General features: G+C 41.0%; 2 protein-coding genes across 3 annotated transcripts; both read right to left on the reverse strand.

The window, feature by feature from the left end:
• Positions 1 to 21,302: 21,302 nt before the first annotated feature.
• Positions 21,303 to 52,446, reverse strand: LOC144600259 (uncharacterized). Of its 2 annotated transcripts, XM_078411836.1 has the most exons (10): positions 51,980 to 52,446; positions 48,245 to 48,375; positions 44,136 to 44,194; positions 43,786 to 43,938; positions 41,695 to 41,908; positions 37,558 to 37,704; positions 33,402 to 33,483; positions 26,667 to 26,740; positions 23,803 to 23,920; positions 21,303 to 21,658 (listed from the first exon to the last, which is right to left on the reverse strand). In XM_078411836.1, exons 1-10 carry the CDS (start codon positions 52,172 to 52,174, stop codon positions 21,563 to 21,565), a joined length of 1,269 nt encoding a protein of 422 aa, XP_078267962.1. In that variant the 5' UTR covers positions 52,175 to 52,446; the 3' UTR covers positions 21,303 to 21,562. The 2 variants fall into 2 exon arrangements, with proteins under 2 accessions (XP_078267962.1, XP_078267969.1); XM_078411843.1 differs by lacking the exon at positions 37,558 to 37,704.
• A 3,822-nt stretch (positions 52,447 to 56,268) lies between these two features.
• On the reverse strand, positions 56,269 to 58,724 carry cytl1 (cytokine like 1). The gene is made up of 4 exons (XM_078411847.1): positions 58,346 to 58,724; positions 58,040 to 58,084; positions 57,807 to 57,953; positions 56,269 to 56,697 (listed from the first exon to the last, which is right to left on the reverse strand). Exons 1-4 carry the CDS (start codon positions 58,487 to 58,489, stop codon positions 56,623 to 56,625), a joined length of 411 nt encoding a protein of 136 aa, XP_078267973.1. The 5' UTR covers positions 58,490 to 58,724; the 3' UTR covers positions 56,269 to 56,622.
• Between the last annotated feature and the right edge of the window lie 13,365 nt (positions 58,725 to 72,089).

The following is a 72,089-nucleotide window of genomic DNA, read 5'->3' on the forward strand; positions in this document are numbered from 1 at the left end:
TAGAACAAATATGTTAATGTTCTTTGAGCTTCCTTGATTTCTCTATCAACATCACTTAGATCTTACACGGATTTTCTCTGCACTTAGAACATAGAACAGAGAGCAGTACAGCACAGGAACAGGGTCTTCAGTCCACGATGTCTGTGCTGAAGATGATGTCAAGATAAACCGATCTCATCTGCTTGCACATGACCCGTATCCCTAAATTCTCTGCCTATCCCTGTGCCTATCGATAAGTCTCAAAAACGCCACTGTCGTATCTGCCTCCACCATCACCCCTGGCAGTGTGTTCCAGGCACCCACCACCCTCTGTGTAAAAAACTTCCTCTTCCTGTGTAAAAATCTTCTTTAGTTTTTCCACCAGATTTATTGAACCCCATTAGTCACAGAACAAATAAGTCATATTGACCAGCAGACGCTGTAAATTAAATTCAGTATAATTTGCAATCATGATTATTAATTAAAATATCAGATCGAACTTTATTGCTAATTTAGTTTGAATAACTGAACGTATCATGTTATTGACAGTTCAAGAAAAAATCTTTACAGCTCATACTATTTTTGCAGTTATTCTGTACAATGATTCTTTTAATGCCCCACAAATGTCAAATTACTGTATTAATCATAATTATAAGTTAATGATCCGCTTTGTAAACTTTACATTTTTGTAAACCTTAACATCTTGCAAAATACTATAATCATATTCTATGAATTATTGTAGTTTTATGTCATAACTTTAACATGATTGGTGCCCAAACCATTGGAAGAGATCTGGGTTTAAATTCCCTCATGTTTCGGGATCATATTTAGCTTTCTACAGAATAATAGTGTTTGCAGCTTTTAATCTATGAGTGATATTAAAATTCACCAGTTACAATTTCATTCTACCAATGGATGTCAATTTATAAAATTTGTGCAAGAGCCTAAATTTTTCATCCAAGTGTCATTCTTAAAAGTTGGCACAAAAGACAAACGTTGCATTCAAGTGAAATAGATCAAATTTAAAATACTGAGAGAGGATTGTTTTTCATTCCGTCAATATTCCATCATAGCACTGTGAAGAATCCAACCTACTTTGCAAATAAATATTGAACACTAGTATTTTAAATCAGCAATGTGCAATTTGTGAGATCCTATGAGGTGGAATTACAATTACAAAGGAAATATGCGCATATGCACCCACAAAATGTCTTTGTGGTACTGATTCACAACACACTATATCTACTATATCAGTCTGAAGAAGGGGCTCCACCCGAAATGTCACCCATTCCTTCTCTCCGGAGATGCTGCCTGTCCCGCTGAGTTACTCCAGCATTTTGTGTCTATTTACACTATATCCACCTTGGAAATTAATCCCTTTCACAAACCTGCCATTAAATCGAGAAGGAATAAAAATTCCAACTACTTACATAATTAATGCTCACATCTGACCACGACAGTTGTTAATAATATGAACACCAGTGCAGCGATATGTTAATATTATGTTCATATATGCTCATTTTTGGCAGGCTGAATGGGCACCTCTCCATTATTTTAACAGAAGCATTGAGCCACAATTTAAGTGGGATAATGATGTAATTCAAGCAGCGGGCTGAGGAATAATGTCTATTTGGCAATTATATGCTTACATTGCAATGAGTTATCTCCATTTTTGGATCTGTGTTTATTTTCAGAGGAGAATTGTGGCAGGAAAGGCGATGTGGCTTTTCAATCTGCTTGAGTGGAATATATTTAAGGGGCTGTTTATATTACATGTAGTTTGAAGTATTTGCAAAGAATCTGGATATCACTGGAAGTGTGTACAGCGAGCAGAATTTTATCTGCCTAATGCAGCAAAGGCAAAAGTTGTTGCAGCTAAAAGAAAAGGAGTAAGATTACTTGAAGGAATGTAACAGAAGTGACAGGCGAAAAAATATTTTTTTCTTAAAACAATCAGAATTCAATGCACATTTTTTCGTCATCAATTTACTGTTTAATCAGTTTAGATATACAGAACCATCAGAACAAAGATTGAACAATTCCATCAGATTTGCTTGTTAAAGGGGACAGTGATGAAATGATATTTAAAGTTAAATCCTCAGAGAAGAGTGTTGCTAAGTAGATTCCTTGAATCTTCTTTTGACAAGCCAGTAAAGAGAACTTTGCATTATGTATAATTAACTTCTGTCCAGGTAGACTAATGTTCACCAAGGTCTGAATGTCCTGAATGAGTGTAGGAAGATATTCAACTGACTTTAATCAATGCACGAGAGCCCATTGATTGATAATGTATTTTTTTCTGAGATTGTCCCTTAGGATGACTTGTTTCCAGTGTTGTTTAGTAGGATCTGAGGTGGCTGATAATGTTAATGGCCATTTAGAATGGAGATGAGGAAAAACTTTTTCACCCAGAGAGTTGTGAATCTGTGGAATTCTCCGGCTCAGAAGGCAGTGGAGGCCAATTCTCTGGATGCTTTCAAGAGAGTTAGATAGAGCTCTTAATGATAGCGGAGTCAAGGGATATGGGGAGAAGGCAGGAACAGAGCACTGATTGTGGATGGTCAGCCATGATCACAGTGAATGGCGGTGCTGGCTCGAAAGGCCGAATGGTCTATTCCTGCACCTATTGTCTATTGTCTATTGTCTATTGTTAATGAGGAATTGCAGACACTTCCGTACATGTAACAGGAGGTAGCTGAGAGGTGAAGCAGATACGTATTTTGTGAGATGGTACACTCCTTCTGAAGTAATGTAAGGCTTCTGTCTATATGTAAATATATATAAATATATAAAAGTATATACATATACACACATGCACACACACACAAACACACACACACACACACATATGTGTATACTTTTTTTCTCATTCATTATTTGGTTACAGTGTACTATGCTTACATATTCTTTTTATTCATAAAATGCTGGAGTAACTCAGCAGGTCAGGCAGCATCTCGGGAGAGAAGGAATGGGTGACGTTTCGGGTCGAGACCCTTCTTCAGACCCGTCTGGAGATGTTGCATTTGGGATGACAGTGAAAAACTAAAATCCATGCTTCAGAAGCAAGAGTCAAGAGTGTTTTTTTGCCATATGTCCCAGATAGAACAATGAAATTCTTACTTGCAGCAGCACAACAGAATATGTAAGCATAAGAAAATAACTGCAGATGCTGGTACAAATCAATTTATTCACAAAATGCTGGAGTAACTCGGCAGGTCAGGCAGCATCTCGGGAGAGAAGGAATGGGTGACGTTTCGGGTCGAGACCCTTCTTCAGACCCGTCTGAAGAAGGGTCTCGACCCGAAACGTCACCCATTCCGTCTGAAGAAGGGTCTCGACCCGAAACGTCACCCATTCCTTCTCTCCCGAGATGCTGCCTGACCTGCTGAGTTACTCCAGCATTTTGTGAATAAATTGATTTGTACCAGCATCTGCAGTTATTTTCTTATGCTTACATATTCTGTTGTGCTGCTGCAAGTAAGAATTTCATTGTTCTATCTGGGACATATGGCAAAAAAACACTCTTGACTCTTGCTTCTGAAGCATGGATTTTAGTTTTTCACTGTCATCCCAAATGCAACATCTCCAGTTTAAACAGTCGTGGGCTAGAGATTCTCAGGGGTCCATGGGGATGGACACATATTTTCCAAGGAAGCTTTGACCATGTCCTTGAATCTTTTTCTATGATGCCTGGTATTCTTTTCCTTAAATGCAAGTTCTATCTGCAAAAGGCTGCTCGGCTGTTAAGGTTTGAATGACCTTAATTCTGGAGTGTTGTCACTGTCGAGTAAATGTTTACCTATTAGTTCTAAAGATGAATTGCACTTTTGCAGAAAGTTTGCTGTAACGAGAACAGTTAAGAGAAACATTAAGACAGTGAGACGTCAGTATTTGACAGTGATCTTTACAAAGAAAGGTTCTGTTGCACACCCTTTGCACACAATCCCTCCAAATTGACAGTGAAAAGACCTTTACTGACATTTTATTTGCAGTGGTTGTTCCCTGCTTTTTCAAGGCATGATCACATAGAGAGGTAGCGTGGAAATAGGCTATTCAGCCCACTGAGTCCATGCCGACCAGTGATCACCTGTACACTGGTTCTATCATATACACTAGGAGCAATTTACAGAAACCAATTAATCTATAAACCTGCACATCTTTGGAATGTGGGAGGAAATGTGGGAGTTAGAATGTGGGAGGAAATGTGGGAGCTAGATTTAGCTCTTCGGACTAAGGGAATCAAGGGATATGGGGAAAAAGCCGGAACGGAGTACTGATTTTGGATGATCAGCCATGATCATATTGAATGCCGGTGCTGGCTCGAAGGGCCGAATGGCCTACTCCTGCACCTATTTTCTAAATCGGATCACCCAGATAAGACCCCACGCGGTCACAGGGAGAACGAACAAACGTACAGACAGCACGTTTGAAGATGGTTAAGTATAAGGATGATTAAGGCTTCTGTAATGTGCTCTGGTATATCCTCCGTCACCCAGAGGTGAATAATGATATGGATGATTTGAAACTGAAGTACTTTAAGGCTGAGTTCTAATCTTGAATGAAAGGGCAAATGTTGAATCGAGAGAGCACAGGAGACTCATAATCTGCTGATAGCCATGACATGCACAGGTTCTTCAATGTTATCGAGACCATCTACGGAGAAGATTCTAAGATATTTTAGGGTGGCACGGTGGCGCAACGGTAGAGTTGCTGCCATGCAGTGCCAGAAACCTGGGTTCTATCCTAACTAAGGGTGTTGCCTGTATGGAGTTTGTACGTTCTCTCTGTGACAGCGTGGGTTTTCTCTGGGTGCTCCATTTTCCTCCCACACTCCAAAGACGAACAGGTTTGTAAGTTAATTGACTTTGGTAAAAATTGTACAATTGTCCCCAGTGTGTCAGAGGACAATGTTAGTGAACGAGGTGATCACTGGCCCACACAGGCTCGTTTGGCCGAAGAGGCAGGCAATCAATGCTTGCTGGGAAAACACTTTGAACAATTCTTCCACAACTCTGCCCTTATTGTGAACGCTCTTGACTCCATCCCTCAGCAATCTATTTGTCAAGCCTTTCCAACACTTCGACTGACAAGAAGCCAAAAAGGCCATAACCTAACCTAAAAATAACAAGGCCTTGGCCAATGACAGTATTCCCACTGACGTTCTAAAATGTAGCGGCGAAGAGCTTTAGTCACAAAGCCACAATCTTATTGCTTATTTGGAATGGAAACTAACTGTAATACCAGAAGCAGTTGCCAACTTATCAGTTCTCCTTCTGGACCTATGGCCAAGAGCTCCTGCCAGCCCAACATTTTCCAAAATAATTGAATATTAAGGCATGTTATATCCAAATTTATAATCAGAAGATTGACTTAACTGTCGTCAACTTGCTTGATATGGCAGCATGCATCTTCTAAAGTTCCAAAGCTCCATGCTCTCCTTAACCAAAAACATACATATCAATGTCTTTCACTCAACAAAGATTCCATGCCTTTCCAAAGAGGAGTCTATCATTTTCCCTCTCTTGAAGAATTTGCTCAAGATGCTACATTGTCAATTCCTTCCCACACCAACCTCAGAACGCCCAGAGTGAGTGGGTCATTTTTGTCAATGGAGATAAGTTTCTTTGGGGATTATGGTGGTCCTGAGAATGTTTCTGGTTGGCGCTTCATACCACTAGCTGTGAACGTCAACAATTTCCACCAGGAAAGACACCAAACATACCCATAAAGTTGACATTAAAGTCATTTCATCACAATGCTGGAGCTGCTGTTGATTCCTAACACTCAAAGTTGCTTTAAGCCTTTGGTGGTTACTGAGAGCTAATTCATTAACTGCAAGCAAGTGATTTTGTACCCACTTTGGCAGGGATTTTAAATATGTGTTGAAATAAAAATAGTTGACTATCCTGATATTTGAAGCAATAAATTGAAACAATAAATTGTCTGCTTCCCTTCAGATGGGGCATTCTTATGCAGGTGGGAATACCATTAATCAGAAGTGAGATTGATTCTGGGAAATCAGCAGGGTACATGAATACAGGGGAACAGCTATTCCCGCCATTGGCACAAACACTCAGTAGAAAATTGGTGCAGCTTTTTATGATTGTTTGGTTAAAGTTGGCATGCGGCCGAGATCTTCACAATTAGAATCCAGATGCAATTAGCCTTTTTATGTGAATGTCTGCATATTTTTTGTGCAATCTTTTTCCAGATTTCACACATCTCCGACCGTGCGCTTTTGATATTTAGAGTAAATGGGATTTAGCTATGATTATACTACATTAGATTTTCGCTATCGATTAATCATGGGCATTAAGCATTACTGTCCAAGTGGAAAATCAGTACTTAAACCGACGATTAAGATGCAGAATAGATTGAACCAAGCACAGTAAAGAATTTGCATCACTTTGTTTCCAGCACCAAATGTGTGTACTATTAAAACAAATTTGAAGCAGTTTAATTGTTCCCCTCTGTATAAGGAATGCCTAACAATAAATCTGCCATTTATCTACACTACATATGTAAGTGGTTTACTTTATAGAAACACTGGAATGCATTAGGAATGACTGTCACAATTGCAGGCTTAAGAGTTATTGGAAATTGATCATTTTTAAAAAAAATAGTCAAAGTGATTATATTGAATCACGTGTACTATTCAAGTCATAAAGTCTAGAGGACAGGAAAGCTGACTATGTTGACAAATGTAATTGAATAACTCGCGCTACTGCTTGCATTCAGCAAGAAACAAGAAGGCAATTGATAAATGCTCAGATGTGAACAAATCATTTGAATCATGGCCAGTGCTAAGGAATTTATGGTAATACATGTGGCAGAATCCTTGACCAATTTGTGTGTGAGAGAGAAATTGGGACCCAGTTCTTACTGGCAATGTTGTTGAAGCTAATTGATATCCTGTGGTACTGCTCGTCGGCAAAATCTTGGTTTAACACATGTGTGACATTCTTTTTCTATAATTTTCCTTCTAGTTATATATTTTTCTGTTTAGGCTTCTCTCTTTTTCATATTCTGTGCTTTCCCTCACCTTCTTTCTTCCTTTTATATTTTAGCTAATTCAATTACAAGAAGAGAATGTCAGGGGGAAGGCCATCATTTACTGCCCATCCACACTCATTCTTGGAATGGAGGTGGTGAGGTGCCACCACCCTTGCACTGAAGGTACTCCTCCAACCTCGATGTGGAGTGGAACCAACAGGTGACGGTGTCCCATTGCATCTGTTGCCTTGCCTTAGAGGTGGTTTCCTCTTCCTCAAGGACGATTGTTGATGGACAATTTATGTTGGCTTTGCTGTAGATGCCTTGGTCCCATAGCAGAACGAAACAAAACATAGACATGTGTTATTCTATCAACTTTCTTAATCTAATCCCATTGCTGAGTATTTCCCCGTACGCAATGCTGGGAAGCTGCTTAGCAACAGAGCCATGTGGAAAATGTTGCTTCATCAAGCAACATTCGTGCATGTGAGTTTAGGGTAGGTATGTAACTAGGAGCTGTCATGGTGGTGCAGCGGTAGAGTTGCTGCCTTACAGCGCCAGAGACCAGGGTTTGATCCAGTCTGCATGGAGTTTGTACGTTCTCCCAATAACTGCATGGGTTTTCCCCGGGTGCTTCGGTTTCCACCCACATTCAGGTTTGTAGGTTAATTGGCTTCGGTAAAATTGTAAATTACTCCTCAAAACAGTAAATATTCATTAGGAAATACACATTCACTAATGTAAAAAAGTGCTCCTTGCAAGGCAGGCCCAATCAACGGAAAGAGGAAGAAAGTTGGCATTTTTGATTTTGGACAATTTACCAGCACACTGACTTCACTATTCTACAGAAAAAAAGTAGTTCAGACAAGAATGGCTACCTTCACCTGAAATCGACCCACAAGGGTTTGTGCTTGTTGCAAGTGTAATGGTTATCTGAATAAAAATATTTGTGTGAACAACTAATGCCAAAGCCAACAGATTATGTCCGATTTTTGATGTTGCTTTTTATCAACAATTGAGGAACATGGTACAGATTGCTTCTTTCCCATATCCATGACATGAGTGGTTAAAGTTGCAGTACATTATTCTGTGCATCGCAGGATGGTCTCAGTATCTTGTTTGTTGCCATCGTAGTTTAAGAATGGCTCCATGTTGAGGCTCATCCTTCCTCTATAATTGATGGGGAGGTACTAATATTATGGTCAGGTCTGGTAGGAACCTTACATATGATTAGGGCATGCAAAGACAGACCTGAGCGCTGTGATGTTTGCTGATTTGTAGTAATATAATATTGCTGCCACTTACTCTGTGAACAGACTACAGTGCTTTCACAACCAGCATTTAGAAACACACACTTGATCTCTATTTGAGTCCATTGAGCAGAAGTAGAAAATATCTTCAAGCATTCTCACTCACTCTTTCTTGGTTGCTCTGAATTAATAGATTATCGTGGTAACAGAGAAAATGAGAATTAGAACATAGAACATTAAACATGGAACAATACAGCACAAGAACAGGCCCTTCTGCCCACAATGTCTGTGCCTAACATGATGCCAAGACCATCTTTTATCCACTTGTGCATAATTCACATTCCTCCACTCCCAGCACATTCATATACATGTCCAAAAGCCTCCTTAATGCCACTATTAAGTCCGTCTGTACGGAGTTTGTACGTTCTCCCCGTGACCTGCGTGGGTTTTCTCCGAGATCTTCGGTTTCCTCCCACACTCCAAAGACGTACAGTTATGTAGGTTAATTGACTGGGTAAATGTAAAAATTGTCCCTAGTGTGTGTAGGATAGTGTTAATGTGCGGGGATCGCTGGGCGGCACGGACTCGGTGGGCCGAAGGGCCTGTTTCCGCGTTGCATCTCTAAATCTAAAAAAACTATCAAATCTGCCTCAACCACCGACCTGGGCAGCACGTTCCAGGCACTCATTGCTCTGTGTGAAACCTTGTCCCATACATCTCCTTTAAACTTTGCCCCTCTCATTCAAAAGCTATGCCCTCTAGTATTTCATTTCTACAACTAGGGGGAAAGGTTCTGATTATCTACCCTGTCTATAATTGATCTTTGGGGCCAAATTTACTCCACTGCACAACTTAAGATTACTGGTTCTGTTGGCCAGTTTGAGCTGGGCATACACGTGGAAGGAGTTTAGTTTGTTAAAAATCTTAGCTCCTGCACAGCTCTGCATACAAATCCTTATATAGATAAAGGATATCCTTCTTTATGCACTGCTCTTTTCAGATTGACCATAGGGATGGGTAGTTTAGTTTAGTTTAGATTAGAGATACAGCGTGGAAACAGAACCTTCGGCCCACCGAGTCCGCACCAACCAGTGACCCCCGCACATTAACACTACCCTACACATACTAGGGATAATTTACGAAGATTTCTGAGAAAACCCACTTGGTCACAGGGATAACGTACAAACTCCGTACAGTCAGCACCCGTAGTCGGGATCGAACCCACGTCTCTGGTGCTGAAAGCGCTGTAAGGCAGCAACTCTACCGCTACGCCGCCTTGTTGGGTAGTTCGGTCATATTTCTGAACTATGACAGGAGAGGTGTTGCCTAGTTATTCTACTGCAGTTTTGCTAGTTACTTTTACTTGGGTCTTAACTGTTTTTGGAATATCTAGGTTAGTAATATATCAATTTTACAAGTTAGCTGGATGTAAATTTGGTACAATATCTCCCAATTCACTGTGGGGATCCTTGTAATGGTTTGCATATTGGATCAGAATCTTGAGTACCTTCGGTCACCTTCTGCCCCGCAACATTTATCGGTAGAATAGTATTCCATAACCATTGACAATTTACTCTACTGAACCTTATGAGAAACAGAAAAACAGAACAGGCCAGAAGTAGCACTTCAGGTTGAAATCTGATGAAGGTCTTCAGTCTGAAACAGTAACTCTGTGCCTTTCCCCACCGGTGCTGCCTGACTTACTACGTGTATCTAGTATTTTACTTTTAATTTAATTTTAGATTTAGATTTGCATTTTTTTTAAATTTCCAAATAACACTTTACATCACCCTACCTATTTCTGCACTTCATCTGAATATATTCACAATGCAAAGATTCATGGGAGGATCTACGGAGCCAAGTCTACATTCAGTTCTGGATTTTGACAATTTATGCTGAAAGGAATATTGAAATTATTGTTAAATTTGTTTCTTTCTACCTGTGGCTTAACTACCTTTGATAGACCATTCCTTATGATCTGCATTCATTTCGTGTGTAATGGATGCTGCTTCATGTGGCTCCCTCATGAGTTTACTTCCTTTTTATATTGATGGACTGCAGCTATTGCACACAATATGTGTTGCCCTTCTTTGCAAACTCTTGTTAAGTTCCTTGCTTGAAAGGGCACGACTGGATGGTTGTCTTTTTAACTATAACAATAACAGGGTGTCACTTTGAACATGACCTTATCTCGATGAAGAAGCAGCCACCATTAATTCACCCATCATCTTGGATGTAGTGTGCACATCTGCACTCTGCACTGAAAGGAATCCCCTGGTTTCCTCAATTTCATTTTTACAGCAATCTTTTACATACCCTATCGAGTGTGGTCTGCTGTGCTCATTCTGAATGTGCATGTATGTGTCCCTAAAGAATAAGCAATCATTCAAACAGTGATCTAGAAGCATCTCAAAATTACAGCACCACTATGAATTCTTCATAACTTATTTTGGACACTTGGTGGCTGTCATATAACATATATAACATATAACATATAACAACTACAGCATGGAAACAGGCCTGTCCGGCCCTACCAGTCCACGCCGACCATTCTCCCTGACCTAGTCTCATCTACCTGCACTCAGACCATAACCCTCCAATCCCCTCCTATCCATATACCTATCCAATTTACTCTTAAATAATAAAATCGAGCCAGCCTCCACCACTTCCACCGGAAGCCCATTCCATACAGCCACAACCCTCTGAGTAAAGAAGTTCCCCCTCATGTTACCCCTAAACCTTTGTCCCTCAATTCTGAAGCTATGTCCCCTTGTTGGAATCTTCCCCACTCTCAAAGGGAAAAGCCTACCCACGTCAACTCTGTCCGTCCCTCTCAAAATTTTAAAAACCTCTATCAAGTCCCCCCTCAACCTTCTACGCTCCAAAGAATAAAGACCCAACCTGTTCAACCTCTCTCTGTAGCCTAAGTGCTGAAACCCAGGCAACATTCTAGTAAATCTCCTCTGTACCCTCTCCATTTTGTCGACATCCTTCCTATAATTTGGCGACCAGAACTGCACACCATACTCCAGATTTGGCTTCACCAATGCCCTGTACAATTTCAACATTACATCCCAACTTCTATACTGGATGCTCTGATTTATAAAGGCAAGCATACCAAACGCCTTCTTCACCACCCTATCCACATGAGATTCCACCTTCAGGGAACAATGCACAGTTATTCCCAGATCCCTCTGTTCCACTGCATTCCTCAATTCCCTACCATTTACCCTGTACGTCCTATTTTGATTTGTCCTACCAAAATGCAGCACCTCACACTTATCAGCATTAAACTCCATCTGCCATCTTTCAGCCCACCCTTCCAAAAGGCCCAAGTCTCTCTGTAGACTTTGAAAATCTACCTCACTATCAACTACTCCACCTATCTTAGTATCATCTGCATATTTACTAATCCAATTTGCCACACCATCATCCAGATCATTAATGTAAATGACAAACAACAGTGGACCCAACACAGATCCTTGGGGCACTCCACTAGACACTGGCCTCCAACCTGACATACAATTGTCAACCGTTACCCTCTGGTATCTCCCATTCAGCCATTGTTGAATCCATCTTGCAACCTCACTATTAATACCCAACGATTTAACCTTCTTAATCAACCTTCCATGTGGAACCTTGTCAAATGCCTTACTGAAGTCCATATAGACAACATCCACAGCCTTGCCCTTATCAATTTCCCTGGTAACCTCTTCAAAAAATTCAAGAAGATTAGTCAAACATGACCTTCCAGGCACAAATCCATGTTGACTGTTTCTAATCAGGCCTTGATTATCCAAATAATTATATATATTGTCCCTAAGTATCTTTTCCATTAATTTTCCCACCACAGACGTCAAACTAATAGGTCTATAATTGCTAGGTTTACTTTTAGAACCTTTTTTAAACAAAGGCACAACATGCGCAATGCGCCAATCTTCCGGCACCATCCCTGTTTCTAATGACGTTTGAAATATTTCCGTCATAGCCCCTGCTATTTCTGCACTAACTTCCCTCAATGTCCTAGGGAATATCCTATCAGGACCTGGAGACTTATCCACTTTTATATTCTTCAAAAGTGTCCGTACCTCCTCTTCTTTAATCCTCCTAATTTCCATCACTACTCTACTTGTTTCGCTTACCTCACATAATTCAATATCCTTCTCCTCGGTAAATACCGAAGAAAAGAAATTGTTTAATATCTCCCCCATTTCTTCCGGCTCAGCACATAGCTGTCCACTCTGACTCTCTAATGGACCAATTTTATCCCTCACTATCCTTTTGCTATTGACATATCTGTAGAACCCCTTGGGGTTTACTTTTACATTACTTGCCAAAGCAGCCTCATATCTTTTTTTCGCTTTTCTAATTTCCTTTTTAAGATTCCTTTTACATTCTTTATATTCCTCAAGAACCTCATTTACTCCCTGCCGCTTATATTTATTGTATATCTCCCTCTTTTTCCGAACCAAGTGTCCAATTTCCCTGGAAAACCATGGCTCTTTCAAATTATGATTCTTTCCTTTCCACCGAACAGGGACATAAAGACTCTGTACTCTCAAAATTTCACCTTTAAATATCCTCCATTTCTCTATTATATCCTTTTCATAAAACAACAATTTCCATTTCACTCCTTTTAAATCCTTTCTCATCTCCTCAAAATTAGCCTTTCTCCAATCCAAAATCTCAACCCTTGGTCCAGATTTGACCTTCTCCATAATGATATTGAAACTAATGGCATTATGATCACTAGACCCAAAGTGCTCCTCAACACATACCTCCGTCACCTGACCCATCTCATTTCCTAACAGGAGGTCCAACACTGCCCCTTCTCTGGTAGGCACCTCTACGTATTGCTGCAAAAAACTATCCAATACTAGGGTATACAATAGATAACAGTTAGCACTGCATTCAAGAGGTAGTACCATTGAAAGAGCTGGTGTCCTTTTACAACCAATACTAAATATCACATGGTCAAAGAAATACTAAAGCTGGTAAGAAATGTCTTGAAGAAAAAAAAATGCAATTAAATGGGCAGCACAGTGGGGCAGCAGTACAGTTGCTGCCTTAGAGCGCTTACAGCGCCAGAGACCAGAGTTCAATCCCAACTACGGGTGCTGTCTGTACGTAGTTTGTACGTTCTACCTGTGGCCGCGTGGGTTTGCTCCGAGATCTTCGGTTTCCTTCCACACTCTAAAGATGTACAGGTTTGTAGGTTAATTGGCTTGGTATAATTGTAAATTGACCCTAGTGTGTATAGGAAGGATAGTGTTAACATGCGGGGATCGCTGGTCGGTGCGTATTTGAAGGGTCTGTTTCTGCGCTGTATCTCTAAACTAAGCTGGTATATCTAAGAGATTTAGGGATGTATTTTCAGAGATTGGGTCCTTGAAATTGGGCAAAGGGTTAATCAATTCAAGAGGAATTTAAATCAAGAATGCCACCTTACATTGCCATTTTCCTATGGGTATATGAGGTTCAAATTGTCCACACATTGTCTCTGAGGACATATTATTGTTAAGTTCTTTGCAAACCTTGTTAATTGTCAGGTGTAGCTCTTCTTCAATCTTCATCACAACACCTGCCCTGTACGGTGCTTATCTCTGACTAATGTTGAACTATGCCATGGGCAAGTCAACATATAATTAACAGTAAATGTAATACCACTGTTAGTCTGTGTTGATGAATCAGGACAACTCTTTGATCACCCATTTTCAGGTATTAAAATCATTCCATTGCCAGGAAGGCCGTGATGATCTTGTAAGATCTTATTAGTTTACTGCGTTCCTCTAATCCTTTAAGATGGCACCAGTATTGTATGTTTGAGTTCTCCGCCACACCTTATTCTGCTCTCGTTTCATAAATTATTTCAAGGCAATTTGATTGTTTTTCAGATGGCATTGCCTAGTTTAATTGTAACAATGTTCCCTCTGCTGGTCAAAATGCAGAATAACATGAGAGTCAAATATACCCTCTGAAATTTTTATTTGAAAAGAGGGAGTTGAATAAAAACCAAAAGCCTTGTAAGTAAAAAATGAAGGTAAAAGTTTTTACTAAATTTATGTCGTTCCTCTCCAAGACAGAAGTTTCATAAAAAAACAAATGAGGCCATTTTAATCTGTTAGAATCTTTTAAAAGTCTATGGACTAAAAGCTCACACAAATGTAATTGCAAAGTGAATGTTTAACTTTTGGCCAAATAATATAGAGTAAGGTTTTAATGGGGAGGATAGTCTGAGCAGCAATTCACATGACTTGATTATGCATAAGAGGCGGCAACAGGAAAAAAGGTAACTTTGATGCAGAAAAGAGTAAGGACGCATGATTCTCAGACAGATAATCTAGGCAACATGGCTTCTACAATAACCTTGCCGTCTGGAGATGATCGAAGAAGTGTGTGCTAGAATCCAGTTTAATGAAGTCACTGGCACTGTATTGTGCTTCTGCTCAGGAGAATCCGTATGGACCTAATACTACTTCACTATAATACCAGTGGCAAAGACCAGTCCTAGTACCTCACATGAAATATTAGTGTCAAGCACCACTTGGTGCTTTGCATTTAGCCACCGACAAGAAACTATAGACACCATGCAATGTAATGTCCAACAGTAAATAGCAACAATAGCAACAATTGCAGCAGCTGCAGCAGACACAGCTAACATTGTACGGGATTGGTGGTTCTCCAACGTGCAGGCATGCACTGGCAATGCAGGTATAATCATTCAGAAGCTGCTTTTGCCATGCAGCATGGCATAGAGTCATACAGCACAGTAGTCTCATCATCCTACTGAGTCCATGCTGCCCATCAAGCACCTGTTAGTCACTAATCTTTTCATTCTTGTTATCCTTCTGTCAGTGTACTATTTAGTTTTGTGGCAAAGTGATTGCATACTCAAGCAGAAAACTCATCCTTCACATTGTGGAAGTCTAAACCCTAAAACCTTCAAAACAACAAAGAGAAAGGTGAGTCTGAAGAAGGGTCTCGACCCAAAATGTCACCCATTCCTTCTCTCCAGAGATGCTGCCTGTCCCGCTGAGTTACTCCAGCATTTTGTGTCTCTCATCGATTTAATATACTGCTCTATATATTGAGGAATTCATTGACTTAAACAATATTAGCAGTAAGTTGATTTGCAGAGGTAGCAGCAAACAAAACAGCAACAAGCTAAAGCCAGCCCCTCAAATTTGATCTAATCTTTTTATCTGCTGACTGTTCTGTCTGGTAATTCCAGCAGTTTGTTAGACTCTCCATTTTACCTGAGGCAGAGGCTATGAAGTTATATCAGAGAAATTATGCACTAAGCTTTCTGGGGCTTTACACCCAAGTTTGTTCAGAGATTGGTGAGCTCCTACTAAAAATACCTCCTGATAATATGCACTGCCTTTAGTAGATGTATCAACACTTCATCAGTTGTGGTGACACTCACATCCTCAACACTAGATGGTGCAATAAGTATAGAATTGAGTTGCTGAATAAATTGGTGCACCTTGAGATTACTCGACAGAAGTTACATTACAAACGTGATATAAAGAACAATTATTTTTATCAAATGAATCCCTATTCCTCATGGTTTCCTCAGAAGAACACTTATTCGGACAACTTTGTCTTTCCTTTTTGAGCTACTCGTTCTACGTTATAGGAATTTTATAACGTGGACTAGTTATTCAACAGTGAAGCTTAATTTCGTCACTACTTACCAGCATCCAGGCACACTGTGCAGCAGGCACACTGTACAATGGGCTGCAAATTCAGAGAAGGTAATCGAATTTAAAACTGAGCAAAATCTGTCTATTCAGCATTGGATGTAAACTAAAGATGGAATTTGGCTGATTGATGAATTTGTTATTCAAGATACCAAAAGTTCTGTGTTATAAACAATAGACAATATTTGCAGGAGTAGGCCATTCGGCCCTTCGAGCCAGCACCTCCATTCAATGTGATCATTCTCAATCAGTACCCCGTTCTTGCCTTCTCCCCATACCCCCTGACTCTGCTATCATTAAGAGTATCTAACTCTCTCTTGAAAGCATCCAGAGAATTGGCCTCCACTGCCTTCTGAGGCAGAGAATTCCACAGATTTACTACAACACTGAGTGAAAAACTTTTTCCTCATCTCCGTTCTAGATGGCCTACCCCTTATTCTTAAACTGTGGCCCATGGTTCTGGACTCCCCCAACATTGGGAACATGTTTCTTGCCTCTAGCTTGTCCAATCCCATAATAATCTTATATGTTTCAATTAGATCCCCTCTCATCCTTCTAAATTCCAGTGTACACAAGCCTAGTCGCTCCAGTCTTTCAACATACGACAGTCCCGCCATTCCGGGAATTAACTTGATGAACTCCCTCAATAGCAAGAATATTAACACTTACACAATGAGAGTTTCACATAGAGGGTGGTTTCACACAGAGGGTGGTGGGTATATGGAACGAGCTGCCAGAAGATGTAGTTGAGGCAGGTACAACAAGAATATTTAAAGGACACTTGGATAGGTACATGGAGAGGAAAGGTGTAGATAGATGGGTTTAGCTTAAATGGGGCACCTTGGTTGGAATGAACAGGTTGGGCCAAAGGGCCTGTTTCTGTGCTGCATGCCTTTATGAGTTGCAGATTGCTAAACATTACCAACCCTATATCCTCTCTAACTTAGCTATCCTTTTCCATTTGTGTGACAAGCCCCATAATCATTTCTTCCTCACCCTATCACTGCAGAAACTCTTATCAATATAACATCAATATTATCAATATAACTCTTATCAATCTGTCTATCCAACTATCCAATCCATCTAATTTAGTACGTGTGGGAAAGAACTGCAGATGCTGGTTTAAATTGAAGATAGACACAAAATGTTGGAGTAACTCAGCGGGATAGGCAGCATCTGTGGAGAGAAGGAATGGGTGATATTTTGGGTCGAGACCCTTCTAATTTAGTGCTCTTTCTACAACATCTATCCATCTATCTATTTCTTTACCTATTCATCTGCTCATTCATTCAATCTATCTGTACAACATCAGGTATCTCTATTTATCCATAAACAGGATGTGCCTTGTCTCCCATAAGATGTCACACTTTAGAAGTATAATAAGATAATTAATTACCAGTGCCAGGGAAACTCCTGGAGTGGGAATCCTATTTCTTGAGCCTCACTAGCTGTGATGAAGAAGACAATGTTTGAGGCGAATTGAGGACTTGCCTTGAAAGTAATTGTCCAGGCTGGCTTGAAAATTGGCTGTTTGTTCAGTTGTTATTTATTTATTGAAAGCAGAAACAATTTACCTTGTATAATTTATCTTTCTTGTTCGTGTAATATATATGTTCATGTACCCGTCACTTTCATTTGAAGTATATCCATGAAAATGTATACTTTACATTAACCAGAGAAAAACGGTGAAATGTAATTTGAAGTGTTTCGTCATTGCTAGTTCCTATTGCATTCTATTCTGGGAGAATATATTTGCGATGCCCTTGAAATCTAAAGGTCATTAGTAATATGCAATTTGAGTTGTGATTTCCCTGTCTTTACTTGTGTTAATTGAATTCTGTTTGATCATTAGGAAAATGTTAACAAGAACTTTTCCACTTCAACGAATGTCATGCTGTAAATATTAGCATATGAATTATTAACATGTGTATCAATTTATAATGTATTTAATATAATTATTATATGAAGTGATAGTCAGAACTGTTGCCTGACGGATCCGGGTAGTTCAGCCCTGACCTCCAGTGTTGTCTTTGTGGAGTTTGCTTGTTCTCCTTTGGTTTGCTTGGGATTTCTCTGGGTACTCTAGTTTTTGCCCACTTCCCAAAGAAGAGCTGGTAGGTTAACTGGTCACTGTGTAATGCCCTGGAGTCCAGATAAAAGGGAAGACACAAATCTCAAGGAGAGCTGATCGGCATATGTGAGTGAAATAAATTGCAGGAGCACTGAAAAATAAGGAGAGGGGAAATAGGAATTGCTCCCCTTGGAGCTGGCATGGACATGATGGGCCAAAGGTTCCCTTTCCTACTGTACATATAAGATATCTACAGGAAATTAGATGAGCAAAGCTAGTGAAAACTGGTAAAATAACAAAATTAAGAGCCATTTTCACCCCAGTCATTCCCTCTTTTCCCATCTCCTAAGGGGTAGATGATACAGAAATTTGAAAGTATCTACCACCAGATTCAGGAACTACTTCGTCCTTGCTGTTATCAGACCACTGTATGTCCTCCTATAAGTGAAGGCTGTAGTCCTGGTCTTTCAAATGCATCATTATGGAATCTGCACTATTTTCTTATCTGCACTTTCTCTGTAACTGTAAACTATAATGCCGCAACACTACATTCTATACTCTGGTATTTATCTCTTTGCACTACCTGTTGTACTTGTGTGTAGCTTGACTGTAACTGTGTATAGTACGATTTGACTTGATAGCACGCAAACACAGATTTTCATCTTAGTTCACATGAATATAATAAACTAATCAATTCAGTTCAGTTTAGTTTATTGTCACCTGTACCGAGGTACAGAGAAAATGTTTTGTTGCGTGCTAACCTGCCAGTGGAAAGACAATACATGATTACAATTGAGTCTTTCCCATACCTCCCTTTATGTCTTAGGCCTCCGTCACTGCCATAGTGTGGCCACATGCAAACTGGAAGAACAGCACCTCATTCTGCTTGGGTAACCTACAAACCAACCCCATGAATATTAAATTCTCCAATTTCAGGTAATCTTTCCCACCCTCCAACTCCTCTACCTTGCTCCCCCCCCCCCCCCATAACTGTACATGCCTTTCTTTCCACTCCCTCTGAACCTATCAGCCAGTTTCTTTCCCCTCCTCGGTCAGTTCATCTCCCACTCCTCCCTCCCTACTCCAAGTCCCCCGTTTTCCTTTGGAATGTGGGAGGAAACCAGATAACTCAGAGGAAGTTCATCCAGTCACCGGGTGTGCCTGCAAACTTCACACAGACAGCATCAGAGGTCAGAATTGAACCTGGTCTCTGGAGCTGTGAAGCAGCAGCTTTCCAAGCTCTATTTGTCTGGTCAATTTCATTTCTATACAATCATTCTGTTTTATATATCTAAAATAATGAATATAATCATGTCATTTGAAATGAATATCATCTATTCACATTTATGTTTCTGTATAAAAGCTCTGACTGTCTAACTCTGTGCACAATTTTTTCAACAATCATACTTGATTAATTTAGCGAACAGATTCCAAACAAAAAGGAATAAGTTATACTTATATTTGATATTCAAAGTTTTTAAAAAAAATACTGATTATTAAAATGTGTAAAGATAGTTTACTCGTAGGCAAACACTTGCTTATGTATGGGTCAAAGACAGGAAAGATAACTAAAAGTCAGGGTAGACACAAAATGCTGGAGTAACTCAGCAGGTCAGGCAGCATCTCAGGAGAGAAGGAATGGGTGACATTTCGAGTCTGAAGAAGGTTCTCGACCCGAAACGTCATCCATTCCTTCTCTCCTAAGATGCTGCCTGACCCGCTGAGTTACTCCAGCAATTTGTGTCTACCTTCGATTTGAACCAGCATCTGCAGTTATTTTCCAAATAATTAATAGTCAGGATTCATAGGCCAATCCATCACACTCTACTGAAGTAGAGATGGAGGGAAGGGAAACCATCCCGAATCCTAAATCCAAAATCTTTGAAAAGAAACAGGTTCAAAATCTCAAACCTAAATCGATGTTGGCAGAGTTAGAGGGAAAGGACTCATCAAATAGACACTAATGTATAATGAGGCAGGGAAAGATGGCTTATTTAATTCTCTCATTAGGGAACCTGATGAGAGTTGTGAATATGGGTCAGCATGAGGCCACAGTGGGTTTGTGATTAAAATATGTTTCAGCAAATGGGGAACCAACATCCTCAGCAGCTGAAAGCCACTCAGTAGCAGAGAGAGAGAGCTAAAAGGCACCAATTCTGAGAGAAGCAAAACAAACTGCTGCCCATTCTTAGAAGTAATTTCTTTACAATGCTCTACACGACCGTAGCTCCATGCATACTAGGCCAAGAAGATTTAGGGACATGTGTCCGAAGAAACAACGGATGCTGACTTACACCGAAGCTAGACACAAAATGCTGAAGTACCTCAGCGGGACAGGCAGCATCTCTGGAGAGAAGGAATGAGTGATGTTAAGACCATTCTTAGACAGGAAGCAAGATGAAATGCTGTTGACCTGATTCAGTATAAGTTCCACATAATATAATGGCACTAGGCTGTGTATATTCCACGGGTAATAAACAACTCAATGGTATGACCATTGAATTTTCCAATTTAAGGTAATTAATCAACAACACCTCCTCTCCCCCTTTTACCTTCCTCTCTTCCCTGGCCCCACCTGGATGCACACATATTTCCCCTCCCCTCACTTTCCCCTCTCATCCAACCCCTTCCACCTATATCCCTTCCTCTAGCTTCATATTTCGCACCTCTACTCTCCATATCTGTCTTTTGGCTTCTTCTCATCTCTGACCTTTGCCTCACCCATCTCCTAATCCAAACCCCCCTCATCTGGATCCACCTATTACTTTACTGGCTTTGTCCCACCCTCAATTCTCTTCCAATTTTCTCCCCCTACCACAATCAATCTGAAGAAGTGCCCCACTGGAAGTGTCATCTATCCATGTTCTCCAGAGATGCTGCCTGATTCTCTGCATTTCTCAAGCGTTTAGAGTCTTTTTTTCCAGTCGTTTCAGTTGTTCAACGAATTAGAGCACTAAAGACAGTCCAAGGTTCAGAATTAGCCAATGGTTTATGACTCACTCTGTCTTATCATTAATGCTGTTTGCATCTCCCAGTTCACTTTCTGTTGTTGCCAGCTCCTTCCCGAGTTTTCATTGATGTATGTTTCATCGTCCCCTTAGAGGCAGGGAGAGATCAGATATCTTTGTTTGCCATGCACTCATATCACTTTGATGCTGAAGTTGTGCAAATGAACACCTACCCCCAATGCTGGGTTCAATGAAACTGTCATCTATAAACGATAACGACCAACATAAAGATAATAAAACATAAGAATAGATTGCAACCAAATTATTTATGCTGCACTTTTTAAAAATTGTAAGGCAGTACAATTGAGTGAGTTAAATCAATTAGCTCCATTATTGCCAATTGTGCAAATATAGTGAGCAACCCCAATACTAGGACAGGGAAATTTCCTTCAAAGATTATTCACAGTGCTATTTTTGCAATGTACAGTGTGGTTTCCCATGTTAGATCTTCATAAGAATAATTCCAAACTGCAGAGCAAATCAAAATTCAGATTTCTTACAATGTTTGTAACCCAATCTATGTATAATTGTTAATCATTATTCTTTTAATAATTATTTCTATTTATACTCTCCAATGAAAGCACAGAATCGATATTCCACAGGTTTTGTAATTTCCCGTTTCAACTCAGTCAAAGATTTCCTCGTATTCTGATCCTAAAATAATGCAAAAATTAATATGTCATTAATGCCATTTAATTGGTGTTATTAATATTAATAACACCAAACATAAGAAAGATGTAACCTCATTCTCCTTATTCTCACATATATTGGACCTTATATGGCAAAGGTCATATCGACTGTGAGTTCTGAGATTCATCTGAGTAGGTACTCTCCAAATAATGTTGGTAATATCCCCACTTACCAATTTTGGTGCAGAGAGTGATGCATCCACTGAATAAAGTCCTAGAAATTTCTACCGCAATTTGCTTAATATACCTTCATTGTTCCAAATGACAACAATTAAGAACTCCATTGATCACATGCAAGTATGTGCATTCCTAAGATTTCAAAACAAACTCTAAACCAAAAGCAAAGTATACAGTTCACATCATTTTCTGAAAGCTTTCGAAAATGGCAGTTCCCATTCACTCTATCTAACGACATAGACTTATTTCAGCATCTTTGTTTTTACATAAAATTAAGAAATATTAATTTGTAATATTTACTGACACAAATGCTATCGTGTTCCAATATCATCTGAACTCTCCCCAAAATATTTTCTGTCAGCACGATACACTTCAAGCAGTCAAAAAATGTTTTAAATTTTGCTGTATATGTTTCTATCTGACCAATCCTTTTTCACCTTCCTATCTCTGAAAGATCTGTCAGTATCGTGACCATAATTTATAATAAGTTGTACAAATACAAATCCTGATAAAATCAGGCGGTATGAAAAACAGTTCAGTCTTCCTAAACCTGATCAATATTTTGCTTCTTTTTCACCATCTCTGCTCAGACGAGATATCGAGTTCAGCGAATATGAACTGGTGCATGCTTTAAATCTGCTGATTGATGTTCTTAGATCCATCAGGTAGCTTATGGTATTAACTCTTCGATACTAAATATCCTATATCCTGTGGGCTAGAGATATTGAGATATGTGCAGAGCAAGTTGTACAAACTGCATCTGCTTGGTGAATGAACGGAACTTTGAATGCAGCGAAAATTGGTGGGAGACAAGAAATTGGAAATGAAATGGAAACAGGGCTCGAGGATAGCAGAGTGTTAAGGTTGGGACCAGGAGCTGTATGCCTCCTCCAATCTGCTCCAGATTAAGGTAAACTGATGCAAGAAACGTATTCTGCAGGTTACTTGGGAAGGTTTTATAGAATGGAGCTTTAGCCCTAACCAGACTTGTCAGGGCCTTATATAGACACAAAAAGTTGGAGTAACTCAGCAGGACAGGCAGCATCTTTGGAGAGAAGGAATGTGTGATGTTTCGGGTTGAGACCCTTCTTAAACAGGTTCGGTATTTTTGTACTCAGAGGACCCAATGCTGGTTCAGATTTGGTCATGGATACTTATTTTCTTTTCTTTGTCATTGTGGCAGGTGTCAGGCCAGCAGCCAGAGATATACAAACCTCTCCTTAGTCTTGATGCTCTCAGTCCTGAGATGCTAACTACCGTCTGGTCTTGACCCGAAACGTCACCCATTCCTTCTCTCCAGAGATGCTGCCTGCCCCACTGAGTTACTCCAGCTTTTTGTGTCTATATTCGATTTAAACCAGCATCTGCAGTTCCTTCCTACACATACTAACTCTCTTCACAGATGTGGCCTGACCTGCTGAGTTTTCCAGTCTTATCAGTTGTCATTTCATATTTCCAGAGTCTGCATTTATTATTTTGATCTTTCACAAGTGTTCACTTGCTAAACACCATTCTGCAAGCTTGACAGGCTGGAAACCCCCATGGTTCAATTTTTAGGCTAATCTCCACACAAACTTCTAATAAAACCCTGGCCACACTCTCATTTCATTCCTACCATCAGGAAGAAAGTATCAAAGTCTGAAAGATATGATCTCCAGGTTCAAGAACAGCTTCTTCCCAATAACCATCAGGCTCTTGAATACTACAAAAATTCACTAAATTATGAACTATGAAACGTCTTGGTCTCACTGGGACTTTGGGGTTTTTGCACTAATTTGGGTTTTTTAATGTTATCTATGAGTACAATATTTACAGGCTAGTAATGCTCCTGCAAATACAAATGTCATTGTTCCATGTCGGTACATGTGACGATTAACCACTCTTGACACTTGACTCTTAATATGTCTTTGTAAATAAACTAATTTCCTGTACCGTAGAATTGTCATCCTCCTGTGAGACTGGCGTGTTTGCATGCTTCTTTCTTCTTTGCTCCTGATGCCATTGAAGCCGGTGCTGCAATTTCATTTGTAGGTCCTTGACTTTAGAAATGCTAGACATCAGAAGGTAAAAGAATGAACAGATTTCAAACACTTATTTCACACCCTCTATAGTTTGGGGCCATTAATGCAAACCAGCTCTGATGCTTTTTTAAAAACAGAACTCTAATAATACCAGAGCAAAGTTGGGGATGGGGATGGGGGGGGGGGGGGGGGGGGAGGGAGGTGGAGGAGGGGATGGGGTCAGTAGGAGGCTGGTGGTGGTAGAGAAGGATAAAAGGTTCCTGCAGGAACTCCAGAACTGCATGAGGTTAAAACTGCCAGCGTGATCTGAAGAAAGAGATCAAAAGGTACTACAATGAGCTTTTTGGGGCAAGCGTGTGTGGCTGTGAACTGGGAGAAGACAACCAGCTGAGAGACAAAATTAATTGGGAACAGGAGTTGTGACAGAATAAAGTTTAATTATGTGGCGAGGTTAAGGGCCGGAGAATAGGGGGAAGGGAGGATGAAGATTGAGAGAAGTGATGATATGGTTGATCTTATAAATATAAATATAAAACTGTCAGTAAAAGTCACACAGCACTCCTTTCACCGTGTCCTCACCAGCCATCAAATACTATCAATACCAATCCCACTTTCCACCACTTGGTGCAGAGCCATCAATGTATTGGTGATTTATGTACTAAATTAGATACTTAAACATTGTGAGAGCATCTGTCTCTACCACCCCTCTCAGTGATTGACCTTGTTTAGTTTAGTTAAGTTTAGAGATACAGTGCAGAAACAAGCCCTTTGGCCCACCGGGTCCGCGCCGACCAGTGATCCCCGCAGATTAACACAATCCTACTCACACTAGGGACAATCTACAATTATACCAAGCCAATGAACCTACAAACCTGTACGTCTTTGGAGTGTGGGAGGAAACTGGAGCACCCGTGGAAAACCTACGCTGTCACGGGGAGAACGTAAAAACTCTGAACAGACAGCACCCATAGTCAGGATCAAACCCGGGTCACTGACGCTGTAAGGCAGCAACTCTACCGCTGCACCACCATGCCGCCCAGTGGTTTTATTTAATGTAAATAACCTATCTCAATAGTGATGAGATTTTTTTTCTTAAATAAACCATAAGTGACAGATAGTTTTAAAATCAAAAACATTTTTTTGAAGCGCAAACACCACGACAGCAGCTAAAGGAAACTGATTATGATAGTTCTGGTCAACAATTATTCCTCTGTCAAAACTATTGAGAACTGATTTACTGGTAATCTGTATCATTTGGATGAAAGAAGTGCGGAATCTTGAAAGGAGCATAGGAATATTGGAGATCTTGGTCTATACAAATTAGTTGATAGATTTTACTTCATAACAGCAGTGAACACACTTCAGAGGTGGTGCCCTGGCTGGGAGAATAGATGCCAATTAAAAAAAGGTTTTCCTCCCTTCCATTTGGGGTAATTATTTTCTCCTGTTTACAACACTCCCTTCCCCAGGCATTTCCCAAACAGACTGGTCCTTAACACCGACAGAGAGGCCTTTTACTCCTCACATGCAATCTTCACACTCTCACAACTCCTGTTGCCAATTAACTTTGGTTCCCAGTTGGTTGTTTTCCTTCAGTTCACAGTCTTGCACGCTCACCCCTACTTGTTCATTATAACACCCTTTTGATCTCTTTCCACAGGTCATGCATCGAAAAGGCATGGTGGATTTCAGTTTCAGTCAAGGAGGAACAGAGGATTTTCCCTGCACACTGCTTGTGGTGCACTGAGCACAGGAATGCTGGCTAGATGCTTCTCACATGCTTCTCACAATATGTGGCATCCTATGACCACACCTTCAATCTGGAACCTCCAAACCCCATACAAATAAATGAATTAATTTTGGGGGTTCTGAACACCAGAATACAATACAGTTAAAGCAGGATGTCCATGGCAGGTACATCTCAATACAATTTTAAACTGGTGATTGGAGCTTCATAGGCATGGCAAAGACACCTCCATAGAATTTAATATACATTTATCATACGATACGATATGATACGATATGATAAGATACGATAGAACTTTATTTATCCCAGGAGGGAAATTGATCTGCCAACATTTATCCCAGGAGGGAAATTGATCTGCCTCAGAAGGCAGTGGAGGCCAGTTCTCTGAATGCATTCAAGAGAGAGCTAGATAGAGCTCTTAAGAGTCAGGGGGTATGGGGAGAAGGCAGGAATGGGGTACTGATTGAGAATGATCAGCCATGATCACATTGAATGGTGGTGTTGGCTCAAAGGGCCGAATGGCCTACTCCTGCACCTATTGTCTACTGTCTATGACATTCATAAAAACACAAAATACACAAAACACATGAAACATGAAATTAAAGTGACAAGTGGAAAGGCTTGGGGGATGTGCAGATTGGGTAGTGGGGGGGAGTCAGTTTCATCGGCTCCACAACAGAAGGGGGAGGAGTTGTACAGTTTGATAGCCACAGGGACGAAGGATCCCCTGTGGCATTCTGTCATAAAATCATGCATCAAAAACAAGGACTATTCCACAGTAGAATGGAGCAATGTGTTATACACACTGCAATTGGGGAGTCTACTGCCCAATGTAGATCTTAAGGTGAGTTGAAAATCTATCCATAAGTGGTAGACCTGATATTTTGGGTTAGTTTGAAATCATGGCATAATGTGTATTACAATAAGGCTTGACAAAATTAATTCCACTTATAAAATGATGCATATACTTCTCACTATTACAAGAATGCTTTTAAATTTTGACAAATCGTTGAAAAATATTTGGGTACCTTGGTTCTTTTTCTCTACCTTCTTCAGCTTTATCTTGACTGTGCATAATAGCGTTTATCTCATCTTCAATTTTCTTTTATATTCATAATGTAAAGATAAAAAAAATAATTTAATGTTATTGATTTCTAAAACGGAAGGAATTGTGTTCTCATTTTTGACTCTAAAATTGGGATCACCTTAGATAATAAGTGAAAATGTGAACAATTGTGTGGCACATTGGAGCAGTTGGTAGAGCTGCTGCCTCACTGCACCAGAGCCTGGGTTCAATGCTGACCTCGGGTACTACGTCTGTGTGAAGTTTGCACATTCTCCCCATGACTTCCTGGGTTTCCTCTGGGTGCTCTGGTTTCCTCCCACATTCCAAAGTGGTGCGATTTTGTAGGTCAATTGGGCTCTATAAATTGCCCCCAGTGTGTAGGGAGTAGATGTGTGGACTTGGTGAGCTGAGGGATGTGTTTCCATGCTGTATCTCAAATTACTAAATAACCTTTACTAGTTCACTTCCAACTCACCCATAGGGCCAGAATTTTCACCCAGACCCCATCCACCTTCTCCCTACTGACTACTTTGCTGGAAATTACTGCTAAGAAGTGGTTGTGTAACAAGGTGGTGAAGTAGAATCTGGTCTCTGAGTGATTCCCCTCCCATCAGCCTCGTTCCCTGCTGCATCTACACTATATAATGTGATGAAAGATCAGGAATTAATGGTTGTAATTCAGAGTTCCTCCAGTGAATGAAAATAGCCTTGTAATAACCTCCTTTTCCTGAACTTTAGATTCCAGTTAACACCTAACACAGTTCTTACCTTCCCATATTTGCACCAGAGGCACCTCAGCCCTTTGAAGTTATGCCAACTCCCATGGAAGCAATCCTGTTAATTCCATCCCCTTTTCCTTATTTCCCTGTACCTTGTAGCTTATTCTCCACTACACACGTCCATCAATTTCTCTTTGATTCTTTATATTATCAATCTACATTAAATGCTAATGTACAGTGGACAATAAACCTTTATATCTTTGTTATGTTGGAGGAAACCAAAGCAACCTCATGTGGTAATGGAGAGAATGTGCAATCTCTACACAGCACCAAAGATTAGGATTGAACCTGGTTCCCTGAATCTATGAGGCTGCACGATTAAGTGCTCTGCCATTGGCCATCATGTCACCTGTAATATTAAGCTTTGCAAAGGTCTGCAATATGGCTAATTTTCACCTCTCATTCCCCTATCTGTAGCCGATTGGGTCTAGTGCTAACATCAACCTCATTGAAGTATTGCCAGAATTTATGGGCAAACAATAGCAAAATCAGTTTGAGTGCTAGATCTAAGTTCAGGTGAAAGTCCAGCCCAACTAAACCCAGTGCCAGAAGAACCCAATCCCAAATGTTCATATTGGGTTCCTTGCACAATTCACAGGGGCTCTCTGGATTGTTCTGGGACCCTATGCAATGAAAGGTTACAGCAATTGAACCATTTCATGTGCACAGACTAACATTTATCTTAACGGGCTGAATATTAGTCTTAATATTCCTCTTAAGAAGTGGGAACAGGAGTACTTCATACTGTCCCTTGGAATCCTCTCCACTATTGAACAAGATCACATATGATCTGGTTTTGGCCCCAAATCCAGTCCTCTTCCCTGATCCCTATAGTATTTCCCTGAATTCTTAAAAATTCCATGAAATCTTAGTTTAGATTGAATTATTTTAGAGATACAGCGCAGAAACAGGCCCTTCGGCCCACTGGGTCCATGCCGACTGCGATCCCCGTACACTAGCACTAACCTACACACTAGGGACAATTTATAATTTTTACCAAAGTCAATTAACCTACAAACCTGTATGTCTTTGGAGTGTGGGAAGAAACCAGAGCATCCAGAGAAAACCCATGTAGTCATGGGGTGAATGCACAAACTCCGTACAGATTGCACCCGTAGTTAGGGTCGAAACCAGGTCTTTGGCACAGTAAGGCAGCAATTCTATTGCTGAGCCACTGTGCCACCCAGTTCTTCAGTCTTGAATATACTGAATAACTCAGCATCCACCTCTAAGAATTCTAAAGGTTCACAATAGACAATAGACAATAGACAATAGGTGCAGGAGTAGGCCATTCAGCCCTTCGAGCCAGCACCGCCATTCAATGCGATCATGGCTGATCACTCTCAATCAGTACCCCGTTCCTGCCTTCTCCCCATACCCCCTCACTCCGCTATCCTTAAGAGCTCTATCCAGCTCTCTCTTGAAAGCATCCAACGAACTGGCCTCCACTGCCTTCTGAGGCAGAGAATTCCACACCTTCACCACCCTCTGACTGAAAAAGTTCTTCCTCATCTCCGTTCTAAATGGCCTACCCCTTATTCTTAAACTGTGGCCCCTTGTTCTGGACTCCCCCAACATTGGGAACATGTTATCTGCCCCTGCTGTAAAAGAAGAATTTCTTCTTCATCTTTGCCTTAAACAGACGAACTCCTTGTCCTGACACCAGTTCTAGATTGCCCCACCAGAGGAAACATTTCTCAGCATTTTCTCTGCCAAGAGCCCTCTGTGACACACATCTCAATAAATCATCTCTTATTTCTCGCTATTCAAATTTTAAAAAAAATTGATATAACCAACAATTGTCAACCTTATTTCTTATCGTGATAACATTTTTGCAGATGAAAAATTGTATTTACACAAAAATAACTTCATACTATTCATAAGTTTCATTCAAAGGAATAGATAAAGGAATGGGGTAATTACAGAATCATCACACATGGGCAAGTCCACATTGCTGGATATTGTTCATTATTCACCTGATGCTGTTACCATGGTCCTATTTTCATTGCTACTCCTTCACAAAGCTGCATTCACCAAAGAAAATAATATCTCCATTATTTCTTCAAGGATTATCATACCTCTGTAATTGAGATATCTGTTTACTTCCTGGTAAAATACTACCACCACCGAAACAATAACTACCTCTGACCACAACACAATTTAAATGATAAACTCAGTGGATTATGAAGTCCTGTACGTGATCTTTAATTGAGATCATAACATCATGATTTCATTGAATTTTATTTCCAGTAGTTTCTATCTCTTCCCACATGCTTTCAGAAAAAAAGTATGGTTTCCTTGGCATGTTCTACTACTATCCCAAACATGCAAAAGACGATAGGGATTTTGTCCATACTACTGAATAAGCTCATTCCTAAGCATCTGAACCATGGCATTATGGCCTCCACCTGCAACTGGCTTCTGGACTTCCTGACCAGCAGACCACAGAGACTTAGAACTGGTCATAATATTTCCTTCATCCTGATCCTCAACACTGGCTTAGGGTTGCAAGCTCAATCCCTTGCTCTATTCTTTGCACACCCGTGACTATGTGGCTAAGCACAACGCCAATACGATCTTACAGTACATCGATGATACCTCTGTTATTGGCCAGATCAACAACAATAATGAGATGGAAGACAGCACAGAGATCGGGAACCTTGTGTCACGATGTCAGAACAACAATTTGCCCTTTGTGTTAGCAAGATGACAGGATTTGTTGTTGATCTAATGATGCGGGGTGAAAGGGTCTGGGGTTTGGGAGGTGAACACAACCATGTGCTCATCATTGGAGCTGAGGCTGACAGCTTCAAGTTCCTAGGCATCAATATCACCAGCAAACAAACCCAGTCCCTTCACACTGACTTCACATGTACTTCCCATAAGGTGAAACCAAGGGGCTCTAGAGAGAGTTATGCATCACTCCCGGCCGAGCTTAATGGGTTCTATGCTGACTTCGAAAGGAAGAACAACGATGTACCGTCACGAGCCCCACCCCCCCAAGTTTTTGACAACATTATGATAATGTCTCCGACGCCTATGTCAGAAAATCATTCAAGAGGGTGAACTCTTGGAAAGCCCTGATGGTGTACCCGGCCGAGTTCTCAAAACCTGAGTGGATCAACTAGCTGGAATTTTCTACAGACATCTTCAATCTCTCATCACTAAGGTCTGGGGTCCTCACTTGCTTTAAAATGACATCCATAATACTGGTAACCATGAAGAGCAAGATGATGTGCCACAATGACAACCCACCAATGGCACGCATGTCTATTGTGACAAAGTATTTTGAGAGATTGGTTATGATGCATATCAACTTCTTCATCCATTGCAGTTTATGTACCACCGCAACAGATCAACAGCGAATAGTCAGTTTTTAGTCAAGGTCAGTTTAGTTTATTGTCACGTGCATTGAGGTACAGTGAAAAGCTTTTGTTGCGTGCTAACCAGTCAATGGAAAGACAATATATTATTATAAATGAGCCATTCCCAATGATAATCGAGCCATTTACAGTGACAACTGAGCCATTCACAATATCACTGGCTCCTCACTCTGCACTGGATTACTTGGACTAACCAGGATAACCCGAAGTTCATCAACTACAGCTCAGCATTCAACACCAACCCCTTAAAAGTTATCAACAAACTCAAGAAACAGTCTCTGTTTGTTCCTATGCAATTGAGTCTTCAACCTCCTCACTGGCAAAGCTTAAACAGTATGAATTGAACAACAATTCCTCCTCACTGTCCATCAGCGCTGGGACATGTCAAGACTGCGTGCTCAGTCCCCTACACTACTCTATATCCAAGTCTGTGTAGCCTAACACTGCAGCAGTATTATCTTAAAATTTGCCAATGCTACTATATTGTGGAAGAATAATGGGTAACAAGTGTCAGAAGCGAGTTCAATGATTTGATTAAATGATGCCAGAACAACAATCTTGCTCTGAATGTTAGCAAGACCAAGGAGCTAACTTCATGTGAGCCGAATGTTGACTTCAGGACAAGGACCAGTCTCCATCCATGGGGCAATGTTGGTGAGAGCCAACAACCTCAAATTCCTGGATGTAGAGAGAGGTGTGCTGCTGTAGGTGGGCCCTGTGCATATCGAGATAAGTATTGTGTTTGTTCTCTCTCTTGCCAATAAATCTGTTTTGTAACTAAACGGATGGATGAGGCTTTTTCTGTTCTATCAGTCAGATCCTTGAACCTGTTCCCTTGCAACAGACATGCATATCTCTGAAGATTTGTCCTCAGCCCACACGTAGATGCAATCACAAAGAAAGCTCATCAATGACTCTGCCTCCTTAGAAGTTTGAGGAGATCCGATATGTCTCTGAATAAGATATCAAAATTCTACAGTTCAATGAAGAATTAATGACTGATTACATCAAGGCTTCTTCAGTAACTTGATCGCCCAAGAATGAAGGAAGTTGCAGAAAGTGGTAGAATTTGCACAGTCCATCACAGGTATTGATCTTCCCGCTGTCAAAGGGATTTACAGGAAGTGCTAACATCAATCACCCACACCACCGGCCATACGTTCATCTTATTGCTACCACCTAGAAGATGGTGCAGGAGCATCTAAGAAGATATGGCATGTCACACATGGATTCTTTACAACTTCTGCAGATACACTCTTGAACGTATTCTGATGGGTTGCATCTCGGCGTGGCATGACAACTGCTCAGCTCCTAACTGCCTGAACCTGCAACGAGTGCTGAACATAGCCCGACCACTTCCTTCTACCCAGTCCATCTTCATAGTGCATTACATCAGGAAAGGCTGGAAATATCTTCTAGGATGTCTGCAACACTGACCATTCCCTTTTCTCACTTCTACCTTGTATGAGAAGCTTGAAAGCCAGAACATCCAGACGTAAGAACAGCTTTTTCCTCACAGCTATTGGACTCCTGAAACCAATCATCTCTTTCATACCTCCTTCCCACTCTTATTCCTAATTTTATCCGATTTGCTTATTCCTATATGTTTTGCACTACTTCAGATTGCCCTACATTCTTTGCACCATTCTGCTGCTTTGCACTCATCATTGTATTTATTGGTGTATCTATCATTACTGTACACTATTTACTCTATGAGACTCAATATAAAAAAAGATTTTAATTGCACCCTGGTGCATATTACAATAAACTAATCTGAATCTAAATATTACAATAAGCTAATACAATATCATATTACATTATCATATATTATCATATTATATTAGTTTATCATATTATCATATATTATCATATTACATTATCATATATTATCATATTATATTAGTTTACAATAAACTAATCAGGATCTGAATCTGAACCTTTCCCAACAACAATAAGAGGCCTCTACCAACCTTTTAGAATAAAACATCACTGAATTATTTGGATCGGACCTTGCCCACACTGGTAAACCTCCTATGTCATATTAAATGATATTCCACATTCCTGAATGCAAAATATTTAGCTGTGTATCCTGCTGGAAATGTAAGATGATAATGGTGTGGCAAGGACAGTGGATAGTGAATGATCAGCTCAACAATATGTAGCCTTAATCTGTGAGATGTAAGGATTGAGAAAGAAAAGCAACACTTGAATGGAGAGACCAGTGTTAATCTGATACAAAAGTAAAATTAAATCCTTTGAAAGAAATAAAAGACACAAAAATGACAGGTAAGGAAAGGACATTAAAATTTATCTCCAAGGATATTGTTTTAGCTGAAGGAATGAATCTTCATGTGGTAAATTGTAAAATTTTGGAGCATTATATTAAGTTAAAACATCAATATGCTGTTATTTATGACAGTTAGCTTCAGTTGGCAATTAATGATCAAAATCCAAAATTTCCTTAACACCATGAGACAAAGGGCGAACTGCAAATAACAGATTTGCATGAATGTTGAAATGCAATTTGTAGTTTACCTGATCAGTCTCTAATGGTGCCAGCCTCGTGTCTTTCTTCTTTTCATGTGTTGCATCCTGTGTCTTTAATTGCTTCTTCTTCCTTTAAAAATGAAATTTATGTAATTAATGGTCAATGGATGGGGATTAAGCAAACAGCAAAAAAAACATTTATTTAAATGTCTAATTACATTAGCTCTAAATTTGAAATAACCTTCTATGATTCTGTCGTCCTTAATGCTGTTTGAGAATCGTTTCTTGATTTGAGTGAGAGTAATTGGGAGTGACAGATTTAGCAACCCTTGTGATTGAATCTATAAATTCATTTCTCTAAGTTATTTGCTGTTGCAATGGATCTGAAATATTGATCTGAAATCAATCAGCTGCTTGATAGTTTAGGACTGTGGTATTGATCGGATTTATTTTGATCAATCTTAAATGCAATGACACAGAATGGGAACATTCCAAAATAACTATTAGATTATGAATAACATACTGATTGGTGTTTTCTAGCTACTTGGAACAATGTATGTATGCTTTCTACAGTAGCAATTGCAATCTGCATAACAGTTTTAGATATTTTTCCAAAAATATCCTTCAGTCAACAATAAAGTGATATCAGTAGCTTTGATGCTTCCTCGGTTATTGTGAACTTCTGTTCTGTGCATTTAATTTTAATTTTGCTTTTGGATTTAGTGATGCATTTAGCAATCTTATATATGCTTAAATGTTAGACAGTAATACAGAAGTGGTTAGGTGACCGGGATTCAATCCTGACGTGTGTGGACTATGTGGGGTTTTCACCTTTTCCCTGCGAGTGTGTTCAAAAGCTCCAAAAGCCTCCCACATCCCAAAGAAGTGCTTGTGCGTTAATTGGATACCGTAAATTACCTGAGTAGGTGGGTGGCTAAAGTATTGGGGGAAGGTGGGGGGAAGGGGGAATTGATGAGCCAGTGAGTGAGAATGATACCAAGAAGGTAGGTGGGGAATGGGGCCAATGAGAATTTCCTGAGAGCTTGCATTGACGTGATGGGCCGTAGCCTTTTTCTATGTCGAAAAGCGACAACCAACAAATAGGAGAAAAAAGGTCAGGTGCAGAAAATGCATACAATAGACATTAGACAATAGGTGCAGGAGGAGGCCATTCGGCCCTTCGAGCCAGCACCGCCATTCAATGTGATCATAGCAGATCATTCTCAATTAGTACCCCGTTCCTGCCTTCTCCCCATACCCCCTGACTCCACTATCCTTAAGAGCTCTATCTAGCTCTCTCTTGAATGCATTCAGAGAATTGGCCTCCACTGCCTTCTGAGGCAGAGAAATCCACAGATTCACAACTCTCTGACTGAAAAAGTTTTTCCTCATCTCAGTTCTAAATGGCCTACCCCTTATTCTTAAACTGTGGCCCCTTGTTCTGGACTCCCCCAGCATTGGGAGCATGTTTCCTGCCTCTAACGTGTCCAACCCCTTAATAATCTTATATGTTTCGATAAGATCCCCTCTCATCCTTTTCTAAATTCCAATGTATACAAGCCTAGTCGCTCCAATCTTTCAACATATGACAGTCCCGCCATATCATCTGTATACATTGGTTATTCTCATCTTTTGATATTTTTGGACCAAAAATATCTTCAGCAAATGTTAATAAGCAACCTTATGTTCCCCAAAGTAAGCAATTTACTAGGAGGAACTGCTGGAAGCAATCAGATTCAATCAAAATATGATTATTCATCAGTCTCTTAATACTCCAAATATTCTTGTAATATTGGTAGCTTGTTTTTTTGATCCACTGACTGGTACTTCTCCCATTCTCATGTTTACAAATCCTTTGACCCTAAACCATGTCGACATATTTTCTGTCCCTCTGAGTGCCATCCTCTCATGCTCAATACTCCTGAAAACTGAGCAAATGCAGGTGGAAGCCAAATAGCAACAGTGATGTGGAGATAGAACAAACTGCAGATGCTGGTTTTCAAAAAAAGATACAAAGTGCTAGAGTATCTCTGAAGAACATCTACATGAGACATTTCAGATTGGGGGCATTCTTCAGAGAGTGATGTGATGCATTCATGCAATTTAGATGCAATTTTAACAATGCAGTCCAATTTGGCTTTCTGTTTTATAGCTCTGAGCAAAATATCACTCATTAAACAGCAGCCTGCACTTGTACAGCCCATTGAAATGAAAAGTATCTTGAGGTATCTGACAAACGTGAGCCATAGGGAACTGATTAATAATTTGTTAGTTTGACTCTACAAAGGATTGCAGAATGGTAATACAATGAGAGGCTATATGACCCTTCAAACCCATGATGCCAATCTGTTACTGCTTGTAGTTGACACAAAATGGGTTTGATAATAACAAGTAACGATAGGAATTTGTGAATAATGTTTTAAATAAAATGTTAAAGATAAAATAATGTTTTGCAAATATGTAGACATCAAGTCATATGTGTAGACATCAAGTTATTTCAATATTTGTTCTTGTATATAATAGCAATAGCGCAGTCTCCTGTGAAAGAGTGTTATTTTGTCACTTCATATTCAATTTTTGCTGAGAAAAATCCAGGATATCTCGGTTGAGCCCATGAATATTATAATAAACTCTAATAGCTTCAAACACCAAGATACAAATCCACTAGGATTTGGATCTGCAGCACTCCTTCTTGCACAGTTTGCCAGTAATTGCTTTGTGGATAAGGAACCAAGACAGTTGTTTCAAATCCAGTCATTTCAATATTTCATATTCATCAGCCACAGTATAAATTGTTCACTAAACCAAAACGTCTTGTAGGAATTAAAATTTCTCCTGTTTAAACAAGAGTGTAGATCTCTCTCTGATCGTTCTCATTTGACTTTCTCTATGAGACCAGACAAATGCAGATGGAAGACTTTTTTGAATTCTGGAAGTGCGAGTTTATTTCTGGCCTCGTCTTCACAAACTGAAAAATGACCAAAAAAGGTTTATTATCTGATCTTTCAGGCAATGTGATTTTACCTTCCCTGAACACTGCATACAGAGGCAGCACATCAATCATTCTGTTCCTTGTGAAATAAAACAGCTTTTGTTGATATTCTGTGCTCTGAATAATGATAACTTGATTATTTCCTGACAGGACAAGGAAGAATTTCATTCTCCACCTTTTCTTGGTTTATTGGATGTTAATGTCTCTCCTTTAGGATCCTGAATGGATGTTGGCAAAAAAACACTCATTTCGAATGCTGAAAATATTAACTGGATCAATGGATTCAATTTTTTTTTTCTATAAATTTATTTTGTTTGTAAAGTAGTTTGCATATCGCAACCCATCCAAGGGGAACATGAACAATCTCTCTTCTTGCCCATCTTGTTAGAGCATGACCAGCACAAAGATAATAAAAGATCAAGAAGACCCAATATCAATTTTCCCAGCCAACTAACAGGGAATGCCAATGATTGTATGCAAAGCCGTGTAGGCCATTTCTTCACTTTTTATTCAGAGAAATGATCATGAATGCGTTGGGTAATAGATTTGTGTGGATAAAAGATTTGTGTTCCTCAGGTACAGGTATCCTAGCTACCTGACGTGTAGACTTGACTGGCGAAAAGGAATATGTGACTTCATTGACTTCACCACCAATTTCCATCCTGCACTCAAAAAAAGTTTGAAGAAGGGTCTCGACCCGAAACATCACCTGTTCCTTTTCTCCAGAGATGTTGTCTGACCTGCTGCGTCAGTCCAGCATTTTGTGTCTATCTTCAGTTTAAACCAGCATCTGCAGTTCCTTCCTACACGTGTAGACCTGACTGTTGATTTAGTGCAAGGCTTCTTCTGATTATCGAATTTTACTTCAGTGAAAGTATAGGAAATCTAAGTAAAACACAATTCTTTAAACAAATCTTCCGGTGTTTCTTAAATTGATGAAAAAGAGAGCGCAGGGAAATGTGTCCACTTTTGGTTTCCTCAGGCCTGAAGCCAACCCAGGGACTAAGCAAATTAGAGACCAGAGAAGTAAAGAAGAAATTTAACCCAAGGCAAATGACAAACTCAACAAATCTCAATGCAGAATTTCCATTGCAATACATGCAATGTGAAAAATATATATTTTAAGATTATACACATGGGACGAATTCTTATAACATATGTTTCAATCAATTACATATGCGTTATGGAGGTCACATTTAATAATCTGCTTACCTTTGAATTTGTCCTGAGTAATCTTGCTTTTCCAACAATTCTTTCAAAGAAGGAAGCATTTTTCCCTTAACAGTTCTCTTCTGATGTACATTGCCAGTATGACCCTTGGTGTTTGCTTTTATTTCAAAGTTTTGCCTGCAGTCACCACTGTAGGTATAATATCTAATTAGCTTAAGAAGAATGCACCAAAGTTATTAAAGAGAATATCTAGGATTTTGAATACTTTGGTGAAAATGATCTCTGATGATGGAACAAAGCAGGCTGAAGCTAATTGCAAGAACATCCAGCAAATCCTGGGCACTGCCAAGTTACTATTGTCCAGCAATTTCATGCATTATAAGTGACAAATTTCTATTTGCTATAGAAATAGAAATGGGCAAAGAAATTAAGAGTAGGAGCAGACCATTCATCAAGCCTGGTCTGCCATCTAATACTATTATGAATGATCATTCAAATTTATTTCTTGTTCCTCTTTATGCAGTAGTACTATATCTAACTCCATGTGTAATATAGACACAATATGCTGGAGTAACCCAACAGGACAGGCTGTGTCCCTGGAGAGAAGGAATGGGTGACGTTTCAGGTTAAGACCCTTCTTCAGTCTTGACCCGAAACGTCACCCATTCCTTCCCTTCAGAGATGCTGCATGTCCCGTTGAGTTACTTCAGCATTTTGTGTCCATCTTCGGTGTAAACCAGCAACTGCAGTTCCTTCTTACACATTCCTCCTGCAATATATTTGACAATTTGGTCTTAAATGCCTTTCGTGGTGGAGAATTCCCCAGATTTACTAGCCTTGCATGAAGAAATTATTCCTCATGTCAGGAAAAAATGGTTTCCCCATATTCTTAGTCAGTTCTGGATTGCGCACCATTTAAAATATCCTTCCTGTTTCTAGTTCCCATCGGGATGTTATAGGTTTTAATGAGGTCCCCCCCTCATTCTTCCAAACTACTGTAAATGAACATCTAATAGTCTTAATCTCACTTCATTAGTCAGTCCTTCCATTTCGTTCCATGAATTAAGGAATTAATCTGGTGAACCTTCCTCAATAGAAAGAATGCCAGTAGATTGTGTTGCATGTGTAGAGTTTGCACGTTCTCCCTGTGACTGCAGGAGTTTCCTTTGGCTTCTCTGGAGTGCTCTGGTTTTCGTCCACTTGCTAAGCCTTGCAAGTAGGTAGGTCAACTAGCCATTGTAAACTACTCCTGGTGTGTAGGGAAGTGGTGGGATCAGGGAAGACGCTGGAAGGAATCCGGGGAGAATAAAATTGCCTCCAATTTTAATGCAGGACGAGCACAAATGGATGCATGTTGGTTGGTCCGGACATGGTGGGTCAAGGTGCATGTTTCTATGCGACATGACTGTATGATTCTATGACTCCATAAGGAAATCAAAATTGTGCACAATACTTAAGGAGTGGTCTCACCAAGGGCTCGTAGAAATGCAGTAAGATGTCCCTACTCGTGTAGTCATTTCAACTCATTATGAAAGCCAAATATCATTTGTCTTCTTAACCTCTTCCTGCACGTGCATGCTTACTTTCATTGACAGATGTGTAGGAACCACTGCACCCACCACCCCCCCCCCCCCCTTTACTAATGTCGCTGCTCAAATGATAATTTTGCCTTTCTGTTTTTCCCAGCAAAGTGGACAACATATTTATCCTCATTATATACAACAATTGAGAATTTATTTAAACATGAATCAGCCTACATTCTATCACTACCTATCAAAATAGGTATTTCTACAGGTCCCCTCCAGATTATGAAGAGTTCGGTTTGCCATGTAAAAATTCATAGATGGGAGGCACGGTAATTCTTAACTTTCATGGAGAATATCAGCTCCTATAGTTGGTAAGAAGAGTCAGAAGCAAGTACTCGTAGTAAAGATGTAGTGAGTCAAAAGCAGATTAACTTTCTTTTGACAATCTGAAACATAAAGTCTGAATCTTGAAAGGAATTCATGCAATGGGCTCTGTTGCCAGATGGAAGAGTGCAGATGCTCAAGGGAGATTAAAAAAAAAGAAAAATTGCTTGTTAATGTCAGATAACTCATTCACCCAATCAAAAAGACTGTTAATTATTACTGGTTAATGTGGATATGCCTTAAAGACAATCCCTAAAATTATTCCTTACCCCTCATTGTAAGATATGCAACTTTCATTAAGTGAATAATTAAATTAAAACATTTATTGCTGCAAAATTCAGTTGAGTGCGTGTTTGAGAGTCAAGAGTGTTTAATTGTCATATGTACTGAAAACGGATCAATGAAATTCTTACTTGCAGCAGCACGGCAGGTCTATAAACACAGTACTCACAGATAACACAATAAACAAAAAAAAGCTTCAATAAATCATAAAGCCCAATATTAGTGCAAATAACTGTTATATTTGATCCTCTTATGTTGTGCTGCTTGCAAAATGTCACCACGGTAAGGCAGTTTTTTTTAAAACTGGGGAGGACTGTACTTTTAAATCAAAATTTGATCATCTGAATAGGAAAGAAATCTAAGTACCGAGGTTCCAATTTCACAAGCAAATGCCCTCCAGAGTTGAACACTGTTACCCAACTAAATCTTTAATTTTTAATCAAGGAAAATATCTTAGGAAACCGAAAATAGACACAAAAAGCTGGAGTAACTCAACGGGACAGGCAGCATCTCTGGAGAGAAGGAATGGGTGACGTTTCGGGTCAAGACCCTTCGACCCGAAAAGTCACCCATTCCTTCTCTCCAGAAATGCTGCCTGTCTTGCAGAGTTACATAGAAACATAGAAACATAGAAAATAGGTGCAGGGGTGGGCCATTCGGCCCTTCGAGCCTGCACCGCCATTCAATATGATCATGGCTGATCATCCAGCTCAGTAACCTGTACCTGCCTTCTCTCCATACCCCCTGATCCCTTTAGCCACAAGGGCCACATCTAACTCCCTCTTAAATATAGCCAATGAACTGGCCTCAACTACCTTCTGTGGCAGAGAATTCCACAGACTCACCACTCTCTGTGTGAAAAAATGTTTTCTCATCTCGGTCCTAAAAGACCCTTATCCTTAAGCTGTGACCCCTGGTTCTACATCAGTCTACATAACACCGTTTCCTGACTAATGTGAATTTCCTTCAGCTCCTCCGTCACCCTAGATGTGAAGTGGGTGAGAGTTGTCTGCATACAAGACTGGAGATAATAAGATCCCTTTAAACTTGATAACCTTCCCTTACAAATGGGAATTTGGTAGCCACCATTGTCATTAACCTCCAGGTTAAAATCCTAATCTCAAGATATTGATGGAAATGACGAACTCTAAAATGATTTGGCAGCCTGTTTATCAGAGAAACACAATTATTTTCATCCACCTGCGGCTTTATCTACTGAGCTCTTCCAGCATCTTCAAATGATGTTTCATTCCCCAGCCATCATCATTCTTTCATTTCGAATTAAGAAATCTGAATACACATTAATGATCTTTATGAAGTAGATTAAATAAATACCTTCCATGGTAAAAATATTGGTTTAAATAAATTAGTAGACATCAAGAACTGTTCAGTTAAACAATATGTTAGCAGTTGCACAAACATGTGAGGTTGTACATCAGCAAGTCTATTATTCATTAAAGTCTTACTGACCAAAATAATGTGGCATATGTATTCATTCCCTGCAATTATATAAGATGTTGTCCACATGTTATTTATTAGCCATCTCTGATTGCTATTGAGAAAGTGGGTGAGCTAACTTCTTGACCCGTTTTAGTCCATTACGTGGCGAGGATTTTCAGATTTAAAGTCAAAAGCAATGACTTGCAGGAGTACGTGGATGAAAATTGTATGCTATAGAGTTTCTGCGACTTCCAAAATTGATTTAAGCCATGATTTATATTGAACTGGTTACAACAATGATCAATGAACATTAAAAGAAAACAGTCGATGCTGAAAATCTAAAATAAAAGCAGAAAATGCTGGAAACACTCAGCAGGCCAGGTAGTAATTGTGGAGAAAAACACAAGAGTTAACATTTCAAGTCAGAAATACTTCATTAGAATGGCTATAAACTGTCAGTTTTCTTATTTTGTTGTTTCCATTCAAATTGCATTCATGCTTACGATAATTAAATAATTGCTAATATGTATGATGAAACATTACATACCTTTCCAAAAAATGGTTTCTGTCGATTATGGTGCTATAGATCACTGGTTTATGGACAAACTTATCATGAAGTCTTTGACTTTCGACTGATAGTAATGATTTTGTGGATCTTTGGAGCTCATCTTTATTCTGGATCTTCGAATGAATCTCCAGTGAATTTTGCATCTTCATTACTCTATGGAGCTGAGTTGCTTTTTTAATGTAGTGATCTGGACCTGCAAAAATAAGAAAGAAACTAATGGAAACAATAAAATAATAGTTTGTATATTGTTACTAAAGGTTTGAGCTCCTATAATTAGAATCAATTGCTTATTTTTGTCTATGTACATAAAATTAATAAGAGCTAACATTTTTATCTTTTGCAGTAATTGCCTGCAGAGAATTGTAATACAACTCCCTCCTTCCATAAAAGACAGCATTACCAAAGAAACCCTGAAATTTCAAACAAATACAATTATGCCATTAACTAATTATAAAAGTCTGCAAGGAAGGCCTAACTGATTTTAGATGATTGCCATAAACAAGGTAAAGTTAAACTTAATCGAGTGCAGAAGATGGGAAGTAATGGAACAATAATCACAAACAGCGACTAGCTTAAGGGGTTGGTATTGGATTTGTCAAAAGTGTGTTTTTACATCTTTTTAATGAAATCCTCTCTCTCCTCCCACAAAGCCTAGTTTTAACTGCATTTCAGAGTTAGCTAGTTGTGTGCAATTGCTTCAACACATGCAACATAGAATATTAGGAAATAGTGGACGTTGGTATCTACGTGAAATATTGACTGAAACCAGTTTAGCCACAGTGCTGCTTCAGTAACCTGATGACCCATGACCACATATTTTGAGCTGTTTGCATCCTGATTGTAAAAAAAAATACTATGCTGGAAAGTACAGTTTATTTCTCTTATGCATTGGTCAAAATTGGGAACACTGTGCATCTTTTTTTCGGAGAATTAATCTTGGTAATTGAATACAAAAGAGATTATGCAGAAATATTGATTGCAAGTTTGTGTCCTTTGACAGGCTGCAGAACCTGATGCTTTAAGCCATTGGGAACCTGTTCACAATTTTTTGAAATGTTCCAATGTATATTATTTTCCTCTCTGATGATGCACTCATCATCAAATAATTAACACAAGTGAAGAGAATGCCATGACATAAATTAACACCAACTGCATATTTGTTATGTGATAAATAATTTTGCAGAGTAAGATAAACAGCATGTACCAGTAGAGAGACAAAATAGTGTACCCCCAGCAGCTGCAGGTTTTAACTAGAAAGCAGGATATTTTTAGTTATTGAACAATAACTCTACTGATGTTAAATTGGTGTGTCCAATTTAGTTTCGTTTAGAAATAAGGCATGGAAACAGGCCCTTTGGTCCATCATGTCCGTGACGATCATCGATCACCCATTCACACTGGTTCTATGTTATCCCACTTTCACATCCACTTCCTACACACTAGGGTCAATTTACAGTGGATAATTAACCTACAAATCCACGTAGAGGAAACACACGCAGTCACATTAGGAACGTGCAAACAGACAGCACCTGAGGTCAGGATTGAAGCTGGGTCTCTGACACTGTGTGTCAGCTGCTCTACTAGCTGCACCATGGTGCTGCCCACAATGTTGTTCCATTACTTCCCATTTTGTGCACTCAAGTAAGTTGAATTTCACTGTTTATGCCAACCATCTCTAATGTACTGCTATTTATTACATCATTCAGATAACTATCAATACTTGCTGATCTCTTCTGATATTGAATCATTGCAAGCTTTTTTTTATAAACATCGCTTAGCTTTTGTCCCAAAAGTTTTTCAGCAAGGTATTCCTCAACTCCAAATTTAATAGGGTTGGCTCCAAAATATAAAGAGTTTGAATAGTTTGCAGAAGGGAATGATCAGATTGTTGTTTGATAAAAGGATTGTCTCATGTAATTTGTATTATCATCAATCCAGACATGTGAAGCAACAGGATTTCATTTTCTATACAATACATTTTGCGATCAAAAATATACATTAAATTATTCTTTTGAAACTATCTACATCAGTTCTGCAAATTAAAAATAATTATAGATTTTCAAGTGCTACCTGCTTCTAGATTTAGCGTTTGAAGAAGAGGTTTACAAGCTTGCTCCCGAAGAAAGGAAAGAATAATTTGTGTGCCTAGATTTACTACTTCCGATGGTGGAAACTGGAGTGGACAGTTCCTCAGATTAAGTGCTTTAAGGGACTGTACATTTCCTGAAAAATAAAACAGTATTAATTTATAATGCCAAGAAACTGCGCTGTAAACAAAATAGATACCACAAATTCAGTGCTCACAAAATAGTTTCACTGATATCATCATGAAAATTAACTGACTTGTTTGACAAATGTTAATGAAAGCAGCATATTAAAAAATGCAGTTTCATTTTCCACTATTATGCAATGATACTTACCAAGTTCAATAGGTAACTCTCTGAGTGGATTTGTCTCCAACAGTAGTGCTCGAAGACATCTGAAAAATAATTCTTAACTGCCATTAATCACATTAGATATTAAGTTTATTCTACTGCTTAACTGCTAAGTACCTTCAGGCATTTTCTGTATTGCTACAATAATGAATTTTGTTTGTTCTTCTCAATCTATGTACAAAGGTAACACTATATGCAGATAATTGCAAAAAAAAAGCATTATCATCAGGTCATAAGTGATAGTAGCAGAATTAGACCATTTGATCCATAAAGTCTACTCCACCATTCAATCATGGCTGATCTATCTCTCCCTCCTAACCCCATTCTCTTGCCTTCTCCCCATAACCCTTGACACCCATACTAATCAAGAATCTATCTCTGCCTTAAAAATATCCATTGACTTGGCCTCTACAGTCTTTTGTGGCAAAGAATTCCACAGATTCACCACCCTCTGATTAAAGAAATTCCTCCTCATCTCCTTCCCAAAGGAACATCCTTTAATTCTGAGGCTATGCCCTCTGGCCCTGGAGGTCATTCTGAATATTATCACTTTCTCAAACAGTCATGGTTATCAGTTTAAAAATCCCCTAAATGATGAGGTTAAACAACACGACTGAGGGAATAATTAGTAGAGTCAAAGCAATGCATTGAAAGCAGATATTCATCCTGAACAATCCAGTATGATTAACACTGGAATCAGGATGTTTGGGACTAATAATCTCAACCTGGCCCAAAGCCATATTATCTAGTTGCTGTAATAAAGGTTTTGCACTCAACGTAAAGCACAAGCATTACAATCTGGTGATAGACACAAAAAGCTGGAGTAACTCAGCGGGACAGGCAGCATCTCTGGAGAGAAGGAATGGTTGACGTTTCGGGTCAAGACTATTCTTCAGACTGGTTAGGGATAAGGGAAATTAGAGATATGGATGGTGATGTGGAGAGATAAAGAACAATGAATGAAAGATATGCAAAAAAGTAACGATGATAAAGGAAACAGGCCATTGTAAGCTTCCTGTAGGGTGAAAATGAGAAGCTAGTGCGATTTGCGTAGGGGAGGGATAGAGAGAGAGGGAATGCCGGGGCTACCTGAAGTGAGAGAAATCAATATTCATACCAATGGGCTGTAAGCTGCCCAAGCGAAAGTCAAGGATAGTGTTAAAGCCAAGGAAGAGGCATATAAATTGGCCAGAAGAAGCTGCAAACCAGAGGACGAGGAGAAATTTAGAACTCAATGGAGCAGGACAAAAGGGTTAATTAAGAGGAGGAAAAAAAGAGCATGAGAGAAAGCTTGCGGGGAATATAAAAACTGACTGTAAATGTTTCTATAGGTGTGTAAAAAGGAAAAGATGAGTGAAAACGAATGTAGGTCCCTTACAGTCAGACAGGTGAATTTATAATGGGAAACAAGGAAATGGCAGAACAGTCGAGAACTTTGGTTATGTCTTCACTAAGGAAGACACAAACAATCACTTGGAAATACTAGGGGACCGAGGATCTAGTGAGAGGGAGGAATTGAAGGGAATCCACATTAGTCAGAAAATGGTGTTAGGTAAACTGTTGGGGCTGAAAGCAGATAAATCCCCAGGGCCTGATGGTCTGCATCCCAGAGTACTCAATGAGGTGGCCTGAGAAATCGTGGATGCATTGGTGTTCATTTTCCAATGTCCAGAACCAGAGGCCACAGTTTAAGAATAAGGGGTAGGTCATTTAGAACGGAGATGAGAAAACACTTTTTCAGTCAGGCTCGAAGGGCCGAATGGCCTACTCCTGCATCTATTGTCTATTGTCTCTCGACTCTTGATCAGTTCCTGTGGACTGGAGGGTAGCCAATGTAACTCCACTTTTTAAGAAAGGAGAGAGAAAACAGGGATATTTAGACCAGTTAGTGCTACATCAGTAATGAGGAAGATGCTGGAGTCGATTATTAAAGATGTTATAGCAGCGCATTTGGAAATCAGTGACGGGATCAATCAAAGTCAGCGTGGATTTATGAAGGGAAAATCATGCTTGACTAATCTTTTGGAATTTTTTGAGGATATAACAAGTAGAATGGATAAGGAAGAGCCAGTGGATGTGGTGTATCTGGAGTTTCAAAAAGCCTTTGACAAGGTCCCACATAAGCGATTAGTGTGCAAAATTAGAGCACATGATATTGGGGGTAGGGTATTGACATGGATAGTGAACTGGTTGGCAGACAGGAAGCAAAGTGTAGGAATTAACGGGTCCTTTTCAAAATGGCAGGCAGTGACTAGTGGGGTGCCGCAAGGCTCAGTGCTGGGACCCCAGTTGTTTACAATATATATTAACGATTTAGACGAGGGAATTAAATGTGACATCTCTATGTTTGCAGATGGCACAAAGTTGGGTGGCAGTGTGAGCTGCGAAGAGGATGCTATGAAGTTGCAGGGTGACTTGGATAAGTTGGGCAAGTGGGCAGAAGCATGGCAGATGCAATATAATGTAGATAAATGTGAGGTTATCCACTTTGGTGGCAAGAACAAGAAGGCAGATTATTATCTGAATGGTGTCAGATTAGGTGAAGGGGAGGTACAACGAGACCTGGGTGTGCTTGTACATCAGTCACTGAAAATAAGCACACAGGTACAGTAGGCAGTGAAGAAAGCCAATGGGCTTCATTGCGAGAGGATTTGAGTTTAGGAGCAAGGAGGTCCTATTGCAGTTGAGCCTGGTGAGACCGCACCTGGAATATTGTATGCAATTTTGGTCTCCTATTTTGAGGAAGGACATTATTGCTATTGAGGGAGTGCTGCACAGATTCGCCAGGTTAATTCCCGGGATGGCGGGACTGACGTATGATGAAAGATTGGGTCGACTGGGCTTGTATTTGCTGGAATTTAGAAGGATGAGAGGGGATTTTATAGAAATATAAAATTCTTGGAGGATTGCAAGAAAAATGTTCCCAATGTTGGGGGAGTCCAGAACCAGGGGTCACAGTTTAAGAATAAGGGGTTGGCCATTTAGGACTGAGATGAGAAAAAAATGTTTTGACCCAGAGAGTTGTGAATCTGTGGAATTCTCTGCCACAGAAGGCAGTGGAGGCCAATCCACTGAGAGATTTAGATTTAGCTCTTCAGGCTAAGGAAATCAAGGGATATGGGAAAAAAGCCGGAATGGGGTACTGATTTTGGATGATCAGCCATGATCATATTGAATGGTGGTGCTGGCTCGAAGAGCTGAATGGCCTACTTCTGCACCTATTTTCTGTTTTTATGTTTCTATTAGTGAATGGCTTGGATAGAATGGATGTGGAGAGGATGTTTTCACCAGTGGGAGAGTTTAGGACCAGGGGGTACTGCCTCAGAATAAATGGACATACCTTCAGAAAGGAGACGAGGAAGAATTTCTTTAGTCAGTGGGTGGTGAATCTGTGGAGACCAAGTCATTGTGTATTTTTAAAGCGGAGATTGACACCGTTACTAATCAAAAATCTGTCAAAGGTTACAAGGAGAAAGTAGAATGGGGTTGAGAAGGAACGATAGATCAGCCATGGCAGAGTAAACTCGATGTGTGGAATGGCCTAATTCTGCTCCCATGACTTAAACAAGTAATTTATTTGGCCTTCAAATGGATGCACCCAATGCAACCGTGCCACTCTAAAATACCCTGGTAACCTTAAGGCAAGTATTACAGATGAACCCTTTCCAGCCATTAAAAATTATTTCTCCACTGGCATTTGGGACAGCATTGATAGCCAGCATTCGTTGTGGAGCCAGGCACTATGTCAGTGAAGTGGGCTCCCAGATAAATGATCCTCCAAGATATAATGGTATCTTGAAAAATCGTTAAAGTGGGGTCAGTTTCTTTCAAAAAAACATTTTTAAAGACATTTTCATCATGTCCCTTTAGTCTTACAGACATGAGCTTGCTGGGATGTTTCCCACTGACTTGCAAAGCGACCTTTATTCATCAGTGAATATTGAAGAGAAATGACAGCAGAAATTCTACCAACGGAAGTGTTGCAGTTTCAGAAGCAGTTCAATGAAATAGCAATCAATCCCCAGGGTGCAATGATGGAGTGTAATGCTGCAATACCCTCGTGCTACACAACACGGAGGATTCTGGTTCAATACCTGTGCTTTCCAATGCTAGCAGGCAGTTTCTCCAGTTTATTCTTTCGTAAATCTAACCAGACAAGCTGTGGCAGGTGGTCAAATAGTTCCCCTGGCAACTCTTGTAGCAAATTGCCCTCCAGATAGAGATGCTGCAGGAGATCAGAAGATATTAATGCTAGGAGTGATAACATAAAGCATTTGCTATTTTGTTAACTTTAATCCGCATGTGCATATAATAGCTCAAAATAGACAATCATTATGTATCTTATTGCAACAGGCCACAGAAATGTAGACAAATAAATGATACAATAAATTAAACTGGTAGGTATTAAAAATGAATTTGCGATCCTAACAGAACTGCCTGTTACTGACACAGGATTACATGGATTATATGATTCAGAAACAGGCTATTGAGCACAGGCAGAACAAACTGGCATCTATGAATACTGAAGTCTTCTCCTGTGTCTCTTATGTCTGTCTACAAGTACAATACTTTGTTCCTTTCTCTCACATACTCTTGTCCTGCTTCTCCTGAAATACATTTATATTAATCATGAGAGTTTGATATTCTCACCGAATTTTGAATAACAACATTTATTTTGAATTCTCGCTTAGTTTTCTTGGTACCTATCTTTTAATGATGGTCTCTAGTTGTGCTTGTCCCCAATTATCCTTTTGATTTAATTGAAATTTAACACACATGAGTATTGGTAAAAAAAAAAGAGATGGAGCTTCGAGTTTGTTATCAAATGCACAAGTATGGTGAGATGTAGGTACAATGAAAATCTTGCTTGCAGTAGCATCACAGACACATAGACACAGGCAACACACAAAACTAAATTGAACATAAGTTAGACATACATTCTACAAGGGAGGTAAAATAAAAAAACTGTGCAAAAAATACTTTAGTGCAAAAACATAATTACAACAACAAAAAACCAAAACCTGTCCATCATAGTGCAAGAGGTGGTCCATAGAGGTTGGGATCCTGAACAAGGGTCCCGATCGAAATATTGCCTATACATATTCTTCAGGAATACTGCCGGAGGCGAGTTATGCCAGCATTTGTGACCTTTTTTGTAAACCAGCACCTGCAGTTCCTTGTTTCTCCAAATGGTGCATAGTGTAGCATTACCGAGGTAAGATTTAAGATGTGCAGGTCAGTTGAAGAACCTAATAGTTGTAGAAAACTAACTGTTTCTGAAACTGGTGGTCTGGGACTTCTTGTACCGACACAGCGAGAAGAAGGAATGGTCTGGATCCTAGATGATAGATGTCAGACTTTTGAGGCTTTATGTAGATGCTTTTGATGGTTTGGAGGTTTGTACCTATGATGGACCAGGCTGAGTCCACCACTCACTGCACGATCTTGTATTCCTGTGCATTGGAATTGTCACACCAGGGGATGGCATATCCAGTCAGAATACTTTCTTCAGTGCACATGTAGGAGTTTGTTAGAGTGTTTGGTCACATGCCAAATCTCTTTAAACTTCGAGAAAGTAGATGCACACCTTCATTATTACATCAGTGTGAGGGGCCAGGACAAGGCGTCAGAGATGTCAACACCCAATTATTTGAAGTTGCTAACTCTCTCCACCACCAACCCACTGATGGAAACTGCCATGTGATCTCCCGACTTCCCCTTTCTAAAGTCAATGATGAGTTCTTTGGTTTTGTTGACGTTGAGTGAGAGGTTGTTGTTGTGGCACCACTCAACCCAACAGTTCCATTTCCCTCCTGTATGCTGACTCATCACCACAAAACCTTTGCCAACAATAATGGTATTGAATTTGTAGATGGCATTGGATCTGTGCTTAGCCACACAATCACGGGTATAAAGAGAGGAGAGCAATGGGTATACACACAACCTTGAGGTGCATCTATGTTAATGGTCTGTGAGGAAGAGATGCTGTTACCAATCTGCACTGGTTGAGATCTGCTGATTAGGAAGTCAAGGATTCAGTTGCAAAGGGAGGTACAGAGTCACAAGACCTGAATCTTGGCGATAGGTTTGGAGTGGATTATAATGTTGAATGCTGAACAGCAGTTAATGAACAGCAGCTTGATGTATGCATTCCTGTTATCCAGATGTTCCAGAGCAAAGTGGAGAGCCAGTGAGAGAGCATCTACTGTTTACTTCTTGTAGCGATAGGGAAATTGAAAATGATCCAGGTCATTTCTGAGGCAGGAGTAAATTCAGGACATAACGAACCTCTCAATGCACCTCATTATTGTGTATGTAAGTGCTACCGGATGGTGGTCATCGAGACAGATCATTTCTTCTTGGGCACGGGTCAAATAGATACACAAGAAAAGCATGATATGATATTCAATAAAGTTTTTTAAAGTTGCTCACTGCAAAGATAACTTTCCACATTACTACCACAATACTTTACTTTTTTTTTTCCTAACTTCTGACTAAATATATTTGGCACAAATTACATTCATATTGGAAAAATATTGTATAGAAACTTTCTCAACTGTTTAATAAGTTACTCCAGTGAGTCACTAAATTATATAAAAAGGTTCCAGCCTTCATCTGCAGCAAATTAGCTGAGCTGGGTTGGATAATAGCATGGCTTTACAAGGCAGAGGTCTGGACTTGCTGAGCACAATTTCATAATAGAAATGGAAAAACTCAATTTGAAGAGATTACCTGAGATGCCTACTGATCAAGCATGAAAGTATTGCCAAGCAAGTGCCATAAAATGGCCATCTGTAGTGATTTCATGGTGTGGATGACAGCAGCTATGCACTACAGATTTAAGAGGTCCTATGGAAGTAAAATGGCAATGAAAACTTCTGTTTCTTGCTTAATACCATTGCCCAATTAAAACACAAGAAAAATTGGCATCAAATGGAAGAAATTTGATGATATCTGAAAACTAATTTTCTCTTAATGTTGTTTGCTCTAGATTAAGCCTTCTCCTTTCAAATGATCACTAACTATATATCAATTTGTGGATTTTAAAGGACTGCCTGTAAATGATTTCCTTACACTTTCTTATCCCACTATCCCCTGATTCTAAATTGTAGAACCCAGACTTGATTGTGCAACTTTTCTCCTATGTCTAAATCTAAGATGCATTTCTAGGAATAAATGGGGCATGGTAAATAGTCATGTGTAGTTAACAAGCAGTTGAGAGAAAACGAAAGGATAAACAAAATAAAGGCACAAGAACCTGCAGATGCAGGAATCTGCAGCAAAAACAAAACAAAAATGCTGGAGCAACTCAGAGGGTCAGGCAGCATCTGTGGAGGAATGTACAGGCAATGATTCTGGTTGGGATCCTTCTTCAGACTGATAGGAGTTGGGGGGGGGGGGAGAGAGGTGGTAAAGAAAGGAGTTTGTACGTTCTCCCCGTGACCTGCGTGGGGTTCCTCCGAGATCTTCGGTTTCCACCCACACTCCAAAGACGTACAGGTATGTAGGTTAATTGGCTGGGTAAATGTAAAAATTTTCCCTAGTGGGTGTAGGATAGTGTTAATGTACGGGGATCGCTGGGCGGCACGGACTTGGAGGGCCGAAAAGGCCTGTTTCCGGCTGTATATATATGATATGATATGAAAGCCTGGCAAGTTAGGAGGGGGGAAATGTCAAGTGGGTGGAGGGATTAATGAGTGGAGTAAGGGAAAAAGGCTAAAGGTGAAAAGAAGACATAAGGAGTGTCAGATCAGGAGAGAGGAGGCGTGAAATGTAAAGGCTGAGGCAAGGAAGGGGACAGGGGGAGGACAAGTTAAAGGCAGATTTACCTCGATAAATCTCGGCATGTCACACTTCAGGCAGGTTAGGTTGTTCCTGCAAAGATCAAGGGACCTGTCACTGCACCAGACCTCAGTCCGCCTTCCACCATCGCCTTCCTCATGATCCAAAGTCGGGGTGCAGCGGTGTCGAGATTTAGGGGAACACGTCGCCGAAGAATCGGGGAGCATCGAGCTGAACTCCATAGGAATTCAAGCTACCGCACGGACAGCGGTACCAAAGCAACCGGCCAAGTTGCACCAAGTGTCCTGGCGCTGTGCCATGCAGGGTTGTCTCAGCCTGAGACACAACCCGAGCTGAGCGACACAACCCGAGCACTAGTTAAAGTAATCCCCATCCCAGACCCGAGGAAATGAGCGTCCAGTGGGCCAATGTTAAATGATACTTTCAATCCAGTTAGGGGTGTGGGTCGGTTGTACTTCCCGACAGCAATGCTGGGGTGTTTGCTCAGGTTCACCGCAGAGCAGCAGCGACGCCGCTGTAACCATGGAGATTTTTGTAACGTTTGGTCGTTGTCACAGTTCCCAGGCGGACTTGAGGCCGCGTTGTATCACAGAGGCAGGCGAGCAGCGGAGAGGGAGGGCGAGTGGCCGACCGCTCTTTTATTTATTTTTTAATCAAAAATATTTATTCAAATATTCAAATAATATATACAATACAATAAAACCAAAAACAGAACCCACCACCAGAATACACTATACAAACAAATATACCAATTGAAACTATTATACAACAAGTCCACCCCCAATTCCAACACCACAGTTGCGGGCAAAGACTTGGCAGATACCGAAGCCGGGCTCTGAGCACCCAGCCTTCAGGCAGCGCCTCCAACACAGTGTGGTGTCCCCCCTCGAACACAAACACCCAGCCACTGAGTAAGAAAGAATAAGAGATTTCACTTTCCAAATGAAACATGCGGCAGAAGTTTGAAAAGTAAAATAAGATCTTCAGATAGTGATAATTTTAGGGGGAAAAAATAAGGAATGTTGGGGAAACTCAGCATATGTTGGCGAGAGAAACACATTTAACATTTACAGTGAAATGAACACGTGAAGATAAACGGAATCACTCGATTATTGTGTGCAGTTCTGGAAGGTTACAATGGAGGCTTCCAAGAGAGGGTGCAGAAGAGGTTTACCAGGATGTCGCCTGGATTAGAGAGAGTTAGCTAAAAGGCGTGGTTGGACGAACTTGGATCGTTTTCTTTAGAACTTCGGAGGTTGAGGGGTTACCTGATGGAAGTATATAAAATTGTGCGAGGCATCGATATAATGGATAGTCAGAGTCTTTTTGTTTACCGGGGTGCAAATGTCAAATACTAAAGGGATTTAATGCGAGAGGGGAAAAGTTTAAAGGAGGTAATAATTTACACAAAGAGTGGTAGTTTCCTGGAATGTGCTGCCGAGGGAGGTGGTGGAGGCAGCTATTATAGCAAGATTTAAAAGGCTTTGGCACAGGTTCGTGAACAGACAGCAAATAGCCCATGTGTAGGTAGATGGCATTAGTTTAATTTTAAATGATGGTTGGCAAAGACATTGAGAGGCTAATGGTCTGTTCCTGTGCTACACTGTTCTATGTTCTATGTAAAATATTGAAGAAAAAACAAAAATAAAGTCAGGCAGCATCTGTGGAAAGAGAAGCAGTTAATGTTTCAGGTGTAGGAAGGAACTTCAGATGCTGTTTATACACCAAAGATAGACTCCAAATGCTGGAGTACCTCAGCGGGACAGGCAGCATCTCTGGAGAGAAGGAGTGAGTAATGTTTCGGGTCAAGAACCTTCCTCAGACCGAGAGTCAGGGGAGAGGGAGTCTAGAAATATGGAAGGGCAAGGTGTGAACATGACAAATCAAAGCAGACATTGTTAAGGAAATGTAGAATGATACATTGTTAGCTGAGGGCAAGGTGACAAGGAGGCATACAATCAGTAAAATTAATCAGGATTACAATCAGTAAAATTAATCAAAATGAGTCAGAGAACTGGGAGGGAGAGGGATGGAGAGACAAGGAAAGCAAGGATTACTTGAAGTGAGAGAAATCAAGATTAGTACCACTGGGTTGTAAGCTGCCCAAGCGAAATATGAGATGCTGTTCCTCTGATTTGCGTTGGGCCTGAATGGAGGAGGCCCAGGCCAGAAAAGTCAGCGTGAGAATGGGAGGGGGAGTTAAAGTGTTTAGCAACTGGGAGATTGCATAAGCTTAGGCCGACTGAGCGGAGGTATTCAGCAAAATGTTTCAGGTGATTGGTGATTTACATCCACCAATTCAAAACTGTGAAAGAAATCTGAGATGTTTTTCATTCATTTTTAAGATCTGATTGTTGAGTCAGATGTATTGTTGAGTTGTATTTGCCTGCATGACAGTGGTTAATCAGTTTCTTAATAGTTGCAATCCATCTGGTGAAAGTATTCCACAATGATTAGTTTAGTTTTAGTTTAAAGATATGGCATGGAAACAGACCCTTTGGCCCAGTCTACACCAACGATCCATCACCCGTTCACACTAGTTCTATGTTATCCCACTTTCGCATCCACTCTCAGCAGACGAGTGGCAATTTACAGAGGCCAATTAACGTACAAACCTACACGAATTTTGATGTGGGAGAAAACTGGAACACCCGGAGGAAATCCACGCGGTTACAGGGAGATGTGCAAACTCCACGCAGAGAGCACCTGAGGTCTGGGACGAACCTGAGTCTTTTAGTACTATAAGGAAGCAGTTATACCAGCTGCACCACTGTACCACTCTTGATTCAATTGGGAACTCCAGAGTTTAGGCCCACTGACCCATGAAGGACAGGTGATATATTTCCAAATCAGGATGATGTGTGACCTGAAGATGCTGGTGTTACCATGCACCATCTGCACTGGTCCTTTGGCAAGTATTGTTGATATAGTTTAGATGATTTATGTGCAGTACTTTGTAAATATATAAATACCAGGCATTTATCATCTGGCAATTTTATGAGGAATGAATATTTTGGTTGAACAATTGGGTACTAGTAAAGTGAAGTTCTTTGTCCTGGATGGTGATGTGCTTCTGGAGAGTTGTTGAAGCTGCAATCTTCCAAACCAGTGGAACATTTTCCTACTCCTGCTCTTAATGTGCTTTGCCGATGGTGGTAAGGCTTAGTGGATCGAGCAGCAACTGTTGGGGTAAAGTTATTATTGTAGTTTCAGATTGAGATCCTGCATCAGGACTGAATGTGGAGAGGTGTTGCTCCAGATTCCAGCAATCCGCTGTCTCTTGTATTGTCAAAGATAGTTGGTTGGAGTTAGTAATTGACTGGCAGTTTTGTGACACAGATATTACTTGTCTGATGGAAACTGGTACATTTGCTGAGGAATTGCAAATGAACATTGCGGAATCATCAATGAACATCGCCATTAACGCTTCATTGATAATGTCAATAATAATTCACATCATAGATAAAACAGCTAAAGATGGTTGAGCCTGCTAAAGAGGGCATATGGTCAGCTTGCTTTCATAGTTTGGGGCATTGAGTATAAAAGTCAGAAGTCATGATGCAGCTTTATAAGACTTTGGTTAGGCTGCATTTGGAGTACAGCATGCAGTTGTAGTCGCCGGAAGGATGTGAAGGCTTTTTGGAAAGGGTGCACAAGAAATGTACCAGAAGGCAGCATGGATTAGGGGATATTAGCTAGAGGGACAGGTTGGACAGACTTGGGTTGTTTTCTCTAGCATGCTGCAGGTTGCAGTTAGACCTGATGGAAGTGCATAAAATTATGAGAGACAGTCAGAATATTTTTCCCAGGATGAAAAATCAAATACATAGCTTAGTGAGAGGAGCAAAGTTTAAAGGAGATGTGCTGGGCACGTTTTTACGTAGAGGGTGGTGAGTGCCTGGAATGCACTGCCAGGGGAGGCGGTTGAGGCAGATACAATAGTGGTGCTTCAGAGACATTTGGATCCGGTTAATATAGGCATATTGATATGCAGGGAATGGAGGAATATGGGTTATGTGCAGGCAGATAAGGGCTGGTCTTGGCATCGTACAGCACTGACATTGTGGGGTGAAGGGCCTCCTCTGGTGCTGTATGTTCTATTGCCTGAGCAACTCCTGCATTGATGTCTTAGGTCTAGGGTGATTGCACATCATGAAATACTGATAAAAGCAGATTTATTAATAGTTTTGAAAAGACATTTGTATATCATGTTGAAAATAAAAGCACATGGATATGAAAAAATAGTGTGTGGAGTGAAATTGTTTTAATAGACATTCAAAAAGCAATCATTTCCACAAAGGGCCAATAATCTCCTGAGTATCATACAGCCTCTCTAACAACGCTACAATTGACAAGACAAGAATACATTGTGAATGGAAATATGGTAATTTATTTTGCTCACATTGTTTACGTTTGTACATTCCGGGCAAAATCAACCGACCAAAATAGTCTTGGTCCACCGCCGCACCGTTACCCACTCCTCATAGAAACTAATTAGTTCATTGAATACAACGTATAATACAATGTCTGTTCGGCATAATCCGCGTTTGCCCTAACCTATGAAAGCTCTATGGTTAAAATAATGCAGTAGGTTTTTTTTCGTATTGGAAAGCTGTTGTATTAATACAGAACATGTGATGGCTTACTCAGCCTGTAAAGCGTGACAGGTTTACTTCTCGATGTCTTCTTCAGGTTCTGGAGGGCGTTCTAGTGCCGGGCAATCGTCAATATAGAACACAAGATCCTGTAAAAACAATAACATTTAAAAACAATAACTGTAATTATTGACACTGAGGTATATGCGGTGCTTTTGACTGATTGAATCATACAGCGCGGAGCCAGGCCCTTCAGCCCATCGAGTCCAAGCCGTTCACACTAGTTCTCTGGAGACTGAAGGAACTGCAGATGCGGGTTTATATTTTTTTAAACCCACAAAGTATTGGAGTAACTCAGCGGGCCAGACAGCAACTGTAAAGGATATTAAGAAGGACCCCGACCCAGAAAGTCGCCTATCCATGTCCTACACAGATGCTGACTGTCTGGCTGAGTTACTCCAGCTCTTTTATTTCGCACTGGTGCTCTTTCACTTTTGCATCCACTCCCTGCACACTAGCGGCAATTTGCGGAAGTTCAATTACCCAACAAACCCACACGAATTTGGGATGTGGGAGGAAACCGGAGCACCCGAAGGAAACCCACGCAGTTACAGGGAGAACGGTAAACTTGATTAGTATGCGTGTCAGGAGTTATGGGAAGAAGTCAGGTGAACAGGGTTGTGAGGGAAAGATAGATCAGCCATGATTGAATGACGGAGTAGACTTGATGGGCCGAATGGCCCAATTCTGCTCCGATCACTTATGAACGTACGAACTCCACACAGACAGCACTTGAGGTCAGGATCGAACCGCGTCGCTGGCGCTGTGAAGCATCGGCAGTAGTAGGTCAAACATTAACCAACCAGAAACTAGCGCAAAATCATGATAAACAAAAAAATGTTGGGCTCTGCATAATTGAGATTATCATGACCACCTATTGTGGTCAAAAGCCGTGAATTATTTAGGAAAAACACAAATTGCTGGAGTAATTCACCGGGACAGGCAGCACCTCTGGAGAGAATGGGTGACGTTTCGGGTTGAGACTTGACTTCAAAATGATTTACTTTAGATGTGTGAATGGATTATATTCATTCGTCAATATTACGCGATGGAATGACATGCCTTGTTTTGAAAATGTTGTCTTGAACGTTCTGTAATTATATACTTTATGATTAAAGTATTTTTGAAAAAAAAAAAAAAAACCTTCCCCAGGAGGTGGAATTGCAACCGAGATGTTTGAAAGATGCATGTACGTTACCCGATAGCAGAGTCGGTCGATCATATTATACAGGCGCTGAATTCGAAACTTCAGGAAAGAAATCCGTTTTAATGTCCTGCATTCGGGAATGATGAGATTTTCCAAAGCGTAGATGTGATCGCGGAGCTTGACCGTCACACAAGCGTTCTGGAAGGCGAATATATTTCATCAAGGATCGGCTTCAACAGAACATTGAAATAATAACTGCACCCCCAAAAGTCAAAAGTACTTACGTGCACGTTAATGTAGAGCTTGGGTAAATGGGCAAGACACTGTCTCTGTGGAAGAAACGTATTCACATAACTATTCCACAAACACAACCGAACACAAAGCAGAGGACATAAGAAAGTGCAGATGTTGGAAGTGCTGGAGGAACTCAGCGGGCCAAGGGGTATCTGTGGAGGGTATGAACAGGCGACGTTTCGGGTCGGGACCCTTCAGACTCTGATGATTATCCGACCACAGATGCCGTTTGACCCGTTAAATTCCTCCAGCACTCTATGTTTTAACCAAATCAACAGATCGCCGCTTCAATTTACCGTGACGGGAAATTTCTCAAATCTTTCCATCGACACCATAATTCCTTTGCTTAATTTCAAAACCGCCGAATAACAAGTCGGCGGGGCCGAATTTGCAATTATGGCGAGGGTGGACAGGAGAAGAATTGTTCTCAGCAGATCCATAACTCGTGTCAATGTGCAGCCCGCTGTAAATGCGAAAACGAAGTTCCCCTTCTGGTGCCTCCTTTCCTTTTCTTGTGAACTTGAAGTGTGCCTATGGTGAAACGTGTTCCAATTTATGAATCTTGCGTATGGCCTGGATTCGGCGAGGACTCCTGCTGGCGTCAATCTGGACGTTTTCCAACATAAGGATCCCAAATGTGAACCAGACTAAATTTAACTCACTTTAGGAACATGGGTTCTGGCGTTCCTGTGAAAACCGCAACACGTAACCGCTTGTTGACTAACTTTGGACTAGTCTATGATGAACAGAAGCGTTCCTGTTCGTAAGGGGTGCGATTTGATATTTTAGGTTTGCCTTATTCATGGCCATTGCTATTAGTTATTTTTAATGGGAATTCCTTACAATCTTTAATATAAATCGTGCGCAGTGTGAGCTGGAGTCTGAAGCACTGTGGTCCACACTGTGTGAACAGGGTACTGTCATTTCATGTGAGTCTGAGTCAATATACATGGACTCCATAATACAAGAGAATGAGGCATTCTGTGGATTTTTATTCAGTTTCATAACATGGACAATAACTTCGTATGGGACAGAGAACCAGAGAATAGTGTAGCATAAGGAAGCCATTATCACAATTAAATCTGCACTGGTTCTTTACAGGAGCAATCCACTTCCCATTCACGATTCTTTTTCTTTCTGCATATTTTCCAATGTTCTTTTAATGGCTACCAGTGAATTAATATCCATTAAATTCCCAGACATTGCATTTAAGATTCTAACCACTCATAATTGATAGGTGCTGAATTAGGCCATTTGCCTAAGAAAACTAGGAAACTAGGAAAATGGACAAGGGAGAGCCAATGGATGTAGTGCACCTGGACTTTCAGAAAGCCTTTGATAAGGTCCCACATAGGTGATTAGTGGGCAAGATTAGAGCACATGGTATTGGGGGTAGGGTGCTGACATGGATAGAAAATTGGTTGGCAGACAGGAAACAAAGAGTAGGGATTAACAGATCCCTTTCAGAATGGCAGGCAGTGACTAGTGGGGTACCGCAAGGCTCGGTGCTGGGACCACAGCTATTTACAATATACATTAATGACTTAGATGAAGGGATTAAAAGTAACATTAGGAAATTTGCGGATGACACAAAGCTGGGTGGCAGTGTGAACTGTGAGGAGGATGCTATGAGGATGCAGGGTGACTTGGACAGGTTGTGTGAGTGGGCAGATGCATGGCAGATGCAGTTTAATGTGCAGAAATGTGAGGTTATCCACTTCGGTGGTAAGAACAGGAAGGCAGATTATTATCTGAATGGTGTCAAGTTAGAAAATGGGGAAGTACAAAGAGATCTGGGTGTCCTTGTTCAGTCACTTAAAGTTAGCATGCAGGTACAGCAGGCAATGAAGAAAGCTAATGGCATGTTGACCTTTATGACAAGAGGATTTGAATATAGGAGCAAAGTCCTTCTGCAGTTGTACAGGGCCCTAGTGAGACCGCACCTGGAGTACTGTGTGCAGTTTTGGTCACCAAATTTAAGGAAGGGCATTCTTGCTATTGAGGGAGCGTAGGTTCACTAGGTTAATTCCCGGAATGGCGGGACTGTCGTATGTTGAAAGACTGGAGCGACTAGGCTCATATACACTGGAATTTAGAAGGATGAGAGGGGATCTTATTGAAATATATAAGATTATTAAGAGATTGGCCACGTTAGAGGCAGGAAACATGTTCCCAATGTTGGGGGTGTCCAGAACCAGGGGCCACAATTTAAGAATAAGAGGTAGGCCATTTGGAACGGAGATGAGGAAAAACTTTTTCAGTCAGAGAGCTGTAAATCTGTGGAATTCTCTGCCTCAGAAGGCAGTGGAGGCCAATTCTCTGGATGCTTTCAAGAGAGAGCTAGATAGAGCTCTTAATGATAGTGGTGTCAGGGGGTATGGGGAGAAGGGAGGAACGGGGTACTGATTGTGAATGATCAGCCATGATCACGTTGAATGGCAGTGCTGACTCGAAGGGCCGAATGGCCTCCTCCTGCACCTATTGTGTATTGTCTATTGTTTATTGCCCCGCCATTCAATCATGGCTGATATATCTTTCCGTCTTAACCCCATTCTCCGGCCTTCTCTCCATAACCCCTGACACCCGTACGAATCAAGAATCTATCTATCTCTGTCTTAAAAATATCCATTGATTTGCCTCCATGGCCTTCTGTGATAATGAATTCCACAGATTCACCACCTTCAGACTAAAGACATTCCTCATGTCCTTCCTAAAGGAATGTAATTTAATTCTGAGGATATGACCTCCTTCCTGGCGTGTGGAGCCAATAGTTTAGCTGTGAAATAAAAAAGAAGTGCCAGAAATACTCAGTATTTTAGGGAATATCTGTGGAGAGATAACAAGGATTTTATATTTTAAGGCGAACCTAGTGAATAGTCTTTCTGCTTGAATTCGGATTTACAGTGACTGTAGTTTTTCTTTTATGAGTAGCTTCATCTGAGCTTAATAAAGGACCAGCGTAACTTCCCTGCTACTGCACTCAACATCTCTATTGGAGATATCACCTATGCTTTGTTAACTACTCTTTCAGGATGCCCTCCTATCTTCAAAGATATGGGCACCTGAATCATTGGTTATCCTTGTTCCCCTATATTCTATACTCTCCTTGAAAGTCCTCTCACAAGGCAGTTATGTTGGTTACAACAACTTAAAAAGCAAACTCATTAGTTTGAACTGATATAACATCCAAGGAACACTATTTTCAACGTTTAAAAAAAATATCAGTCTAATTTCTGGAAATTTGTTGGCAGGGGGGAGGGGGGGGGGGGGGGCAGTGGTATGTATCTTGAGTATCTTGGGAGTTGCATTTAACAGCTCCCAAGTATAAAGCAATTCATTTTAGAAACAGAAAGAAACATTAAAAAATACGTGCAGGAGTAGGCCATTCAGCCCTCCAAGCCAGCACTGCCATTCAATATGATCATGGCTGATCATCTAAAATCAGTTTCCCGTTCCTGCTTTTTCCCCACATCTCTTGAATCCTTTAGCCCTAAGAGCTAAATCTAACTCTCTTCAAAACATCCAGTGGATTGGCCTCCACTGCCTTCTGTGGCGGAGAATTCCACAGATTCAAAACTCTCTGTGTGAAAATTGTTTTCCTCATCTCAGCCCTAAATGGCCTACCCTTATTCTTAAACTGTGGCCCCTGGTTCTGGATGTCCAAAACATCGAGAATATTTTTCCTGCAACTAGCCTGTCCAATCCTTGAAGAATTTTATATTTTCTATACGATACCCTCTCATCCTTCTCAATTCCAGTGATTACAACCCCAGTCGACACATTCTTTCATCATATGTCAGTCCCGGCATCCCGGGAAATAGCCTGGTGAACCTACGCTGCACCCCTCAATACCTAATCCTTCATCAAATTAGGAGACCAAAATTGCACACAATACTCCAAGTGCGATCTCACCAGGGCCCTGTACTGCAGTGGGACCTCGTTGCTCGTAAACACAAATCCTCTCGCAATGAAGGCCAACATTCCATTAGCTTTCTTCACTGTCTGCTGTACCTGCATGCTTACTTTTAGTGACTGACTAGACCAAGTGGACCCGTTGGGCCCATAACTCATTGGGTTGCCATTGTGATGTTGGGAAAAATCACACTTTTCTCTTTAAAATAAATGCTTAAATTTTTTTTTTTAAATCTCAATGAAAATCGCGATTTATCTTTTAAATGTTTTTTCTTTCTGCATTGATCTAGCACCCTCCCCTCCCCTCCCTCACTCCATCCCCTCAACCTCTCTTCTTCCCCACTCACTCCCCCTTCCCCTCCCACACCCCAGTCACCCACTCCACCCCCCCTTATCTCCCCCCTCCATTCTTAGCGGCTCTCTGGCGGCGCCGCCATTCCCGCCCGTCGGGTTTCCATTGTGACGTCGAACATGGAGGTATTACTGCGCATGGGTGGCTGATGGGCACAGCAAGTGGAAAAGGGATTTATTAAAGTTTAAAATGTGAATAACAAAATATAACAATTTGAACGTTAATAGGATTTCTTGATGCAGGAATTTTCATTTCCCCTTTTCACAACAGGAAGGAGTTGTCGATAATCGCCACAACAAATGGTAAGAATGCCCTCCAAAAGCTCATCGTTCTTTTTGCATAGATGTTGAAGAGTTCTGTCCACCACTTCAAAACTCTCCCTCCTAATCATCGGGCACTCATCTCGAACAATCAGTCTCACACTCCTGATCAAATGAACCATGTTGGAGTTCTTTTCAATGTTGCACATGGTAATATCGGTCACTTCGATGGGTATCTTGAATCGAGAATGTGCATTTCTTCCACCAGGCATCAATGTAGCTTCTATACCAGAGGATGCTACAGCAAAAGCAACATCAACCTGACCTCGAACTTTGGAGAGGATCAAATTGGTGAGAATTGTTTTGCTCACTCCTGCTGGTGTATCAATGAAAAACATTGAAGGAACATTCCTTTCCAAGCAGCTGCACACATGGTCATACACTGCTCTTTGCTCAGCATTCAGCAGAGGCTCCTTCTCTTCAACAAATCACTGTTCAGGTCTATTGTACTGCAGTTCATTCAGCAATTCTGGATTGTCACCATCAAGGTTCATCCTTCCATGTCTTGGTAGTGGCACATGAAAGTATCCCAGTGTCTTGTTGTAATTCACAAGCTTGTCTTGAATATACAACAGAGCCTGATCATGATGCCTCTCATCAATCATGATATTTGGATCATCGATTGTTCTCTGTTCTCTTTGAAGGTAATCTTCAGACATTGAATTCTTGAAGCGATCCCATAATTGTCGAGAAGTGTTGATCTCAGCAATCGTCAGCAAAACAAACAAATCTCTCATTGCTTCGGGGAGTCTTGTCCGTTCAGCATCTTCCATTGTCTGTTGCCAATGGTTGTCAGTTTGCAACAAACCTCTGTCTATGCAGACGTCTTTGAAGGAAGGAAGAATATGTCCGTCATGCGTTCTCGATGAATCGAAGGATACTGGCCCTTTTACGTGATGGAGAAGCAGTCTCAAGTAGTAGAGGTCACATCTCAAGTAGTAGAGGTGAATCGGACAATTCCCCGAGCTTATGGAAGGACTATTCAGAATCCTGATAACAGATGGGGATATGCCCAAAAAGAGCAGGGAGAAGAAGGAATGACCAGGGTGAGACAAGTCTCTGATTACGTTGGCTGCTTTTCCGAGGTTGCGTGAAGTGCACATGGAGTCAGAGGCGGAAAGCCTGGTTTGCGTGACGGACTGGGCTATATCCCCACCTCACTGCAATTTCTTGCAGACTTGGATAGTTCCCAAACCAGTAAAACCTTTTAATGACATTGCTAACAGTAAATAGTGTAATAACAAGTAACTGCAGATGCTGATTTACCAAAGAAAGATTTTTTTAAAATGCTGAAGTAACCCAGTGAGTCAAGCATCTCAAGAGAATATGGATAGGTGACTTTTCAGATCAACACCCTCATGCAATAAATAGTGTAGATAGAAACAGAAAATTGAGAAATGGCATTAACAAATTGGGAGTGATGAAAACGATGACAATGGAGTTCAGCATTGAATGTGGAGTCCTCCATTTTGAATTCTAATTGAACACCACAGATTTTTTTTCTAACTGAAGAACCCTTTGTGGAAAGGCAAAATATATAAAAAGATCAAATGGATTTTTGCCATAATATCAAGGATACAACTCTAAAGTTAATTCGTGCACTCTCTTCTAGATTATTCTGTTCACTGCCGGTAAATAAACCAGGAAGGAAATATGACCTTGGAGTGGCATAAAATGCTAATTAGCAACGATGATTTGGGACTATAGTGGGTAGTTGTGTCGGCTAGGCCTGTATTCCTGAAACTTTAGATATTATCTATATTCAGCATTAAAACTGATTGAAGAACTAACAAAGAGAAGCTATCTGCTCTGTCATGGAAGAGCAAAGAATATTGGACATATCTTTTGATAGCGTTTTATCTGGATGATGTCAGTAAGCACTTATTTCTCTTTATGACAGTGGAAATGTGCAGTTGTCTGCCTTGAGAACAACAGAGGTTTTGTCAGTTGTTTAGTCAGTGAAATTAAGATTTTTGTTAAAAGTAATGAATTTAAGAAATATAGAAAAGAGTTAAAGCACAAGGATAGGTGAATACAAGGGAAGGGGTAGAATGAAAAAAGGAAATACATAAAACCAGAAACATTTGAACGGACATTTATACTAAAAGTTAAAATTTGGTTTGCATTTAATTTTGATTAGGCCTCAGGGGATGGGATGGGAAAGGGAGATGAGAGAAAAACTCCTCGGGTGAGTGAGTGTTAACCCGGAGCCTGAGGCCTACAGCCCCGTTGCCATGGGTGCCGCTGCTGCCGGCGGATTCTCCCAAAGAATCCCACAGAGGACAGTGCAGTCGAAAATGACGTGCTGCGCTGTTTGCTGGTCTGCTCCACACACGCAGGCTGCTGATGAATGCAGCCGACAACGATGCATGTTGGCATTGAACCGGCCGACCCCTGTGCGGAGCCGGTTCAGGGCGAACCACTCTTTGCGGGGCATGTCCGGGCTGGGTGGGGCAGTGGTGTTCAGTGCGACAGTGAATTGAGGAGGTCGCAATGTCTGTTCCCAGGAGGGAGGAGGGGGAAGAGGAGGGGGGGGGGGGGAGAGGAGGGGGGGAAGAGGACGGCGGGGGAAGAGGAGGGGGGGAAGAGGAGGGGGAAGAGGAGGGGGGGAAGAGGAGGGGGAAGAGGAGGGGGAAGAGGAGGGGGAGGAAGAGGAGGGGGAAGAGGAGGGGGGAAGAGGAGGGGGAGGAAGAGGAGGGGGAAGAGGAGGGGGAAGGAGGAGGGGGGAAGAGGAGGGCGGGGAAGAGGAGGCGGGGGAAGAGGAGGCGGGGAAGAGAAGGGGGGAAGAGGAGGGGGAGAGGAGTGGGGAGGGGAGGGGGTTCGGGCGCTGCGTGAATGTGGGAGGGGTTTGGTCACAGCTGGTCCGCTTGGTCTAATTAGTCTGACCTTTAACTGCTCAACGGCGTCTCCGGGACTGAACGGTGAAGGAGACGCCCGTGGCTGAGAGCGGCAGCAGCATCGGTGATGCTGAGTGGGAGCTGAAGGCTCGTCGGCGATGGCAGCAATGGAGACGACCGGGGTTTAGAGTGGCAGCAGGAGCAGCGGCGGCCATGATTGAGACGCCCGGGGTTTAGAGTGGCAGCAGGAGCAGCGGCGGCCATGATGGAGCTGCCGTGGGTTTAGAGCGGCAGGGGGAGCAGCGACGGTGGTGTGATGGCTCAGCAGAGCTGGAGAGCGGAGCGGTGGCCATGATGGACACGCCCGGGGTTTAGAGCGGGAAGGAGAAGCAGCAGTGGCTGGGCGATGGATCAGCGGGGCTCTGGGGTCTAGCAGTGAAGGAGACGCCCGTGGTTTGGAGCGGCGGCAGCAGTGATGGCGGGGGCTCCGGGACGGAGCGGTGGCCATGATGGAGACGCCCGTGGTTTGGAGCGGCAGCAGCGGTGATGGCGGGGCATGGCAGGGACTCCGGGGCGGAGCGGCGGCCATGATGGAGACTCCCGGGGTTTGGAGCGGCGGCGGTGACGCTCCCCCCACTTGGTCCGTGGAACCAAACGGGCGTCTGGCGGGAAGTGGGAGCTGAACGAAAATGATGACCCTTCCCCCAACTGCGCACGCGCAGTCACCCGTCGGCCATCTTACGTAAGTGTAGGCGCTGGTCTGGCAGCCATCTTACGTGAGGACTGGCCCCAACTGCGCATGCGCTGGTTTAAAAAAACTTTAAAATGTGAATAACTTAAAAAATATAACACCAATTTCAATAAAACTACCATTTTTACCATTAAAGTGACAACGGTGAATAAGGTGGGCCTAAAAATATCACAAACAAACAAACAAGCGAGAGTTTTAGTATATAGATAATAATAATAATAATAATGCATTACATTTATATAGCGCTTTTCATACACTCAAAGACGCTTTACAGGGATTTAAAGAACATAGGGAAGTGAATAAATAGATAAATAAGTAAACGAACAGAGAAAGGAGACAGAAGGTGAGGTGACCTTCAGTGGTTGAAGGCAGTACTAAACAGGTGAGACTTCAGTGATGTTTTGAATGTGGTGAGTGAGGAGTAGTCTCTGACGATTTGGGGTAGTGAGTTCCATAGGGTGGGAGCAGCGATGGAGAAGGCCCTGTCCCCCCAGGATCTGAGTTTGATCCGGATGGGGGGGGATAGGAGATTGGCAGCAGCAGAGCGGAGGGTGCAGGTGGGAGTGTGCCTGTGGAGGAGGTCCGTCAGGTAGGATGGGGCCAAGTTATGGAGGGCTTTGTAGGTCATGAGGAGGATTTTGTACTGGATTCTCTGGGGGATGGGGAGCCAGTGGAGTTTGTAAAGGACGGGGGTGATATGGTCACGGATCGGGGTGTGGGTGAGTAGACGGGCAGCGGAGTTTTGAATGTATTGAAGTTTACTGATGATTTTTGAGGGTGCGCCATAGAGGAGGCTGTTGCAGTAGTCCAGACGGGAGGTGATGAAGGCGTGGATGAGGGTTTCTGCAGCTGTGGAGGAGAGGGATGGACGGAGACGGGCAATGTTTTTGAGGTGGAAGAAGGCTGTCTTTGTGATGTGTTTGATGTGTTTGTCGAAGGAGAGGGTTTGATCAAAGATGATTCCAAGATTCCGGATGTGAGGGGAGGTGGATACTGGGAGACCATCAATATTGAGGATGAAGTTTTGGGTGGATTTGGTGAGCGTTTTTGGACCAATGATGATGATTTCAGATTTGTTGCAGTTGAGTTTGAGGAAATTTGATTGAAGCCAAGATTTTATTTGTGTGCAAGCACACCCAGGTCTCGTTGCTCCTCCCCTTTTGCTTCCTGAACATTGTCACTCTGGCCATTCCCTGAACCAATCACCTCTTTTCCACATACTCTTATTCTTCAATTGGTTGGTTATTCTGTTGCTTTACTACAATATATTACTTTTAATTACTGTATGTATTCTGTTTATTCTATGAGCTTCATGTAAACAAAAAAAATCATTGCAGACTAATTAACCAGTCTGAAGAACGGTCCCAACCCTAAAACGTCCCCCACCCATTTTCTCCAGAGGACTGCCTGACCCGCTGAGTTACTCCAGCACTTTGTGTTTACCTTTGTTATAAACCGATTATCTACAGTTCCTTGTTTCTGCCACAGATCAAAGCTAATCTAATTGTGTGGTGCAGAACAAAATATCATTTTTTGAAATAGGCTATTCCAGAGGACACTAAAGACACTTTAAAATGCTGATAATAAATCGTTATCTGGCTAAATAACAAAATAGCAATGAACCTCTGAGATAAAAGAAGTGGGCGGCATATTGGAGTCCCACAAGCCCTGCAACCCAAGTTCAATTCTAACTTCCAGTACAGTCCATATGGAGTTTACCAGTTCTCCCTGTGATTAGTATATTTCACCAGGTCCTCTAGTTTCCTTCATCATCCAAAAGACGTGCTGGTTGTTAGATGAACTGGCCCCTTCAGTGTGGAGATGAATGGTAGAATCTTGGGGGAGCCCATGCAAATGGGAGGAGAAGCATAAATGGGATTAATGCAGGATTAGTGTAAATGGTCATTGAGGATTTAATGGGCCAACGTCTGTTTCCAAGCTGTATAACTCTGCGACTTAGGTTAATTTAACAAATCAGTGAAGAACAATTACTTCATTGCAGTACCACATTCCATAACGTACTTTATCGGAGGCTTTGTCAGAGGAGAAGTTATTATCTAGGGAGAATCTAATAACCAAGTGCAGTATAATTTCACAAGTGTGAAGGGAGAATAATAACAGGACTTGGGGAGAAGGGGAGGAGTTTGGAGAAAGATATAATTTGGGAATTCAGATAGGGAAGCTTGGAGAAACAGAGGCAGAAGATGGGAGGAGAGATGGTTAGAATGTTGAATGGGATCAAGGTTGAGATAAGCAGAAGGTAAGGAGATCATGGGATTAGAAGATTGAAAATTAGATTTTTTAGAGGGGCGATGATCAAAGGACAATGTAAGGAAATTTGCGATATCGGTGAAGGTTAGAACATTTTAACTGCTGGGCGCCACTTACATTTAATTTGATGCAAGTTTGTTTAATTATCAATGCCGTGGGAAGAGAATATTGGGAGATTAGAAGGGGGGGGGGGTTCAACAGGAGATCAGGGAAAGAAGCGCAGGGCACCAGTGCAAGGGAGGGCAGAGCCTGGATATGGTCAGGCATGCAGAAGGTGGATAAAGGGGCATGTCATTCATTGTTTCATGATTCATCCGTGCATTTATTCCAAAAGATATAGAGTTTGCCTGCTAGCTGTGGTTTTGTTGTCAGTCCAGCAGCAGTACTTTTATCTCCCAGGACACAGCATGCCTGAAATATTCTGGTTTATTTATTTGCGGAAATAATATTCTTAGAGGGGCTCCAGGGTGCCTATGGTTGTTTTTGGCTTGACGAAATATGTTTCAAATTTGTAGATAAAGTACAAACTATTTTATGTTATTGCAAAGTTTCCCTGAGGGACCATATTTTATTAATACATAGCTTGAAAATTTTACTACAATAACTAGAAAGGTGGATAAGCATCACAAACATTTCTTTTGTAAGTTTATTAGTCAACAAGGATCATTCGTAGAGAAATTAATATTAATTTATTAATACAAATTATAGAATATACTGATTCAAAAAGTATATTTTGTCAGATTGTGAACTAAAGGTCACTGTATTTTCAGTAGCAATGTCTAGAAATTTAAGCAGATTATTTGATAGTCTTGGATGGTCCCATTCACCAACAACGCTGTGATGCCTCCCGATAAAATGCTCTCTACGGCGCATCTGTAGATGCTGGTGAGAGTTGTCACAGACATGCCGAACATCCTATGGTAAATGTCATCAGACATTAATAACACAGAATCTAATTGCTGAATTAATTATATCTTATTAATGAACAGTTAAGTGAACAGTTGGGCCAACCTAAAATTGTTAATATGAGCAGTGCTGTTGTTAATGACAAGCCTCGGCATTCAATGTTTGATATTTGCTGGTGAATATTTTGGATAAGTGCATCATATTTACGAAGATTTCTGAACATGTTACTTCTTTCCTTCCCTGCGACCACAACATTACTGACATTACTGGATTCTTAGAACAGCTTGTACTGGAGCCTACCAGGGAAAAGGCAATTCTGGATGTCATGAACCTGATCTGATAAGGGGACTCGAGGTAAAAGAGCCATTAGGAGGCAGTGACCACAATATGATACGTTTTTACAAATTGAGAGGGAGAAAGGAAAATCAGAAGTGTCAGTATTACAGTATAGCAAAGGGGATTACAGAGGCATGAGGCAGGAGCTGGCCAAAATTGACTGGAAGGAGGCCCAAGTAGGGAAGACGGTGGAACAGCAATGGCAGGTATTCCTGGGAATAATGCAGAAGTTGCAAGATCAATTTATTCCAAAGAGGTGGAAAGACTAAGGGGAGTAAGAGACACCTGTGGCTGACAAGGGAAGTCAAGGACAGCATAAAAATAAAAGAGAAGAAGTATAACATAGCAAAGAAGAGTGGGAAGCCAGAGGATTGGGACTCTTTTAAAGAGCAACAGAAGATAACTAAAAAGGCAATACGGGGAGAAAAGATGACATACGAGGGTAAACTAGCCAATAATATAAAGGAGGATAGTAAAAGCTTTTTTAGCTATGTGAAGAGGAAAAAAATAGTCAAGGCAAATGTGGGTCCCTTGAAGACAGAAGCAGGGGAATTTATTATGGGGAACAAGGAAATGGCAGGCGAGTTGAACCGGTACTTGGATCTGTCTTCACTAAGGAGGATACAAACAATCTCCCAGATGTTCTAGTGGCCAGAGATCCTAGGGTGACGGAGGAACTGGAGGAAATCCACATTAGGCAGGAAAAGGTTTTGGGTAGACTGATGGGACTGAAGGCTGATAAATCCCCAGGACCTGATGGTCTGCATCCCAGGGTACTTAAGGAGGTGGCTCTAGAAATTGTGGACGCATTGGTGATCATTTTCCAATGTTCTATAGATTCAGGGTCAGTTCCTGTGGATTGGAGGGTAGCTAATGTTATCTCACTTTTTAAGAAAGGAGGGAGAGAGAAAACGGGAAATTATAGACCAGTTAGTCTGACATCAGTGGTGGGGAAGATGCTGGAGTCAATTATAAAAGACGAAATTGTGGAGCATTTGGATAGCAGTAACAGGATCGTTCCGAGTCAGCATGGATTAGCGAAGGGAAAATCATGCTTGACTAATCTACAGGAATTTTTTGAGGATGTAACTAGGAAAATTGACAGGGGATAGCCGGTGGATGTGGTGTATCTCGACTTTCAGAAAGCCTTCGACAAGGTCCCACATAGGAGATTGGTGGGCAAAACTAGAGCACATGGTATTGGAGGTAGGGTACTGACATGGATAGAAAATTGGTTGGCGGACAGAAAGCAAAGAGTGGGGATAAATGGGTCCCTTTCAGAATGGCAGGCAGTGACCAGTGGGGTACCACAAGGCTCGGTGCTGGGACCGCAGCTTTTTACAATATACGTTAATGACTTGGATGAAGGGATTAAAAGTACCATTACCAAGATGATACAAAGCTGGGTGGCAGTGTGAACTGTGAGGAAGATGCTATGAGGTTGCAGGGTGACTTGGACAGATTGTGTGAGTGGGTGGATGCATGGCAGATGCAGTTTAATGTGGATAAGTGTGACCTTATCCACTTTGATGGTAAGAATAGGAAGGCAGATTATTATTTGAATGGTGTCAAGTTAGGAAAAAGGGACGTACAACAAGATCTGGGTGTCCTAGTGCATCAGTCACTGAAAGGAAGCATGCAGGTACAGCAGGCAGTGAAGAAAGCCAATGGAATGTTGGCCTTCATAACACGAGGAGTTGAGTATAGGAGCAAAGAGGTCCTGCAGTGGTACAGGCCCCTAGTACTGCACCTGGAGTACTGTGTGCAGTTTTGGTCTCCAAATTTGAGGAAGGATATTCTTGCTATTGAGGGTGTGCAGCGTAGGTTTACTAGGTTAATTCCCGGAATGGCGGGACTGTCATATATTGAACGACTGGAGCGATTAGGCTTGTATACACTGGAATTTGCAAGGATGAGAGGGGATCTTATCGAAACGTATAAGATTATTAAGGGGTTGGACACGTTAAAGGCAGGAAACATGTTTCCAATGTTGGGGGAGTCCAGAACCAGGGGCCACAGTTTAAGAATAAGGGGTAGGCCATTTAGAACGGAGATGACGAAAAACCTTTTCAGTCAGAGAGTTGTGAATCTGTGGAATTCTCTGCCTCAGAAGGTAGTGGAGGCCAATTCTCTGAATGCATTCAAGAGAGAGCTAAATAGAGCTCTTAAGGATAGCGGAGTTAGGGGATATGGGGAGAAGGCAGGAACGGGGTATTGATTGAGAATGATCATCCATGATCACATTGAATGGCGGTGCTGGCTTGAAGGGCCGAATGGCCTACTCCTGCACCTATTGTCTATTGTCTATTGTCTATTAACATTAGCTAACCAAACGTCCTGTGCTATTTGGTCTCG

The sequence above is a fragment of the Rhinoraja longicauda genome, chromosome 1 (genome assembly GCF_053455715.1).
Source record: "Rhinoraja longicauda isolate Sanriku21f chromosome 1, sRhiLon1.1, whole genome shotgun sequence".
NCBI classification, from domain to species: domain Eukaryota; kingdom Metazoa; phylum Chordata; class Chondrichthyes; order Rajiformes; family Arhynchobatidae; genus Rhinoraja; species Rhinoraja longicauda.

Bases quoted from the DNA above. Each gene is read 5' to 3' on its own strand.
- cytl1 (XM_078411847.1), bottom strand. From the start codon at position 58,489: ATGGATCTGCTGAGAACAATTCTTCTCCTGTCCACCCTCGCCATAATT. The intron at 58,085-58,345 runs GTAAATTGAAGC...TTTCTTCCACAG, and splicing joins TTGAGAAATTTCCCGTCACG to AGACAGTGTCTTGCCCATTT. The intron at 56,698-57,806 runs GTAACGTACATG...TTGTTTTTACAG, and splicing joins TCGACCGACTCTGCTATCGG to GATCTTGTGTTCTATATTGA.
- LOC144600259 (XM_078411836.1), bottom strand. From the start codon at position 52,174: ATGGAGTTCAGCTCGATGCTCCCCGATTCTTCGGCGACGTGTTCCCCT. The intron at 43,939-44,135 runs GTAAGTATCATT...TTTATTTTTCAG, and splicing joins AGAGTTACCTATTGAACTTG to GAAATGTACAGTCCCTTAAA. The intron at 26,741-33,401 runs GTAAACTACAAA...TGAATATAAAAG, and splicing joins CACCATTAGAGACTGATCAG to AAAATTGAAGATGAGATAAA.